The sequence below is a fragment of the Aphis gossypii genome, chromosome 2, assembly GCF_020184175.1.
Source record: "Aphis gossypii isolate Hap1 chromosome 2, ASM2018417v2, whole genome shotgun sequence".
NCBI lineage: Eukaryota > Metazoa > Arthropoda > Insecta > Hemiptera > Aphididae > Aphis > Aphis gossypii.
In genome coordinates this window covers 32,769,608-32,836,013 of record NC_065531.1, presented here as the reverse complement: position 1 = coordinate 32,836,013, position 66,406 = coordinate 32,769,608, and the positions used below count along the sequence as shown (strand labels likewise).

Below are 66,406 nucleotides of genomic sequence, written 5' to 3'. Positions count from 1 at the left end.
TTTAATTTTCCCAGAAGTTACCTCAAAGCAATGTTAGTCTAAATGTATTGTAATAGAATAATAGAATATATTTTATAAAAATTTAATGTACCTCCAAATATTTGTTATACGTTTTAAAAAAATGTTGAGTTAAATACCTAATAAAAAAAGAACATTAAAATACGTTTTTTTTTTATTTTAGTCAATAATCAATTGCGTGCTCAGTGCGCAATCAAGTAGAAAAATAACCTAGCATCGACTAATTAGGACATCCTATAGTGAGGTGCAGTAATGAAAAATGGTGATGACGTGTGGTGTCGGTGGCGGGTTATAAATAAAAGTCTCACTTTTATTTTTCAAGTACGTAGGTACCTAATATTGTGATATTAACACTCTACGATTATTCTTCATTATTTGAAACTGACACAGTATAATATCTATAGTAGTTACTGCACGACATTATTATGCGTGCTATACTTAATAAACAGTTTTATTGGAAAGTATGTTAATATAAATCATTGTATATTATTAGGTGTTTTACAGTTATAATAATATGGTACCTACGCAAGAGCCATTTTTAGTGTGGCATGTGTTGGGACAGCGTTAATTTATTATCGATAAATCGTTGGCGGAAAATGAAGCAATTAACATTCAAACACGTTATTATACATATATTATACCAGCTGCTGCAGCGGTGCATAATATAAAGGACATTTCAATTATTATCGAAGCTCGTCCGGTAGAGCCGCGGTTTGTAGTGTTTCTATCATATAATTATTTACTATTGTTCGATCTGTCTTTTTCACACGCGCTCACGATAACTGCACAGTGGCTTAAACCGCGTGTGATTTTGTTTTTAATTAAAACTCGCGGCCAAAACAAAACAAAAAAAAAAAATAAAATAAAACCCTCCCCAAAACGTACAACACGGTACATAAATATTATTATTATTGCAGTACGGATAGCTTATATATATATATATATGTTATAGGTACACGCGGACCGCATGCCCTCCGCAACGGTGCTGAACTAATAGGATTTACATCACCAAAACCCGAACTGCATAATACAACAATTAATCTTAAGGAACCTGTCGGCGGCGGTGGTGGCGGTGCAACTACGTCGCAGTAAAACGTGAGAGCTTATAATATACATTAGGTGCACTCACTCGCCGGTCGTTTTCGAATGGAAATGCGGGTTCGGTGCGTGATCGTGAGAAGGGCGAGCGAGTCACAGACACGACCGCCGATTGATGGAATTCACCGTGCGTGATGTACGGGCACCGAAGTGAGTTTCAGCCTTCGGGTCATCACAGTAATGGCGTTTTTTCATCCTTATACTCTTATATTATGTGCCGATAGTGTACAACACAATATAGATTGTATGTGTGTATATATATATGATCAGTGAGCAAGCAGCAGGATACGCAATCCATATATCTACCCGCGAAGGGCGCACTTATATATTATTATAGCCATTATAGGTATTCAATAATATCCCTATGTATCCCGCTGTAGCGTGCGGGGTTGTAGGTGTTTAGGAATTTGCTGTTCAGGGACCTAAAAAATAATCACATAATTATAAAAAAAAAATAATAAAATTATTTATTAAAAAGAACAATTTTTAATACAAAATAAACAAGTTTAAAAAAAGAAAAAATTGACTATCGAAAAATTTAAAGTTTCTACCCGGATTGTAACTCAGAAAAGTATTTAATTACAATATCATAAAAGATGTGAAAGTTAGATAATTTTCGATGGCCAATATTATATGGCTAAAGCATTTTTGTTAATGATAATATTGTAAACCATGGTAGGTACAAATTTAAAAATACAAAAATATAATATCGAATTTTAAAAATAAGCGAATAGAACTCCATAATTAATATTTGAGGAGCAAAACAATGATAATTGAAAAAAATATTCTACCTGGAGCAATATATAGCCCGTCGTAGTCCCCTAAACATGGCATGAGTGGCGTGAGTTGTACTATATTTTAAAGGCTGTAAGCATTTTCTAATAGTTCACTGATGAAAAGTATGACGGGGAGATAGGTGGCTTAAGTATAATAGGAAATTTTAGTTTTAAATTTATTTATCTTATCATAAAGATTCAATATGCGTTTGTGCATATGAAGATACATTAACATAATAACATTATTGCGTAGGTCAGCGGTTCTCAAACTATTTTTTTTTTGCGTACCACTTATGTGTATTATTAATCAGTCACGTACCATTAATGACTAAAAATATAGCGATCCAAAAATTACAATTAAAATGCTTTTGTTTTGTCACGAAGTTCGATTAAAATGAATACGGCTGTAACTCGACTGTAATAATAGGCTGTATTAATACGTATTTTTTCAAATGATAAAATAATAATATAAAAATATAAAACAATCATAAAAAATATGACAATAATAATTACGAAATAATATGCCTGATAACAGTTGTTATCAATAACAAATAATAATATAATAAAAAAGGGTGAGGTACGTCTGACACCTGGTCTTCGTTGTCGGCTACTGCAATTACCCCAGGTTCGATGTACTTGTCCGCCATGATTACGTCCGCAAACACAAAAATGACCGTGGCGATCACACAATTAAGGGTACGAAGTATAAATATGAGTTACAAACGTCACCATAAATAATTGTATCGACACGTTTTCATTGCCGAGCGTGTACAAGCTAGCAAAGCAAAGGACAAACTTGACAGCAGTGAAACGGCGTACAATAAAAATACGACAAAAAACCAACGAACCAGGTTTTTATTTCAGAGGGTGCCGATAATATATTTTAATTTCTTTGAAGGAATTCTATATCATTTCATGTCAAAAATAACAATTTTTAATAAATGGATTTTTTTATTTCGGGAAGGACCCGGGCCCCCTCGCCCCCCCCCCCATAAATACGCTCCTGCAACGAACGATCCGCGTTCGTGGTTCCGAACGGACGATACACACACGACCGTGTTATAACGCACGTTAGTTACAATATATTAATATGCGGAATTAGCCTGCACGAACGATCACAATAAAACAACTTGTGTCGTCTGCAATGGCGATTAAGTCTAACATAAAATAGGAAAAACAACGGCGAACAAAACAATACGCGGCTACGCTTGCGACGGCGGCACACAAATGTGCCTTTTTAATATTAATAAAAAAAATATGTCGGCTCGGGCCGATACACGGAGGTTCACCAATGACATCAATTTAATCTCGACCAAAACTGGACTGGCGACGAAGATTAGATAATAAAAAATAATAGCTGACACAGAGTACACTGTCTGGCCCGAACAACTTTACTTTTTAATTAAATACATTTATATTTTCAAATAATTAGTCAGTAAAATACTGTAATATAATTGTTTTTATTCATTAGTTTTTTAAAATAAGATATGAATTAAATAACAGATTTTCAATAACATCAAAATGGAATATTTATTTTTAATTTTCCGTTCTACCACTATTCGGCCTTACGCGTACCACCATGTGGTCTTTCGAGTACCTACCACTAGTGGTACGCGTACCGCAGTTTGAGAACCGCTGGTGTAAGTACTAGGTACTTTGTTATTGCTGCAAATAAATTTAAGTCATATTCATTTTTTTTCAAATAAGCATTTTGCTTATTACATTTTATCAATCTATAGGTACTCAGTAATATTAATGAAGAAATGTCCATTGTTACAAAATAATACTTTACTGTTTCATGACACTTTTAGGGATCTCATGCGATGTGGCTTTTTATTTATGATATTAATAATAATATAAATACATGGCCGTAGTTATGGCTATCTCAAAAATATATTTTATACATTTTTATTTTTCAAAGAAAGTTTCATTTGTTTCAACAACATAAGTGATTTCCTATAGTAAAAATTAAATTAAATTTAAAAACAAAATGAACTGAAAAAAGTGTCATTCATATCTTAATATATTTTCAAATGATTTAATATTTTATTAGCAATCAGTAAAAAACGTTTTGGTTTTCATGTTTCGGCAAATTCAAGATAATAAATTGTTAAGGTTAAACATTTAGTCCAAATAACAAAAATGAGATATTTTTTGAAAGTGTTATATTTTTTTGTTATGAAATTCTTCAAGTGTGTGTTATATATTTTATTTCATGAAAACAAAATACTTTCATTGCAGAAGAAATTGTTAAAAAAGTTTTTATTAGGCTTATTCAAGAAAAGCTTGTATAATAAATATAAAATATTATTCAATTGTTTTGATGAAAAATATTAAATTACTGACATTAATCAACTTTTATATTTAAAATCAAAAAAAACAAATGAACGAAATCGCAAACTTTATAATTCATATAATACAAATATATTTTACAAAAACTCGAGAAATTTAAGTTATAGTAAACTTAAAAGTTTTTATTATATTTATTTAATCAAGAAAACAATATGAAATACATCAAGTCGTTAATCAAAAAAAAAATATATCTTGCTATATATATATATATATATATTTAAATGTAATTGCCAATAATAATAGCTTTTCTGAATTTTTCAGTCATTAATTGTATGAAAATAATTAAGAATAAAAAAAGTAAAAAGCGGGCAAGTGAGTACCGCTCTGCTGTACATTAGGTGCCGTATGGATCATTATTATATATTATAGGAGTGTTAAATTTGAATCCAATGATAGTTATCATTGTATACGAAAAACGATTCTGAACGAAGATGATTTGTCAGCCTAGGATATAATTTCTAGTGGTTGGTAAAAAAGGTGGTTTAAAAAAACCAGCTTATATTAAAAAATATTTTGAAAATTAAATCACGTAAAGAAAACGCGAATCTTAATAACTGGTAAAATTTTCAAGTATCTACGACTTATACTTTTTGAATAATAACAAATATTTAAAATCGATTGAGGATAAATCGTTATCGTTACGCTATTTCGTTAAAATTTAAAATTCAAACGCACTTAAAATTTTTCCTATAATGATGCTTCGAGTTTTCTCTATAGATACTTGAAGGTAAACTTATGGAAAACTTAGTGTTGTATTTTTAATCCTTAGTTATAAACACAAAAAATTTTATGATTTTTCAACTTCAAATATTTCGCAAATATTCATAATTTTGACGAATTTTCGTCAAAATTTGAACTTCAAATGCTAATAAAAAAAATTGTGCCTATGTATTCTTATAATTTTTTAATCACTATAAGAATAACATATGAGGAACTTTGTATTAAATTTTCAAGTATTTTGATAGGGCCAAAAAAATTTTATCGACACTTCAAAAATATTTTTTCAGAAAAATTGAAAATTTCAGTTGCCTATAAATAGCTCAAAAAAAGTCAAAATATTTTGAAATTTAAATCACGTAAAGAAAACGCGAATCTTAATAACTGGTAAAATTTTCAAGTATCTACGACTTATACTTTTTGAATAATAACAAATATCAAAAATCGTTTGAGGCTAAACTGTTATTTAACGCGGTTTTTGTAAAAATTTAAATTTCAAACACTCATAAAATTTTTTTGTCTGAATCCGGTAGAGTTTTTTTTACAGATATTTGAAGAAAAATGTATGGAGAACCTTGTACCAAATTTTCAAAACTTAGTTATAAAAGAAAAAAATTTTATGATTTTTCACCTTCAAAATTACTTGCAAATTTTCGCGTTTTCGACAGATTTCGTAAAAATTTGAACTAAAAACGCTTATAAAAAAAAATTGTGACTAACGATTTTTAATTTTTTTTAGGTGCATTAAAAACAACTCATAAGGAACCTTGTATTAAATTTTCAAAACTTTTTGGTCATCCAAAAATTTTTTATCGACACTTTAAAAAAAATTTCTCAAAAAAATCGAAAATTTCAGTGGTCTATAAATAACTCAAAAAAAGTCAAAATTTTTTGAAAATTTAACTATATACAGATACTACTGACATTAACATTTGGTGAAAATTTCAAGTATTTTCAGTAATTAGTTTTTGAATTACAACCATAAAAAAAAATCGATTTGGTCGAAAACTGGTTTTGCGTAAAAATTGCCGTTTTTCCGTCATTTTTTTTTTGTTTTTCTCGATTTTTTTGAAAACTGTTGGAAAATGTTAACTTTTTACCTCTATAATGCACCAAGGATATTCACTTTTACATCGGAAACCACCCCCATAGTTTGAAATTGGAGCATTATTTCGACTAGTTATGCTGTACACAGACACAAAAAAAAAAAAAAAAAAAAAAAAAACACACATCATTGTAAAATCAATACATTCATCACTTCGTTCAGAATCTAAAAAAAAAAATACGTATTATTTTTGTACGGATATTTATTATAATATAACGCATATATAGGAACATTATAATTTTTCGATTTTTCGATTTTCACAAAGAGGCAAGAATTTCGCTTTTTTATTTGTATTATAAGTGTTTTTATATTAAAATAGGTCGCACACTATTTACATTAATCATTTTTTTGGTATTGAAAAAGTACTGTTGACACTTCATAAAGATATTTTAATAGAGGTACCAATCAAATATTGAAAAATTATTATGAATGATTTTTCGACTATTTATCTCTTTGGTCTTATATGCATATACATTCATGAGTCAATTTATTATAGATAATGTTAGTCTCTTGGTTATATCACATCCGTTACTATAAAAATTTAACAATGTGTCCATGCGCCATTGACTATATAGTTTTTTTTTCATAATATCAAGTATGACTGGAGCTGTTATTGCTGTAATATGGTAACTTTATTGTGGAATGTATGTGTGAACATTGCACGAGAACGTCGCTGGCTCCAGTGGGTAATATGCAATTTCGAATCATTTTCGAAAACCGTAAATAAATATAAACGTTTTGTTTCGGAGTCGTTGCATTATATTAGTTTTTGTTTATTTTTTCTGTGGCTTTATAGTGGCGATGGCGCCGCCACCGCCACTGTTTTGTTGTGTGATATAAATTAAAATTTACTACGCCCGGTGGAGTATTAGAAAAATAAATACCGGTTCTCGTAATTAGTTTAATGGTGGTGTTTTGTGTTATTTTTCCCTAAAGGGTATTGCCCCTTTGGATTCTACCTTAATTATAAATTAATGCGCCGTTTTATTAAACCTGAGGGTTCCGGTATGGGATTTGTGTACGTTGGCTGCCAATTCAAAAAATAATATATACATATTATATTAAACTTTATTATTAATATTACATTTTTTTTTAAAATATGGTTCACGTCATAGGAAAGTAAAATATTATTTATATATAACCAAATCGAAAAATTCATTTCGTTCTGAATTCTGAAATAATTCACAATACAAAAACGGTTAGCTGTGTATCAAGAGTATATTTGAGGGGGAGCAAGAGAGTGACCCTCCCCATGGGATTTTTTATTAGGTTTTTTTAACGAATACAATTCTTTTGTCGAATTGTGCACAAACAAAACTACATATATACATTTCAAGTGGTTTTTCAAAAGAACCCCTTTCATGGTGTGTTTATTGCTATTGCATCGATATGGAACTAATATGATATATATGATGAACTTGAATTGAATGAAATATGATTATTTAGTTTTATGTTGGAGATTTACAATTCAAACTATCGGTGTAGTCATAAAAAAATATAATTATAATAATATAAAATGGATATTTGATACAGTTTATAAATGTAAAAACATTTGTGTTAAATTGTAATAATTTTGTAGTGTTAATGAAACATATTTTCAAGCTTATAAACATCCACTTCAAAATAATTATTATAAATTAATTTTTAAATGAACACGTCATTAAACAATTTGGAGTGCCCGATTCATAACATTTTTACATTTTGTACTATATGGACAGACATTTAAAAATGACAATCACGAAATACAACCTTTGTAATTTATTATTTTTTATGTACCTATCTATAGATTCATATACTTATTAATTATAAAATATTTATTACATTCACTACGTAATTAACATTTTAGTATATTTTTTTAGGTATTTAAGTTAGAATTACAACTTGTAATATATATCGTAATAAAATTATTCTCATAGTGTGCTATGTTATACAAATATATTAATTATAATCTGTTATTTTATCATTTCTATTTAATATTCAGTGTAAATATTTGTTTTAATAACGATGGCGTTATTACTAAAAACCTTACGAATGGTCGACAATGTTATTTGTATTAGATCCCAACAATTATTTATTGTTATACTGCTTTGTGGTTTATCCAGAATATATTTTTGTTTTGCCACCACCTCAGCGTTATCGCTGAGGTTTTGGTTCAGCGTGTAGTGTGCTGTTATATATAGTTTAACGATCGCCAGGACTCATTAGGCCCCGGCACATTAATCGGATCAGCCCCTCCCTACACTTTAGTCACCCCCTCAAATCGAGTGCAGAATAGCCGACAGATTGCACGTTAAGCTGCAAGTATAGAATTATATATATACATATTATATGCGAGTGTGTGCGTATACGGTATACGTATACCTATTATAAGTCCAAATAATCGCCAACAATATGTATCCCAGTTCTCTCGTTATACATTCCCGTTGACACCTTATCATCACAGTCCCACGCTGATATTCGTGATATTACCAAAGCTAAATCGACAAAACGGTTCTAAATAATTTTTAGAAAAACGTTTGTGGTCTTGATTGTTTCCAATACATTCCATACGCGTAGGTTTCTCTATTTATTGGGGAAACGTTTGTGGAATATGGTTGGTGGTTGGTGGGGGTACTATTGTAATGTGCAAACTGTAACAAATATTAACGCGTTTACCATTCGTCAGACTAATTCGAACAATACAGGAACGTACATGTCACAAAAGCAATATTGATTTTAGAATGTTTGACTTGTACACAAAACGCACGTCCATTTATCTTTCTGTAACAATATATGATATCAAATTTGAAACGTCAGCCAATAAAAATAAAAAACAAAAAAATACCAGTTCTTTCAAACGATCCCAAATCAAACAAACGTTTTTTTCTTTACTTTTTATACTTTACACATATATACTCGTATATATATATATATATATTGACAGGCTTCTATAATTTGACACTGAAACAAAATTGACATTAACTTTAAATTTAACAAAAAAAAAAGTTCAATAAAGAATTCTATTTTTTGAAGTATTAAGCATTAGTGAATTTGTAAATATTTTATACTCACGTTAAAACTTATAGATATTATAAAATAATATATTGTAAATTTATACACTATATTAGTTTAAATTAAACAAAAACGTAAACTTTAAATAAACTCAAATAATACAAAAAAAGTATTGAGCATTTTACCATTTAAAAATGTGTGGATCATAATAATTAAACTTAGCTTTTTTTTTTTGCTGTAAGTTAAAAAATAAACACGAAAAATAATATTAAAATTCTGCTTCTAAAATAAAATAAACTATTTACTTCAATTAATTCGATTTAGATTCTTAAATCTTACTTATGAAAATACAATGTTATGTTAAAATAATTGTTAACTTTATGAGCAACGATAAGGTTACCAGAAGAAAAAGAAAATGCAGTCAACCCTACAACAACAATGATGTAAAAGCGTCTATACTCTATAGGATATATGCGTAAGCGTAACCGATAGCACGCTATATACACATCAATTTTCAATAGCATTACAGTTGGAAGTTTATACGCAATAGTCTATTCAAAAAACTAGACGGTTAAAGGAAATGAGGCGATATCGGTTTGTGCAAAGAATCACTCTGTTGGAAAAACTAAAAAATTTACATTTCAAATATTGACAATGTAGATGTAATTTGTAGTATAAATAAATTGAGTCGTTTGTAATAGATTAAAAAAATATATGTGATATATTATAAACTGGATATCACTTAAATTAACGACCGTAATAAATGTATAAAATTAATTTAATATTTTTCAAACTTTTTTTGATAATCATAATTGTATTAGTATGTGTAACAATAAATTGCTATTACATTTAAGATTCATTTTTACTTCAATTTGTACGGAAAAAGCAGATATTTTCATTAATTTAACAAAAATGTGTATTTAATTTTTTTGTTCTAATTATAAAAGTAGGTACATTTTATAAAATCTTCTAAGTTACGAATTTACGATCTGATTACCGTAGCTCTCATATTTTTTGAGCCTATTATCATGGATCTAGTATCCTTAGAATATTAAGTAAAATAATTTAAAAACTACTCGTTTAAATTTTGACTTTGATACGTTAAAATTTTCAGAAAAATTATCTGCTAAATAATTATTCATTACTTCCTTGGATTGTCATTTTAAAAATAGAAGCTTATACCTCCACTGAACAGTCTGTATGTAGTACAAAAAAAAAAATATCTAGAATTTTAAAGTATGGTCTTTAGGTATAAAGATTCCAAAATTAGATTTCTAATAAATACATTATTGAAGAAAAAGGAGAGGGTATGTTCGTGGAATTACTCAATAAACTATAACATGTATTTAATACAATATAAAGAGTATGTTCACGCTAAGATGTACCAATAAGTATTTCAATTGGATTACCAAATATCATTGAAATGGAATTTCCGGAGTATGAGAGAAAGTAGAAAATACACATTTTCACACAAAATTTCAATTTTTCAATCCTTTTGGTTAAAGCATGAGGGATAATACAATCTAAGTTTTTTTAATGGCAACACAATATTTTTCATGCATATCCTTGAAAAATATTTTTTAAAACAATTTTTGTACAAAAAGTTATATCCTAGTTATTAACAAAATTACTAAATAAAATTTCATATTTAAAAATAATCTGTTTTTGATGAAATTTTAACTATTTCCAATTTATACTCTAAAATCGAAATAATATCTCCGTTATGTTTCATCAAAAACAGATTATATACAAGTATAAAATTGTTGCGTTATTAATTAAATTCACCAATTTTGTAATAATTAGAATATAATTTTTTACAAAAATTCTTTATAAAAAAATTATTCTAGCCAAATCTGTAAAAAAATTGTTTTTGCCATTTAAAAAAAGCAAGCTAACAAAAACGTGATAACAATTTGAAACTTTATATGAAAACGTGTATTTCAGTACCCCCTTCTTCTCCGAAAATACCATTTCTATACAAGATCATCCAATTGAAATATTTAATAGTTTTTCTTAGTGTGAACATACTGTATGTATAGGTATTTTTTTTTAAATATTTATAATAAACGTCATCTTACTTTATTATTCAGTTTCATTTACTTATAAGTATGTAGTTATAAAATATTACGGGGTATACATTTAATGATAAAAGCATATAATATAACTTGGATACAGACTTAAAATTTTCTTTGACTCCAGACATATTTTGTTCAAATGTACAACATTACTTTTTTTTAAAAAAAAAATAATATATAAATACGTTTTATAACTAAAAATTAAATGATTTAAAAATATTTAAATATATTTTTCACATACCAACTATTATATTACCAATATTTATTTTTTATATGGGGATTTGTCGACATACATATAATATTATAACTAAAAAATGTTTTTAGTTTTCAAGTAGATATTGCACTAACTAACTTAGTACTGAAGGTTAAGATAATGAATCCCAGGCAACTCCCTAATCACGATCCTATTTAATTAAGTCCAGTCACCTTTTCTGTGGCTATATGAATATGATTTATTAAATTAAGTAATTGAATCAAATCCCAGCCAAATTATCAGTGTTGTCGAATCAGGGTGCACACATCCACATAACCCACATAAAATTTGACTAGTAACTTATAGTTGTACTGTGGTTTTCGTCTGTGTATATAATATTATGTACCGCGAACGTATTTAAATTTTACCGGAAGCTTAAAACCATTCATTCTTGACATTGCCGTATTTTGGCGTCCATCATTTATTCACTGACGGTGTGCTTTAAATGGCCACAGTAATGGCGACTCGAGGCTTAAGTGAATATTTTACGTATTTATAACTGCAAAATCGTCCCACGGTGGCAATAACGATATTATTCAAACCCCTTTCCAACAGCCTTAGTTGTAGACATTGTAGTGGCATAAGAACCGTTTCGGAATACCAAAAGCATATGAAAGCTGATCGGAGACAATGCTGTGAAATGTGTTTTAGTCCCCTAACTCCCTACCACTCTAGCGGTAAAGTCGTTTAAATGAATTCTTCAAGACACGTAGAGACGTTTATTTTTTTATTTTTTTTTTAGCTTTTAAAGTTTATACTGAAAAAACCATTTTTAACCCGTAACCCTGCCCCATGGGATTTTTCCACGGAAAAATGTCTGCATGCGAACAAATGAAAATAGCACCGTTACTACTTGTTAAAAACAATGTATACGTACGTATAGGTACGATGAGAGTGAAGGCTAAACGAGTGGTGTACTGGTGTGTAACAGACATCACGTCGTCAGGGAATCCAAAACAGAAGGATGGTATGGAGTTCTGAACGGTTTGCACTACGTTTATTAAATGTTTTTTACATCAGCAATCGCTTGTTTGGAATTTTAGATTATAGACAGTACTACTATTGTATTACAATATAATATATGGCTCTAAGTAATGATTTCGAATAATAGTATAACTTTATTTTTTTATAAACCAATAAATAAAAATAACCATTCGTTAGTAAATCTGTTTTAGGAATCGTTAAGCTTTAAGTAATATAATGATTATGTGCATGTAATATTCAAGCCGTTAAGTTATTTACTGTCGTAGATGACTCGAATAATCGATGCTTAAGTGTATTAAGTACTTTCACATTGTTTTGTCACGTTGTTAGTTAATGAATGCTTAAGGTCTTTCTTGCACGTACCGTCATACCGCTCTTATCACCATCATCATGTCTTAGCTATTCATCGTGCAAAAAGTTTAATTATAAAAATTAATTCAAAATTTAGTCTTTAATATTCTAGTATAAATGTTTAATACGTGGAACTGTTTTTTAACGAGTAAAATTTATCGGAAAACAAAATATCTTTAATGTGATTTAAAAATAATTTTTTTTTATCATTATTGTCGACTGAAAATTATTATAATTAGTTGGTAATGTTTAATTTCGTATAAATGATACTTAAGTTAGTAAAATATATTATAATACTATATAGTATTTCCAAGGTTATTAGCAATAAAACTATTTACTTAAAAATTGGTGTGCAATAATAATAATCAAAGTACCTAATAGTATGAAATTATCAGAAAGTTCAAAATTTGTTCATTATACTTGTGAAGTTATATTAAAAATAAGTTGAATGCTTTTATTATTAGAAAATAATATTAATAAGTAAAAATACACACATATATATATATATACACAATCTACATATATAAAATGTGAATTTGATTATTTATTAAAATATTTAAAATATATATATATAATATATATTGTATGAATATTAATTAGGTATATCAACATTTATTATATTACACGATAAAAGTTATGAAAACATATCTCTAACACTCGTTCAAATAGTTGTTCAAGTATGTGAAATGTTCTTCGTTGCATAGTAAGAGTTTTATATTATAATGTTTAGTTTATTATTTTAATTTTTAAAAACATTAAAAACTCTGTAGAATAATTTGGCACAGATGTTACAATTTATTTTTTTTTTGTTTTATAAATCATAATTTATAATGTATTATACCATAATGGGAAATAAGATTAAATTAACTGTTTAGTGACAGAATAATATTCAGTGTCATGCAATGATATTTTAAATTGGGTAAGCGCTAAAATAAAATTTTAAGTTAAAACTTTAAAATTAGGTATTTTAAAGATAAAAATTACAGTTGACAGTTGACGATAAAACAATATTGTCATTTGTCAATGTACCCATGTTATATAATAAAAGTGTATTGATAATGAAAATAATCCGATATGCAACGGAAAAATATTGGAATTACGTTTTTAAAAATATCGATACCTAAGTCGTTAGCATGGTGCTTTCAACCGTCTTATAATAACGTGGATATTATCCCTTCCACCATAACCGATCATTTCTATAATAATAATTTGCCCAGCAAATCTAAAATAAGAGCGCTTCAGTAATGAAATTGCATATCCAAAAAAAATGTAATAAATTTCTATTTTCTTACAAAGGAACCTGATAAATCGAGTACTCAAATGAGAATTAATTGATAGTTTTAATTTTAACAAATAGGTCGCATTGTCAGTTAACACAATAAATGTTAAATTATTTTATTTCTTCTTTTTTTAGTAGTGCATGCGTTGCAGCACCTAGTTTGGCCTGAACGCATGCCACTGCAGAATATTATGTTCTCTACATAATATAGAAATATTGAGAAGAAAAATGATTATCAAGAAAAAATATTAATATCCAGTTCATCTTATTGATAAACAGTTATTAACTACCTATACAAACCATTAAATGATAGTATGTATTCTTATAATAATATTTTGTGCGGTGAGTATGAATGATTGATCAAAAGATTCAGTATCTACAAGATAGATAGTACGAGAGTTTTACATTTTTAATTTAAAATTCTAAAATACAAAAAATTAAATCAATTAGGTATGTTATTTTTATTACTAAACTTACAAATATACTATATTATATTATAATTAGTTATGCATTTAAATCATAATATAAAGGCAATATTATTTTACATAATTTGTATAATAATGTGTGTATAGTTATTATTTAATCAACAGACTTTTAAATGCTAAATGCTAAAATAATGCTTGAATAAATAAAAAAATATCAATAAATAATCAATAATCTTTTAATAAATGCATGTTTTATATTAAATAATAAATATTTTTGTGTTTTATTTATATTTTTTTTATTAATTTAGAATTATGACTAATTATGATTAATTAAATCTGTACTATCCACTACTCTTTAAGAGGACATCACGTATATGTCATTTAAAAGTTCTAATATAAGTAATTATAATGATTTTTTTTTAGAAAAATGAAATTATTTATTTTAATGAGACTTATTTAAGAACCTACTTAATAATATACAATAATTTGAAAATATTTCAATTAGTTATTGATTATACATTGTATTAATGATATTTAGATAGAATAGAAAATAAAAAATTAACAACTTACTTACGATTTACAAGTATGATAATTAACTTATTATGTCTAATACAGAAAATCAATTCTATAGTGAACACTAATAATTAACTTATCAGGTACATAAAGTATAATTTAAAAGTAGCCTAAAAGAGAATAACCATTGATTAGTGAAAAAGTTTATGGCGTTTATGCACATAATAAAAATCCTAATATGTACTATTTTATATTAAATCGCTATAGTTTATCTATTTATATTTATAATATATTAAATTATAACTTATAAGCATTTTAAAATTGATAATTTTCACTATGGTGATAATTGATACTTATGAAGGTAATAGGTAAATTTTATTTTATGAATCATATTTATTTTAACTGCTTTTGCAATTGGTGCTTTACATTTTTATAAATTCTTTCCCAAATCGGTACAATAATAGGACAAGATATTTAGACGGGTTATTTGGTAAAAGTATTTTTATTTAAATTTATAAATATTAGGAAATATCGAAAAGGTACAGTAAAACAAATACTTTTTTTTAGGAATCGAATCAATTTTTATTTTTATTAACGTAAATATATACCTAATAAGGATCAATATAGGAGTCTTATCTTTTTCTATTTGTTTTCTATACCTCTTTTATGTGTTATAAAAACATATATATAATATATATATATTATTTGTTGACATTGTTTGCCTACCAGAAAGCTGCGCCTAGTCCTCTACTCCACCAGTGCCATCACGGTGACAGTTGAATTGGCTAACGGCATCGCAAGGTAAATTCCCAATGGACCGTTAAATTGGCCCCCGAAAAACATATAATTTAATTGACTTCCAAAAACATAACATAATTTTCTTCAACTGTGAAGTGTTTTTGAATAAGGTAACGGAAAAACGGAGGGAAAATTCTGTACTAAGCCTTCAGTGCAGTGGAAAATGCTACTGAAATTTGTGTGTAGTATTATAGAAGGAAATATCCAAATACAATTTATGTTACTTGTATACACGTGAGTACATGGATAAAGCATAGTAAAAAATACAGAAGATTATGATTATTAACAGACTAAGTATAATATTTAAGTTTGCAAGAAGTATTCGATGAATAATGTTTAACTTGTGTATACATTTATCGGTATATATACAAATATTCATGTTGTGTGCTCAAGTTTGTAGATTGAAAAATATTTTGTTGGATGTTTGATGTTAGTGGCTATGTCAAAATGGAAAGTATTTCTGCTTTATTATACTTTGGTCGATATCCTACACCGACGCAATTAGACGTTTAACAACTTAGGCATAGTATATGGCATTAAAAGTATGTGCAAAATATGTAGACATTAGGCATGATACAGTCTACTTAGAAAGAACGGGCGGGATAAAAGGATCACAGGATCAGCCTTTAATTCGAAATAGATGTAGTATCTCGAGCATCTATACTCGTAAAAATATCGAATAAGACTTATATAACTACGCGAGAGGCGCACACGCTTTTGCAAACGACGATTGTAATAGATAGCAGCGCGAAACACGCGTAAGAAAACAGAAAACAGAATATCGTTGTCTGCCGCAACAACAACAGCAATTATATAATTGTAGTCGCAGTCGCCATTATTAAACTATTATCGTATTATTCGCGTATAAGTGCATACGTATAATATGTAAATTATTGTACGTGTGTACACAAGTCGCTCTCGTACCGTGATCCGCCGAACCGCGTTAACTCGACGAAGCCGTCGTCGTGGCGAGCTGAAACGGCTTAATTTGAGTTTCTTCTTCCGCCGACGCCACGCCACCCTTCGCCGCCGACCGTGCCCGCACCGCCGGCATAACGCGTTATGCCGACCCGCCACCCCACGACTTCACCCCGCACGTCGGACGGGCCGTGCATGTGGGTGCAGCATCAGCGGGTCGACGATGGGTCGGCGGCAGGGTGTGAGGGTGCCGTCAGCGGCGTGCGCGGGTCGCCCGTGGCAACGCGTCGGTGCGATGCGCCGCCGACCGTGTGCTCTCTGCTCCGCACCGAGCAGTACGCGCGACGGGCCGACCGCGGAAAAGCTCATCATCCCGTCGAAAGTCCGGCGACGCCGGAGTAGCGCGTTTCCCGAACAGTCGTAGTCGGCATACCGCGGTGGACAAAGATCGAGCACCCGTCAGCTCCTTCGTCGTCCGATATGTCGCGTATTTGCGTGAGCGCTGCCCAATAACGCCACGACACATGACATTGGATAATATTTTAATATAATATTAAATATAACAATAATATAGTGTTCCCGTTGCACTGAGCTTCACCCGTATTATATAGTCACTGGCCGTCGCGTGATAGACGACGGCAACCACACCATTGTTTTCCGTTTTGGATTCATTTTTCGAATATCATTGTTTTTCGAAAACTCGATTTTGAAGTACATATTATTCTCATTCGGGCGAGACAGCGGCGCGGCCGCTTATACTACGTCCGGACATGAAGGACGCCGACGAATGTTGCGGGACCACCATTTTCGGGTGTTTTCCAGGCGCGAGGCGCAAAAATAAACCGTCAAAGGAGAAAGTGCAGCCACCGGAACAGCATTTGAAGGACAGCCCTGGCGGCTCGGTACAGGCTTTCTACCGGCAAAATCGCGGCAAGTCTTGCCGGAAAATCATGCGGTTCAACGGATATCCGAACAAAGTAAGCCAAATGTTTTCCGTCGTTTAAAGAATAACCGAATAAATTATAATATTGTTTGCGTTATGTCCCGCATCCGTGTACACGTGTTATCATTGTATACTTGTAATATTTGTGGGTACACTGACCGTGAAAATTTACTATTTACGTACGTATGTAATGATAATATTATCATTAGATTGAATTTAGATATGATTTTATGATATATTATATGTTTTAAGAATTGATCACTTGTGATATTATTGTAATGATAAGCACATTATTACGCCACGACACTTTATAATTAAATATCACAACAACAAAACATTTAATATGTCGCACTAGTAAACTTAATAAATGATTTGTACGCTGTTATTAATATTATATTAATAGAATTATTATAATAAACTATTTTGTAAACAATATACAACAATAATAACATACTTTTTACCTATGGGGCTAAGTACTAAAGCAAAATAACAGTTATCGAAAAAAAATGTATGATAGATTTATGATATACGTAAGTAAGACCAATATAAATAACGATTCGAATAGTCAATCTTCTTTGATTTTCTATTTTAGAATAGTTGCTGTAAACATTTTACCAAAAATTGTGTATAACATGTTTATTCGTCATCACCCGTCGGATGAAAACTGGTTTTTTACTGTTCATAATTTTGAATCACTTTTAAGTTTTATCACCACCATAAAACAAATAAGTTTATTAGAATATAAATTACATTGCTATGGACCCATTAGTTTACTTTTTTTGTTTTACTCAAAATCTTAAGGAATGCGTAATGATTTGGTTGTACTGAATTTTAGATTAGGTACTGTAGAATTATAATACCTAATAGGTACCTATTTGAAATTTTTCAACTGTTAATAATACATGTTGCATGTAAATTATAATTACTAGTGAATAACAGGGTACTGAAAAAATTAATTTTCCATAGTTTCAAAGGTTTTTTTGTTATAGAAAATTAAATTATAAATTATGTAAGTGTTAAATTTTTTTATGAAAGAAAACTTTTTAACCTTTTTTTCCCCACTAAAAATATTAACTTTAAATTCTGTTCACTTTATTTGAAACATAAAATATATTGATATATAATATATATACAAATTAATTTGGTCAAGATATACATTATTTAATTAATCTTTATCAAAATTAATTTATCATTTTAATAATTAATAATTGAAAAAATATATATAAAATAGTATTATCTAGTATAGTTTAAATTCTTTATAAACTTTTGCCTTTGAATAAAATGGCTAAAATATTTTTACTGATATGTAATGATTATTCTTTTATTCATAATGGTAGTATAAAAATAGATGAAACATTTTTTTAAAGTTTGAAATGTATTTAATACACGAAGGTATACATTATTGCTAGGACCAAGGTTGTGGAATTTTATAAAAATATGTTTTTATTTTTAACATAATCCTACTTGATCACGCAAATGTTTTAACGTTATATATCTAAAAAATAAATGAATATTTCAGGGTTTTCGACCCTTGTCATTTTGATAGTTATGACTTATAAATATAAACATAAATATTTTATGTGACTTGAGGTAAATTTAGTGTGTGAATCCGACGATTTTTTAGTTAAGCTGTCAAAAATACATTATTTTAAAGACAGTTTTCAAACCTAAAAAAAATATTGTTTATTTTTCCTCGACTATTGATTGAAGTTTTATTTTTATATATAAATCAGAATAATATTAATTATTTTAATATTGTTTTAAAATAAGTTGTATCTATGAATTATTTGTTCAATACAGCTATTAATTTACGTTGAAAATTTCACGATACATTTTTTTAAAAAAATCGATAAATTAAAATTTAATTTTTACAGATAAAAAATTGATTTTCAAAAATCATATAATTTTATCCGGGTTTTAAATATTCACTTAAACATGTTCGACTATCGTTAAGGATCCTCTTGAAGAATATTATGTTATATTAGGGTAACATGAAAGAAAAAAAATAGACAACTTTACTCTAACAACTATGACTTAAAATATACATTCAACTGTTAAAATCATTTACATGTCATTTAAATACTAAAAAAACGCATATACATAACATTAAACTATTATTTCTTAGTAGATGTACTTAATTTTACAAGTTTGCTTAATAAATGAGTAGTTTAATGATTATACGTAAAATTATTATGATTTAATTCAGTTCAAAATTAATATTAATAAAAATAAATTATGAAAATTAAAATATATTTATAGTATGTTAATAGTACCTATTATAGACATTTTTAGATAGTTTACGTCTTTCTTTTGGTAGTATAAGATTAATATTAATACTAAGTGTATAATATAATGTATATAATTAATATAATGATGATATTATTTTCATGTTATATTATATAATATTGTTTACCTAGATAGTATCTCAGTTATGAACTTTTTTCTCTCTTTATTATTGTTTGCAGTAAGGAACATGATATATATATATTTATTTATATATAGGTTCAAGATTGTTTTCTTCTTATTTTTATTATATCGAACACCGAAAGAAAAATTGTTCGTTATAGTGAAAAAAAAAAATAAACAAACAAATCTAATACAACTTTTGAATCATTCGCAGAAATTATTTTATTTGATAAAACTAATTAATTGTTTGTTCAAAGAAGACGGGTTTTCGTGTGAGACGCTTGGTTGGTTATTGAAAATTGCAGCGAAAAGTAAAATAAAAATACTATAAACACATTTTTGAGAGTAAATATTTAAGTCCTACTTAACCTAAATATTCTATTATCTAGCTGATTTTTAATTCAAAACTATTCGTTCATCTACTTTTGTGCTTTTCCGTGAGCACATTTTCCACCATTACTAAATAAACAGTTATTTTATTATCATTCCGCTGCTCATTCTGCAGCCATAACCTAAAAGAAGACCCTTCAATTGTCTAATGTACGTATTTACATAATAATATTATATCCTGCTGGTTACTGTTGTCTTAACCACCTCGATCGAGTTGGTCACCACTGCCAAAGAAATATCAATTTTTTAAAAACGTTGTAAAATTTTCTGAAATATATTATAAAGGTAGCGAATACAACGGATGCAGCACATGATCAGCACAAACGAAAAACCATTTCTTAGCCACTGTTACCCTACTGTTACTGTTACGTGACAACCCTTTTTTGTTTTTACTTTGCACATACAGAAATTGGATATGTGATATCCAACATGCATTGTCTCAGTGTATTGTCCCATATGCAGTAATAGGTCCAATACCCTCCAAAATTGCTACACACATACTCGAGGGTATGACGAACGAGACGTAAAAAACAAAACGTGTTAGGAAAAAAAAATATATAACACCCTCGATAGGCCTTAGGGGTCGATAGCTCGTTCCCCTATCCACCGGTGTCGCGATACCGTTATCCATGGCATATATTTATACACCGTGGGTAGGATTTTGTTTAAAAGATCCACCGAGAGAATGTTACATATATTTAAGCGACCCTATATAATAGTGTATACGATTATACTATATGGATGACGCACTACCACACGTATAGTATCGTTCATTACTTTGCGGCAACGTTAAATTAGATTTGCATAACATTTTCTACAATCCAAAATTGTTTGCGTATAGAATAGGGACAAAAGAAAATACCCCATCTCATCACTTCAAAATAATTTAATGATCGTTTGTGAAGTTACAGTAGTTGATATTTTAAATTTTCGGTGAAGTATGAAAAATGTATTGGTTATGTAATGTTGTGTTGTGTTGTTTTTTTTTTGTTTTGTTTTTTTTAGATTTTAGGAATCACAAATTTGAGTTTTTCCTTATTTTTCAGTTAGTTAGGTTTGTCTGTAATCGTTTTTTTCGTGCTTTAAAAGTTTCAAGTAGCACTCTAGCTATTTAACAATTGGAAATTTTGTCTCGTGAGTAAATCCGTTGAAAAGGAAATAATTTCTAATTCTTTATACGTTTCAATTGTAATAGTTTTCAACTAATAAACAAATGGTAAAATTTACAATTTATCAATTTCACTAAAATATATTCATAAATAATATTATTTAAATCTTATTAAAATCTGAAAGATAGTTACAATTATAAATATTTAAATATTTATTAGGTATGGTAGAATAAATAACTAATAAAATGAAATAACAAGAAATATGTATTGATCATCGAAAACAAAATAGTAAAAAAAAAAAAATTTGAAAAAGATTATCATGGTTAAAAAAATTATAATAAATAAAAATATAATACCCATTTATTATTTTAAAAGAATTATAAAAAGAATACTTAAAAACTACAATCTTAACCGAAGATCTTAATACCTCAATTAAATTAATTAATGCCCTTTAATTATTCTACCTAGTATTATAAACATGACCAACCACAAAAGGTTATTGCTTTGCGGTATATAAGACATGCATCTTTGAGATTCCCTTGGGTAGGTGAACACTGAACAAACGTATGCGACAAATGATAACGGTTTTTCGTGGGTGACATATTCAATTATATACTGGAGACCACTGAAAAGTCTCTAGGGTTTTTATTCACCTGACCAGACACCTTTTTTTTTTTTTATATATATAAAAAATTATTGGTAACTTTTGAAAAATTCAAGATTTAAAAAATTGTTTTTAGAATTTTCTAACTGTCGTTATCCCAAGTGGTTTCAGGTCGTAAATAGAAAAACTAATTCAAATTGAAAGAGACCATTGAAATCAAAGATTGCTTTTATTCAAGTACTTTCTAGTGATAGCAAGTAGTTTTCGATTAGTTTTTCGAGTATTATATAGGTACGTTTGAAATGACAGTGTTTTAGTGGCGTTTTACGAATGTAGTCCATATTAAAGTTTGGCTTACGATTTTTTCAATATGAAAATATAAATAAAAACAGTCCAAATAACTTAAATAAAAATTTATCGACTAGGATTTTAACTTTTCAAACTTATATTTTCCCGTATATTTGTTGTTAATTATATAATACGATTAATTTATAGGTAAAAAATACATGAAGAAATAAGTTATTAGGTAATAACAAGCTCTTATAAATATGTACTTTTTTCTTTAATTAGTTAAAGATTAAACAGATAGGAAAAAAAAATCGAAATTAGGACATTGAAAAAATATTTATATCTTATATGAAATGTACAATTTCAGTATTATAAATTAAATATTTCAATATCATTTCACGTAAAAAAAAATAAGATAAAAATACCTACTAATTCATCTCAAAGAAAAATCTTTAAAAACGTATCAATAGGATTTCATTCCCTATTCAACATATTCAAATTATTCATGTAATGAAAAACTTGCATTTGTTAGATATATAAAATATAGTTTTGGGTTATATTTTGTGATACTTTATGTGAATAACAATACAAATATGTTTCTTTATACAATTTTGATGAATATTTTTTTATGGAAGTTTTCAAAATAAATCGTAAACGAGAAAAAAATATAGTTAAAAATCAACCAATAATCCATTTTATGTGTATTCACTGTTCATATTTAAATTATACAATAATGTTTAATTTTTTTTTTTTTTTTTTTTAATTAATTTAAAGAAAGAATTAAATTCTAATGTATCTAGGTATTATTTTGATTACAGTAATTAAATTTTAACTATTAATATCTATTTTACCATTTTGTGTGATAAAAAAAAATAAAAAAATAATTTTTATTTGTGCAAAATGCATGTGTTCATTAGCTAAATATAATTATAGTTAATTAGAAATTTATTGATTTATTAAATTATTTAAATTTGGAGACTATATTTTATTTAATTTTATTAATATTATTATCAAAATTCATTAAAATATTTAATTACAAGATAAAATGTTGTTAGCGATAAATGCAATAAAATTAAATATTTTAGATTATATAATTTTTAAAAAAACTGAGTTTCTAGTATTAATCATAGAAACTATATTTTAAGAAAGTTTTAATTCGGTAGAATAATATATTTGATTTTATTACTTAAATTATTATAGAATACATATTACATAAAAAAAAAAATTATATGTTAAATATATTATGTATTATACATGTATAATATACCTAAATTGAAATTTATTTCATACGCTTTAGAAAGGATATTTAACATTTTTAAAAACAAAAGTAGATAGTAAATTCATAATATAACCATCAATCAGTTTCATAAGTCTGACATTGAAAAAGTAGACTTCAGTATACGCTACGAATGAAAATATTAAGGATGATAATAATATTATTTTATGCATTGTGCATGCAATAGCTTAAATAATATCGTTTGGGATTCAACCAACCCCCTTTGAAAGCATTCCAATCTTTTCGAGTCAACTTTGGCGAATAACTGGTGACTATTGTGTTAATTGCCTTTTTCTTTATCACAAACCGTGTAACGAAAAGCACAAACGTTTTTTGTTATAATAATGCGTTCTATCTGTGTATCTCTTGGGCCAATTTTATTTTAGCTTTGGGAATTGGGATTACTATTCAGTCTTGGGTTAAGATTTAATTTCGGTAACACACGCGAATCAGAGCTGTCTCGTTACTAATGATAATGTCATCGCAATAGTCATAATGATAATTATAATGATGATAATAATAACAATCAAGATGATGATAATGATGATGATGATGATGATAATAATGATAATAACAACACGCTAGTACGATACCGGTATTTTATATATTACGTCATAAATAATTCCATTTCAAAGGCGACACTTCAAGTAAGTAAAAGTAATTTATACCGAAGAGTTCATATTCTACAAGAGCACCAGCATGCTGGCCATATAATCCGTGACAATGACAAATCGCACGTGCAAAAGTTGTTGTACTCATCTGAAATTCCCTGTCAAAAATATGTTTTTAAATGGCTTATGTCTTATATGTGTTTGGACTCTATGACAAATACCTTTCAGAGCTTTCTCAATTGTCGTGTAATAATTGTTATTACGACCCAAATTCTATACTTAAGATTTTATTTTATTATTTTATTGACCATAAGTAAAACTGCGGTTTCTGTGTTTGGGGCTGATTAACACTAGATATTATTGTAATATATTAATTAAACATATATATATATATATATATATGTATGTGTATATTATTAGTTTTCAATTTTTTACACTATAACTTGTAGAAAAAAAACTTACAAATCAGTGATATATTAATCTAGGAAATTGTATACCTAGGCATAAGATATTATTGTGATCATCAAAATTGATATATAAGTAATATTAATATAGTAATATTGTTATCTACATAGTATGTGTTCACTGTTGAATTTTAGATATATTAAAAACAACCTTTTAATAGTTATGTGCTGTATGTAGTTTATGGCTATAAACTATTAACCAGTTAATAGATAATTTAAAATATATACATATTTAATGTATATTAACATAAAACTGCTACTGTTTTATTGCGGTGTGAAAATTTTTAAAAGCTCTTATAAAAACCGTCGTGCACGACAAATTATTGTTCTGCGAAATAGGGAATTAAATATTAGTGCAATTTAAAAACCACTTCCGCTAGAATTCAAAATTCAATATAGTGCTGCATATTTACATAATTGCTCTAGGTAAAAATGTATATATTTATGTAAATCCAATTGGTTATTTTCATTTTTAAATTAATATCACATTAGTTATAAAAAATCTTAATTATATGCAGTAATAATATACAATAATCGAAGGAAGAAACTATCTCAAAAATAGCAAAAAAAAAAAAATATTAATTTTGGTTGCCTATGTATACGATCTAATATCTTCTTATGCTTAACTTAATTATTAAATTCTGTCTTTCATTTTTTTTTTTTAATTATTCAAGAAATAAAGTACGCGGTTATTAAGCATCGATTATATTGTTTAAGTTTTATTGAAAACTGTGTATTATATACTTTCAGTGACTATAAAATTGAAAACTGTATATTTTTTTACATCTATTCTATTTTCTATTTTAAATAAAATTTCGCTTAAACTATATTTTATTAAAATTCACTATCATTATTGATATTTATTTGAATGTATTTGAATATATCTATTTAAATCTTTATTTATATACGTACTTAATATTTATCCAATGAAATAGAGCGTAAAGTTACTATAGTTAGTAGAAGTTTTTGGGTTAGGGTATCTCAATATGAATGAAAATTAAAATAATAAAATATTGTTTTATTTTGCTAGACTTATAAATGTTATTTTTCTGAACACTTTTTATTTGCTTTTAGTTGTTTTGAGGGAAAATAAAGTTTTTCTAGAATTCATAAATCAGGATTAAATCAGCATTTACTCGAATTAACGCTCACCCTAACATTAAATTAAGAAACCAATATATCTACCATTCTTGTGTAATACTTATACACTTTGAAAACTAAAGGTTTTTTTAATATGTATGATGAATTGTTTTATATTTTAATAAATTACTTATGTTATTTATCAATGTATGTGTGTACTGTGTATATACAAAAAAAAAAAACAAAAAAAAACGGCTTTAATAAATTGTAATGAAATAATATAAAGTGAAAAATGTTATATTTTGTCAATTTAAGTTAAATTAAATTTCATAAGTATTTTAAAACATAATAAAAGGTGCAATACGATACACGTATTTCCGTGTTTATTTTTATTATTAGTTTTTAATATTCCATTAAAATGTTATTTAAAATGTTTATTACAGAAGGTTATAAATTATTTTGTCTTGATAAATTATATAGTTCAAATGTCAAAGAGCTGCACGCTAATACAAATCGAAATTACAAGCATGAAAATCTAGGCTATAAAATCAATTTGAATTTCTCAGGCTATAATATGAATTATAGTTGAGCTTATAGAACATTGTACATTATTATAAGTATACTCAGTACATTTTACCAATGTTTTTTTTACCGTAATCTTATTGCATACTCGAGTGAATTAAAAGTAAGCTAATTTTATTTTTTTTTATTTATTAATTCATGGTTAGAATATGTTTTACTACCTTACCTATGATAAACTATATATTTCATAATAATATGTATATATGTTGTTCACATTTGAACTATAATATATTATTTTTTCCTGTAAAACGATAGTGCGAGATGGGTCGAGATAAAATAAATGTTCAAGAGATTTTTTCTACCTTTATTATTATTATTTTCACCCTTATTCGTTGAAGCCACAAACCTTGGTATAAATCGGATATTTGATAATTTCAAGTTGGAACAAATCGGGTGGAAAAGATTTCCATCTCCGTCGCGGCCGACAACGAATGCTACATCTAGTCATATCGCCTCAGGACTGCACCGTGCATAACATTATTTCCTTTCACATTCCTAATTGCAAATCAGCCAGTTCCGGCGGAAACTCCAATTTTGTATTATATTTTCCCCATAGTATTATTTATTTCGTTATTACTTATTTTTTATACTCAGACTATCTTATGTTTATTACTCTTACGTTTATATTGTTCATCTCAAATATCGACAATATCACGTCTACGTTTTTCTTATGCATAGTACGGTTTAGTAGTCATTGCGGAGATAAAACGATTCTTCTTCGTATAAATCTCCATTGGAAACAACTGTTCGATCCAACCGGAAAATAACAAACTTTTTAAACGAACTGCGAAAGTTTTTTTAGGCCTAATGTAAATGTCGTTTGATCCCCATTTGCTCTAATATGTATTCCTATATATCTATATATTTGTACTGCCAACAATGTCTTGAAGCAATTTTCTACGAATTCTACACAAGAAATCTGGGTCTACCACTTTATAGTTTCCTAAATCAAGATAAATTGCGATGGAAAAATACGACTTTTCAAAGTAATGTCTTCGACTTTTAACAATTTTAGGTGTAAAAGATAGGAGACTCACAATATTACGTAACACATATTGATGCTGTTTTTAATGATTTGTTGTTGTCATTTTTACACTCACACGATACATTATTTACCATTATAGTTTTATTTTATATTTATATTCTTAAATATAATTTTATATCTATAAATTGAATACGAAAGATAATTATTTTACTAACTGTGAGTATTGTTTAAAACTAAACTGAATAAACGAAAAAACTTAAACCATATAGTTACGTACAAAATGTTAAACATTGAATACTTCATATTATGTTTAGTTCTGTTTTATGACTAAGTATGAATCATTAAGGTTGTTAGAATATTGATTTGGTGTATTAAAAATGTATATATTTTTCATAATCTGTTTTGATTTTGAGTGCAGTCATATGATTATATGAATAACTTTAAACAAAAATAAAAAATACAGTAAGAGTTAAGTATATAGACACTGTTTTATAGTGAGTATGGAGTATTTTTCATCATTGAGTAAATCACTGTATATAATATGTATTAAATCTCGATTCAATAATAATTCATCATATTTGGTACACGAAAACCAAGTTTTGTTAGTTTACATTACTAAGTATATTTCCCGATATGCTATTTTTTTAATAATGTTTTTACTTTTTAGAGTACTTTATAAATGTTAGTATTACAGTAGGTTGATTTAGTTTTTTCCGAAAAATTGTATTTATTATATAATATTGTAATATTAGTATTTATTAAATACACATCAACATTTTATTTTCAAAAGCTCATTATAAACCATTACGGATTTACGTTAAATTATTTTTTTTTTATTCAAGTATTAACTACTTAGAAGGGACCTAGTATAATATTTTTTAAGCTTTTTGACCAAACAAAAAGTTTTATCGACGTTAATAGCAAAAAAGCTAAAAACTAAGGAAAAATCAAACGACAGTCTAACTTATTGATACACAAAATAACTAAAAAATTATTTTAATAATTAAATTCAAATTTTTTCAAATTTTCCGCTGATAATTATATCCAATTTTATACAAGAAACCTTTATCAAAGTCGACGACCAGTGCATTTTTTGTACTTGTTACAATAATTGTTTTCAGAAGCACAAAAAAAAAAAAAAAAAATACAAATAAAAAAACGCATTATTGTAAAATCAATACATTCATTCCTCTGTTCAGAATATAAGTTTTTATCCTAACGTTTGATTATCTTTGCTTACAATAATTTTTAAAATTTTTATATAATGATTTATCATTAAATTTAAATTTAACATGTCATCTATTACAGTGCTTGCTTAATGGCAAGGTACACTCGACTTCTATTGTAAAGCAAAGCGGTTATTTACGTTCCCCATTTTTAGTTTATCTCTTAAACACGATTAATATTTAATAGGAAACTTTTACTTAGAAAACTGCTGTAGATCACAACATTTTAGTCATTAAACTTTAAATTCTGCTGTAAGATATATTTTAATTTATAATCCTTCTATATTATACTTTAGTCATACATCAATTTTGAAGCTGCTGATAATTATTTTGAATTTCAATCCTTGTACTTATATAACAAAATATATTTTTCTTTGTCTAAAATGAAAACGTTTGTTGGTAGATTAAACTTATAAAATTTAAATGTTTTCGAATAAGACGTGTTTAAAGAATTAATATTTTCTAATATGTGTAGCACAGTAGCGTAATTTTAATTATTAGTAAATACACGATCGCATAGTAAAAAAGGTTACAAATAGGTAATGTAATATCTTAATGAATAAATGAGACTATTGGTCCGTATTTTCTAAGTTTAAATTAGAAGTTTTGTTTCGGAGATTTTACATTTTACATAACTTTTATGGCTTGATGTATATGAATGTGTGTTATTGGATATTTTATGTTTTTTGAAGAATATCTTAACATAGATAACGACTATTAAAATTATTAATTCTTATAAAAAAAAAATAAATATATTACTAATTAATGTTTTAAATTGTATAGGTTCTTCTTTACCCAGAAGAAGGATGGGCACGGAGTGCAGTTTCGAGTTACTGGACCCTCACGCCAACTTGGTGGAATCGAAGCAAATGCAAAGTAGTAGAAGTAACAGGAACTAGAAAGTAAGAATATTATTTAATTGTATACCTACTAGCTTTCACCCGCGTGCACCGCCACGTGGATAGTTGTTTGAAAATTGTGGGGCTGTTTCTTTGTCTTATAGTAAGTTATTTCGATCATAAAATGCTATATAGTATTCATACCTTACATCTAGGCAAAATAATAATAATTTAAGTTGTTTATAAATTCTCATGAATATACTTATAGATAATAATAACAATTTTTTTCTCATATTAATATTATCATTATTCTTACACCCTGAAAATATATTATATGATAATATTATAACGTCGTTAAATGAGTAATAATAATTGTTTAGACGACGACGTCGTCACACACTGTAATCACGGTTTGATAGGGCTTCCGAGTTCCGATAGTCGCCGTAACACATACTCTCTCTCACAATTTTTCTGTACCGCGTATTTTGTGTGCCGCGAACAACGGACGCGACCAAGTCCGCGATCGAATACCGAATGTACCGAATACCGACCTAATAGTAGATCCATTTTTTGACCGTGGCACCGAGTACCAGATCTTTGTGTAGTGCGTTACCGACACCGTCACCCCGTGGAACACTTCACCGTCTTGTTCAACAACCCTGTTCAGCGTCCAAAACCAGCAGTCGCCATCACGGTTTATATACAATTTTTATACATATTTATATTTTCCTATGTTTGTTTTATCTTATTATTGTTAGTATTAATTTTGTGTTAGTTATTTATTATAATTTCCACTTGCTGGCCAGCACTATTTTTGTGCCCCCATACCATTTACTTAACTGATTTTGTTAATAGTAGTCCGTCGATTCATATCACGGCAAACTTAAGTACCGGTTGTTATTTTATTTTCGTTAAAAACCTATAGAGAACATTTTATACAGTCCACTTATACCAAACACCCAAACAATAATAATGGTTATTAACAATAACATTGGGTAAATTATTCTGTGGGTTTCCTTATCATACAGCCAATCAGCTCACTACTGACTTACTATACTACTTTTTTATTGGTTATTATTATTATTGGATGCGATATTATCTTAACTACTCGAGTCTCAATATTAAGTACATCAGTCATAGTTCGAACGCAGAGATCTATACTTCAAAGCCCACAGGACTGTACAAAGCACCAAGCCGTTGTCACATATCATATACGTCGAAAATAATAATTGATTCATCGTAAATTCTATACACAGATTCTAAGGTGGGCCGTGGGTGATTGCTTAACTAGGTACGCTTTAAGAAATTATTTTAATATATTTTAATATAATATAATATGATATATATATATATATATATACGTAGAATTTAAATTTTACAGAGAGACAAAACACTTATTTTGTATAACTTATTTTATTCTCTTTTTGAAATAAATGAAATAAAGATACACATGATACTGATACTATAGAAACACGTAGGTATGTTTCATTTTCACACCAAATAGCGTGTTTAAATACATAAAAATTGCATATTTTTGTAAAAATTTGAAAATGTCAAAATATTGGACATGTCTCTAACAAAAGTGGTACTAAAACCTCTAGCAAACTGTCAGGTATAAAAGCAAAAATGTTGGTGATGATACGTTGAACGGTATGGATTTGTAGGTGTGACAAAAAATTGGGACTTGCTTTTATAGTATAGAATATAGATATGATTTTGTGAAAGAATGTAGCATATTATAATATCAATCACTATATACATAAAAAGTAGGTAACATTTTGTGCTTAAAATTTAATTTTTTTAATTTTTACTTACTTATTTACATACTTATTTAATAAGTATGTAAATAAGTAAGTAAAGAATCATCCTAATATTTTATTTACTATTTATAAATATATAATATTTATATTTGAATCATTTATTTAAAATTAAAACACTAAATTTTATGATTATATTTAAATGTAATCAATTATCAATTATCATATTACGATAAATATGATTACAGTGAGGAAGCAGACTATTAACAGCACCTCCGAATTTTAATAGCTTAGGTACTACATTTAAGTATATGAACATAAAGCGCTTTATTTTTGACATCCTTGAAAATTTATCATGAAGATTAAATTATGATAATAGGAGACAATGCAAGGAATCTAATATTCGTTCTGAAATATTTTATAGTTTTAGTAAGCAGTTTTATTTATTGTTGGAATTATTTATATAACATAGTATGAATACAGATAGTATATATACTAAAATAAAGAAATAAACTTAATACCTCATAAATTATATCACAAAAACCATTAGGAATTTTGTTTTTACGAAATAATAATTTTTTTTAACCTATCATCTACAACGTACATACTTTTACGTATTAGTATTTGCACATTCTGCGTAATTTTAATTAGTAAAAAACGGTTCACTGCTTTTTTTTACCAGTTACTAATATATTTGTACTTTATTAGTTTATAGTAAATATTATATAGTGTACAAAGTACATAATATAGTAAACAGTTAATACTATAGCCCGTATCGCAGTATACTTAGTCGACTGTGCGTTCAATGAACCGTCAAAATTATGCATGGACCTTAATTTTCATTAGGTAGTATCATGTTTTATTTTCAATTCGAAACGTATAACTTTTGATCAACAAACAAAAAAATATAATAAACCGAAAAATTTAATCCGATTTGTAGTATAGAGTTTCTTTAACAAGATGACTCCGGTGTATTATTTGTCTAACGTAATGCAATTTAAGGTGTTATCCTCCGCAAAGCTCGTTTAGTATTCCAAACGGCGTTTTGTGAAGTCGAAAAGGCGCGCCGAAGAATAGATGGGTTCTCCTTTTACCCTCGTCGCCATTATACACCTAAACTCAAATTTCATACTAATACCTAATTTTACACATCGCAGATTTTTATTTTAAAACCATATTCGCATACTTACCACGTCATAACTTGTAACATTATATCGATATAATATTATTCTTATATAGCAGATAATATTATAACATTCTGTACAGCCTACGTATTTAGAGAGCTTAAAATAAATGTCCAGTAGAATAATGACATGTATGTATTTACCATAACATTTATATTCTTGACGTGCTTTATACTGCGAGAAAATTTAAATTTCCATCATTTGGGATGAGAAAACATTTTAAGATATGATCACAAATTATTTCGTTAGATTTATTTCTATTATTCAAGTGAAATAGTAAACTAAATTTTAGATTTAATTAAATAATCTCGATTTGAACATTCGATATTAGATTTTCAATCGTGTTAATATATATTTATTTATTTTTATTAATATTTTAGTTCCAATTTTATCTACATAAATCTCTTTAAATATTTGTAATTGAAAATTTTAAAATAACTAACTTGTACTTTGATATCAATTACGTATAAAATAATGATAGTTCACAACATTAAATTTTTAGTCTCACTATGTTAAATTTTTTTAATGTTTCGCCTTACCATTAAAATAATAGTTTTTGAAGGAGTGAAAGTACTTAAAAATTCCATTTAGAAATTCAATACATTTTTCATAAACAATTATATTGTGTGTACATTAAAATAAATATTTTCAAAAAGTTATGCTAAAATTACAAAAAGTTGATAAAAAAATCAGTGTGATTAAAAGTTTGTGACTAAGAAATTAACAACCACTAAGAATCATGTTGTTTAAATATGCAACATAATATGGAATTTTGAAAATTAAATTTATATAATAAAATCTATTTTTTTTATATTTAAAAGGTCAATTGATACGTGTCTGTAATAAGAGTATTGTGTACACCCAACAAGTGTAAATACATGTCGTGTAATACACTGAATTATACAAGATACATATTACATATAAAATATTGAATTTTTGTATGTACAGTATCTATCAACTTCAAATAAAATAATAATTTTATTTATTTTTGTTAATTGATTGATCAAGTATAGTTTAGTTAATTAGTTATTATGTCTTAACTAAGAAAATATTATTCGTAGGTGCTTAATACTTTTCACATTGTGTATATTATTATTTTGTATATACATAATAATTAAATTTAAAAGTTATTTAGATTAATTTTGAGCTATACGTATATCAAAAAATCTATTCATTCGGTGAAATCTAGGAAACGTGGCATTTGTTGATAAGATAATAAAAATATTTTTATACATTATTGTTTAATAATTTGATATACTATACTATGCTTTTTGAATAAAATGATTTTTATATATCGTGATATTAATAAAATTTCTAACAGTACTAATAAAATAATATGTTTAAAATATCTTTAGAAATAGAAACTGATAAAATATCTTGCTAAGTATTGTTTTTTATATGTTTAGATTTATTAATGAATTAAAATTAAGTTTATCAATTACAGTGACCTATTCAATATGAGATTACCTTAAAATCTGTTATATAGCAAAGTGACTTCTCTGATTTTTTATTTCTTATTAAATTATAATCTAACTTAATAAAACTAAATTATACATAAAATATTAAATTACTTTTATCGAAATCAATTTAAGTTCGGATATTTTTTTTGTAAATGATTTTTAAGAATTGAATAATAATTTATAGTATTTATTATGTTTTAGAGTTTTTATGTTTTATAATGGATTTTATGATAACTATAGTCTGAAGTTTTGAAATAATAATAAGTTTCAAAATATGCTGTTGTAACTTTTGAGTATAAATAATTTCATATAAATTTAAAAAAAAAACCACCGGGAAATTAAAATTGAATATAATGCTTGATTTTTAATAATTTATTATCCTTAATAACTTTGACTTTAATGTTTTATTATTTATTCAAAAAAGCTTTGTATTTAATGAAATATGAATGTAAATACATATATATATAAATATATAATTAGTGTGTAACATATACATTGTAAAATATTTTGTATACCTACTTATCAAATTAACTTATAAGGAAAGCCAGATTTAATTTGAAGCAGAAGGTATTTTAATCTCGGAATAGATTAATTAGGCAGTTATATTAGGGTCATAATTTAATACCAAGTCCATGGATGCCCTCATTTTTAGGACAAAACATTGGCAATAACAGAATACAATATCATATAATACCTTTACTATTTGAGTTGTGCAATTATTTTGTATTTACATTTATGATATGTCCAATTTAATTTTCGATTTACAATATCTTTAAATTCTACAGAATATAGACTATAGGCGTTGTATACTTACGTATATCTGTATATCTGTATCTGTGTAGTGTGCGCTCATAACTATTTACATTTTTTCAACAATTAATAACTATATATTAAATATTTAGTTTTAATTTTTTTTTATATTAAAAAGTATTTTCAAAAAAATAACATTACATAATTTTAAAATTTATTGTATTATGTTTTTATTCAACAGTTAATATTAATAACAATAAAAAAAACATTCATACTTAAATTTTGATAATTTTATTATCGAGTTAAAACAAAAAACAGTTCCCAATATTATTTACATCATCAATATTTTGCACGAAGTTGACAATTTATATGTACTATATTTATTTGTTTACTGTCTATTGAATATAACCTACCAAACCGTAGTATTCTAACTTACAGAAATATAATTTTACGATCCAACGATTACTCACTTTTAAATTAAAGCTATTATTTTTAGTGCAACAAATTCATCAAGTGAAAAATGTGAATCATCAATTTATATATACTTCCAACATAAATCGTTTTTATAACTTTGAAATATGTTTGTATCAATAACTAACTAAGAACAATCAATACTGAATAACGTCCTTCGCACTCTACATCAAAAATTCAATTTCACAAGATATAAAAATGTTTTTTACGATTTTATGATATATCATAGCTGTCGATATGTCGGTTTCTGTTGGTTTAATAAAACATATTTTTTGTTCTTACTTTGAAGAGAAAGTTTGGAAGAGTGGTATAAAAAAACTTCAACATAATATATTATTATACTTCATTAACTGTATTTTACGTATATTTTATCTTAAAAATAAGGAATAACCGTTATTTTTAATTGACATACGCATATACGTAAAAGTTAAAATAATATTATTATCACTAATTAATACGTAATTTATATTTCAATAGTTTAGTTTAAAGATTAATTTAAATTCAATCAGAAATAATATATTTTTTCAACCAGTGATTTGTAAAATAATTAATTTTGTTTTAATAAATATTCATACCTTTTATTAAACGAACATTATTTTTTAAAAGTATTTATGTTTCATATTATTTCTATCGACGTAAATTCTATTTAATACTTTATAATAATCATATTAATTATTTATATTACAAAGAACTATAAATATTAAAAAAATCAATTGTTTGCGTTTGAGCTAATTTTGCAAAAGTTTTCAGTTAGTAAGACCTAGAAAAATAAATTATAAGACTTATCGTGTGACTTACAGATCAGTCAGATCAGTTGTAAATATTTATATTTAACTATTTAAATTCTCATTTAGTTTTAAATAAATACTTTGAATAAAGTTATTAAAATTAAAAATTAAATGTAGAATTAGACATCTATTATAATTTTATTATATTAATTGATTTTAATAATTATAGTTGAAATTAAAAAATATTATGTGTTATTCTTTTTATTTAATTCAGGCAGTAGTAAAATTTAATGACATTATAACTATTATAACAAAAATAATGTGGGAGTGTCTATTCATATTTTATCTTATTGTATCGGCATGTATAATGTACTCATATATCACTGAATACTGAAAAATGTACGTAAAATACCAATAACATATTTTTAAACGTTGACATTTTTTCATTTGTTATTTAGATATGTGTTATAGATTCTATAATTTGATCAAACAAACATATAATACATGATATAAAATCGCCATGGTAACATTTGAAAAGCATAAAATAATAATATGATTTCCTATACTATAGGTAATGGAAACACGTAAGGGTAACAAAGTATCCGAATAGCCATTAGCTATGTTTTTTAAGCTTTGTCTGTACATACACCCGGCGGACTTTTGAAGCGAATATTGCATTATCATGTTTTTACTGTCCGTTTTATTCCCATGTTATAGTTTGTATGTAAACCCACTGGTGTATTAAAAGTGTACACAGTATAGTACAAAATGAAATATATTTTAAAATAAAAATACGTTCACTACACCCGAGACAAAAATGATCGCTAAGAGGGACGAATTAAAATCGAACCGCAAACATTTGGCAATACAGTTTTCCCACGAGGCTGGTATAAAGCTTACGAATATGAGCCCATAAAACCCAATCCGATATGAACAAGAACGTAAATACGACCTGACGTCGGGTGTTTGTTAACAAACTTGTAAACAACACAGTTCTCCTGGGACTCTCTTGTAACTTGTAAGGTTATATTTGTCATAACCAATTATGCGTTTTTATTTAATTGCGAAATATAACCGATTATTCCCAAAGGAATGTATGTCACTCCCATCACACAAACTACATACTTTTAAAAGTTATAATTGAAATGTATAAAATTTTCAAAACATGAAACTTGAATTTTTAAATTTACATTAAAGTACAACTTCGTTGTGTAAAATAAGTACTTATTTGAAAAAAAAAACGGGCGAAATTGATTGAAAACTAAAAAAGTAATATAAAAGTTAGTATTGAAAAATAATTTGTTTAATATCCTCTGGGTATCTATAAATGTTTTCATAAAATCCCTTTTGCTTTTTTTTTTATAAATTTTTAGAGCATTTTAGACTTTTTTTTAGCCATAAGATTAGTTCAATCCATTATTAAAATAAACATAATATGAACATAAAAACCATGGATATTTTATGGAATATATTATATATGTATATATCACTAGGAAGTACTGTATAAAAAGATAAAACTCTATAAAAAATATACACATTTGTAGGTGTCATGGCGTTTTCCGAGTATAAGTACTTTTGATAAAATATACTTCCCAGTGGTTTTGTTGACCATCCACTTCTTGTCTAAACATTAAACTAAAAATAACTTTAGAATACACTAAACGGTAAATAATAGTTTAATTTTTAAAATATTTATGTAAATTTACTATCTAAGAATTTTAAGAAAATAATGATAACAATTTTAATTGATGTATTTTGATTTACAATAAACCAAAAGTATTGTATGAAAATATAATAAGTGTGTATTATTTATGACGTACTTATAGTTATAATTTTCCAAATTCTCAAAAAATAAATCAACAGACAAATTTTAATATTTTAAAGTCTCTAAATTGTATGTAAATATCAAAATAATCTATATTAATTTTTGGTTATTGGTAAAAAAAATAAAAAATAAAATATAGTTTATACTTCGTCGTACTATATCAAAATGTATTTTTTTCATCATTATGGTGTCTTCTGTCTGTACGTGTTTAAAATATACATATAATATAACATCATCGTTAATAATCACTTACACTGCAAATGAGAATTTAATCGACGTATAGAAAAATATAATATATCGTTTTAATGATTCATGATGGCCCAGAACATTTTGCCTTATTTTTGTTAATAATGATATCAATTATGATTTATATACCTATTTTGTAAAAAATACTTATTGACATTAAATTCACAAAAAAAATCCAAAATTCGTAAAACTGAAAATGGTTATCATCCACATTAATATTGTTATAATTTATAATAAACAGATAAGAAAATATTTTACTCATTCGTACTTTATATTAAGGTTAAGTCATTGAGGGTTATAATAGATAAGTTGCATTAATTTATGAGTAAAAATTGCTTTAGTTTAATAATAGTTAATGTTTCAAATTATTTTTTTAAATTTAGTCATTACATATAAAATAATATTATATAATATAAATGTCTTATAGCTTACATAACACAATGAAACTCATTTGATGATATCAATCGTTTTAAAATCGTTGTATTTAAGGGAGGGGAAGTTAAGTAACAGTAAGGGATATTTAATTATACTATTAATAAATCTTGCTAGAAGCATCGTATTTGAGTAATATCTCCTCCGATGCAAACGACGCAGGTTTGTATTGTATAAGATGAATAATTAATCTACAACTTGAGTGGGTACCTGATCGCTTGGTATTAATCTAACAAGATAAGACCTGGCAGTAAGTTTCAATTTGCATACCAGTTGCTCGATAATAAATCCTAAGCTCTTAAACGGCAATTCATTGCTCGTTTAGAATCGAGCGAGCTACCAACGAATGATGGAGAGGAAATCATTTTGAATTCGGAATACGGAGCCATATTAATGTAGAATTTATTTATTTGTTTTTTATTTTTATTAATATGTATATGCTATAATTACAAGGTCAATTTTTTACTTTTTGAAATTTTTAATTTTAACTTCATCATATTATATTATTTGCAGCTTTGAGTCTTTTTTTCGGAAAGGACAATTGGGTAGTTGATTCTTGACTTTCGGTACGGTCGATTAATCCTTTTGTGGATAAAGGAAGCTTGTTAGAACTCAGATGCCGTACCGGTGCGTGCGGTTAGATTAAAACGGACAAAGGGCTACGGAGTGAGGACATAGAGGACGAAAAGAGAGATGAAGAGAAATTCGGAAATTGGCTTGTTAAAAGTTGCCATGTCGTCGTAGTCAATTTATATATCCACGACACAATATATATAAATATACGTATATAACAGAATCGGTAAACCAGGTTTGAGTTTTTCCCCGGAGGGCCAGCTGCTACTATGAAACCGATGAACCATGAGAAAGAAAATATTTGATGAACCGTTTGAACGCTTATACAGGATAAATGGATGCAGTAACTCGGAATGAAATAACCTCGTATATACGTCAAAAAGGCAATCACAATATGAAATTTGAAATAAAACCGTACATTGAAAACATAATGTCATAGGGAAATGTATATAATAATATTGCATTTTTCAAATCGATTTTATGACTACGTTAACAGCATAAACTGTATGATTTATGTTGTCTACTATTTTAAAATAGTAATAGATATACACGTTGTAAAGCAGCTATCCAATAAGCGTTTCTCGTATGCTTTGTCTATGAGGATAATATTAATAATTTTAGATTTTAGATTTAATATAATCACCATTCGTTCATTAGTCCAATCATTAATTTTAAGCTTATCATTTTTAATTTTTTTAACACATTATCTTTTATCCAAAATGTATATACTATTTAATTCGTCCATTAATAAACTATAAAAATAAAACAGATAGTACATATTACTAACCCAATTGTTACGTAAATACACTTGTAAAATGTGGATTTAGTTCTGATATACACAATTTCACGATAATTACATAATATATAATTCTAAGCCTTGTATAGACCATATGTTTTTATTTGTTAATAATTACCTTGAGCTTTATGACTACTTTAACTTAGATTAGTGTAAATTCGCTACATTTATTTTTAAATCTAATATTACTAATCACCAAAGTACGTTTATTACTTGGACTTTATCACGAACTCAGATATAGAGGGCTAAACACTACAAGGTAGATGCGTGTGAGGGGTGTGTCCTTTAAAATATGTACTGTGGTGGAGTTACAGATGGTTTTTCTACATTTTAGCTTCGCTAGCGTTCGCGCATCGATCAGTAGCCAATAACATAACAATATTACTTTTGGTGTTCTACTGTTGAGGTGATAAATAATACAATAATAACATAGTTCTTAGGTCAGTTTAACACTAACTTTGAAAGTTTTTTTTTTTTAACTTTTTTGTATTTTTTTTTTTTTGTTTTATTTTGTGCTAACATAAATTGTTTTATTTTCATTGTAATATAATATTGGAATATTGTCATTGTTTCTATCTTATGTATATTACAAGGAAATGCCTTGAGTAAATTTTATAAATTTTTATTAGATTGCTGTGGTTAGTTTGAAAAAATGTTTCTAAGGATATAAAAGATATCCATTTGATTTTAAATTGGTAAGTATTGCTTCAGGTAGTTGAGCGTTCCAATCTATATCTAGATGTTGACAAGTTGAAAATACATTAATACATTATTGTTAAAACATTATAATTACATGCATATTATACAAAAATAAAATATCTTTACAAAAAGATAGAGATAGACAAACATTATACATTTCGTATGTTTTTGAATTTATTTCCTGACATACTCATTTATATAATACAAAACACATTCTTAAGCTACTATTTTAATTTTAGTAAAATAGTAGAACAGCAAAAGTAACAACAGTAGAATAGAATCTTTTCATCTTTTGGTATATAAAAAAAAGATAGTAGCTTTTTCTATTTTCAGTTTTGTGACTTACGGCAATTTAACATTTTAAAATGCAATATAATTTAACCATTTTGATGAAATTATGTACGTATGTATATGAATTTCAACAAATTATCATATCGGCATTATCTATACAGAAATTGTTTAAATCCTAAGTGTGTAAATAATATAATATAATATAATATAATATACAATATTATTTGTGAATAATAAGATTAATATGATATGTTTTAGCTCATGTCAAATAATAAAAAGATCCACGAAAAAAATAGATACATTTCACCTAAATATCGTTAGTGCAGCTAAAAGGTAGAAAAGCTACCTGTAATTCTGCCACTGTTAATACTTTTAGGAACGTTATCTATCGTCGTGAACAGTCCTCTGTATTTTGGTTCGTGTTTTTGATGTTCTAGATTCTAATTCAAAAAGTAATATTGATTAGCAATTAGTTAATCGCAAACAAATTCATTTTGATCTCTAAAATATATTAATATCTAAATCTAATAAAGACTTATCGTACAAATGAATATATATTATAATTCAACTTTGGATACATTAAATTCTTTATTAAACTGCTTAATCAATTTATTCACTAAATTATTCTTAAACCATAAAATTAAAAACTAAAATTAAAAATTAAAATAATGGTTTTTTAAAGGACTTATGATTTCAATTAGGAACCAGAGAGAAACTTTATTCTTAACTACGTAAATTGCAACCTTTTAATGCTATATACTTAAGCATACAATTTATTAAATATAGAAATATTTTAATCAAATAGTTATTAAGCCAGCAAGTAACTTTTATTTTGAAAATCGTATTAATCTAACAGTAACAAATAAGAAAGTTTAGAATCTTATTAGAGATGCATTAATATTAATTAAAATATAGAATCTCATTCAGTTGATAATAATAACATCAAAATTACTGATAATAAAATATAACACAAGAGCTTACTATTTTTTTTCCAAAGTTGGTACAAAAGTATCATATTATATATATATAAAAGAAAGTAACTTATTTATTATTCAATAATCTCATCAATAAATGCGAATTTTCAAAATCATTCAAAGAATCTCTATACCTCTATAAAAATGGTCAAAATAAATGTTCAAACTATAGACCTATTAACTCAATTTTTACTGTTTCTTAATTAACTATCCAAAAAGTGTATCAAAATACGATTGTAAGACTTCGAATAAGTATATTTTTTTTTTATAAATCAATTTGAGAAATAATTTTTCAATAAATAATTCGCTGTATGAAACGACACAGTATGAAACGACATAATTCAATTATGAAAATATTTATGATAACCGAAATTTCTTGGTATTTATTATATATCTAATAAATATTTTACTCTGTTAATCATCATATTTTTTTTTACTAATTTTGTATCATTGTGGTATCAAAATAACTGCTTATAAATTATTTGGCTCACACTTAAAATTTAGAACGTAGAGAGTAAATATTGATAGTATATTCAGTAACAAAATCAATATTAATTCCTCAGTGCCATAAGAGACTGTTTTAGAACCGATTTTATTTATTACATAAATATATTATGAACTTCTTAAACAATATACTTACAAAAAGAATTTATTTTGATAATTATACTGTAGTTTTATTGAAATTTAAATTAATCATATAAAATACCTGAAAATAGTTTTTTGATTTTTAAAACTTGTTGGACAATAATTAATTAGAAATAAATATAGTTAAAAGTAAATATGTACATTCATTTTAGAATAAGGAAAAAGAACCATACAATTATTATTTATTCGTATAACTTATGTTAATGATAAATAATCTAGTACTACCTATATTCGGCTGTAAAATTTTAGATAGAATCAATTCATAAAATAACTAGGTACTTATTTATAATGATGAAAACTTTAAATGGGACTTTATATTAATTATTTAAATAATACTTTTAAAAATTTTTTTATATTTAAAAATCACTTTAATTTATTAAAATGTTATATCAAATTTAAAATGTTACATTAAAAAAAATGATATATCTGGCTTTGATACTGTCAATTATTTCTTATTACCTATATTATATATAGTACCTATAATATATTTTAAAATTTAAAATTGATGATCATTAATAACTGTATAAGTAGTTACTTTAAAGTTTAAATGCATATTATTATGTGTAAAATTAAAATGTATGAAAACTGAAAATATAATATTTTAAACATAAATACAATTTATACATAATATTATTATTGGTTATAGTTTTATAAATTTTTTAGCATACCTTCTCTGTTCATTGTCAGTTTATCGCTTACATTTTACAAAATTGTATTTTAATTTAAGTTTATAAATAAATAAAATTATCCAATGACTACAATATTGTATTATAATTGTGAAAATTTGTTTTCATAATGAAATTATATGCAAATCAATAGAATACAATATATATATACAAATTATTATTCGTATTATTAAGTATGATATGATATGTTGATAATATAATAATTTATTTGTATATATTATTAATTAACGTAAAAAAAAAGTTCTAGGGATAAAGATTCGTGACTTTTTATGTTATATTCACGCACATATTATCACGAATCGATTGGAAGTACAAATTTTGTTCGATTAAAATCCTATCAAATTATCTCTCATAGTTGGATAAGAAGAAAATACGTAGGTATTATAAGAGAAGAATCATTGCGTTTTATTGCCAACCTCTGGGACGGAATAACGCAGGCATTCGCGGACATTATCATTATTATTATTATGATTATTGCGGTTATTGCGGTGTGTATGATTTCAAAACATTGCGATGAAGACTGAGGAAAATTGGGGTGTGGTAGAATTGCTAGGAGAAAATAATTTTTGATCAGTAACCAGTAGGGGGAAGAGACGGTTGAATTATTCACGATATTGTTTTAGGATTTAGGGATGGGATAGAGATTCCAAGTCGTAAACTTAAGATTGATGTATATCTTTTAACATAAAATAACAGTATATTTAACAAGTATGACATTTTAATAAAGCATTTTTCTTATTGGGTACTAACCACAGTATAGTTAGTTAATAAATATAGTTTTTATAAAACAAAATATAAAGCTTATTATAATATTTATTTACATTTTTTTTATCACCACAATTTTAACGTGCCAACTGCTCAAAAATGATTTAGCTATACGTTAATTTATACATTTTAATTTTGAATTATATTTTGAAAAAATAAGTAAATATAAATGTGTATATTTGTTAAATGTTAAATCATAATTTTTAACGTTCAATGACAATTAATCAACACGATAATAAAATATTTCTAATAGTTTGTAAAATGTATCTAGATTTTCAAGCTTATACAAGAAGGTAATATGGATTCTTAAAAAAATTTTTTTATAACCGTATATGCTTCATTTCAAGTTACGGTTAAAAGACAATTATGAAATTTAACCAAACTTTAATACGTACAATAGTAATATAAACTTTTAAGTAAAAATTGTATATAGGTATTTAAGAAAACATTTTACATTTAAGTTTGACAACATAAAAGTTAATTGCTATAATAATCATAAGCTCAATATGCATATATTTGTAAGAGATGTGTTTCATAGAACGTTATTGTCTTCTTGTTGAGAATATAATTATATTATATAGTCTTTATAAAGTAACATGGAATATTATTAACATATTATAACCTTTCGTATCTTCATTATGCTTATTCATATTATCATATAGAATGCCTCAGTTTTTCTAAAATAATTAAAAATTAAAATGTTCCAAGATGGAAATCCTTAATACATATATTGGTTAATTAGGTTAGTCATAAGTTCTCATACTATAGAATACTTATTAAGTGTTTTAATACAAGTGCAAAATTCTTTTAAAATTGTTTATTAATTTTGAATTATGTTAAACAAATTATTTTATTTTATGTGAATAAACAAAAACAATCGATTTATCACAAGTATAGAACTAAGTATTAACTATGGCTGTTTAATTTTGATTTTAGGTACACAACATTGGCTAAAATGGTAGACACCGATACCGGCAATCTTTTCATTGTTGGTTCGTTTAATAAACGTACTGATCCAGATTTCAAAGTAAGTATATTTATCAAGTTTTAAACATATAATTTTAATTAAAATAATAATTGAACATCATTAATATGGACGTTAAGAGTGTTAATCTAAATTTTTTGTATCTGTTTTGTTTCTTGAAATTATAAAATAATGCAGTATGTAACTTTCGGGATTGTGTAGCATCAAAAAATATTAGCACTTTTCTTTTATGCATTTGTTTTTCTTAAAAGCAAGCATGTAGTTTGTTCTCTTTTTATCTAGACAAAAGGATAGGTTTAACAAATTCAGACTCTGTTGGGAATCATGAAAATATAAGAATGGCCCGTAGGCCGCCGAGGTATTGAAAAAAAAAGTTACAAAAAAACAAAGAAGTTTTGTCAGATGAATAATGTTTGGGGAACAAAAATCTATAAAATAGCTTAAGAACTCAGAAACGTTAAAAAAAAAGTGTTAAACTTTTGTTTATACATTTTTTTATTTTTTCCCCGTGTCTGCCAAGCACTCAAAACTTTTCAAAACCTATTTTTGTATGTAGTTATAAAATTAAGATTTCTACATGCATCAGATATCAGGTATCTATAAATAATATTTTTGAATAACTATATTATATTTGTTTTTAATTTCAAAAATTATAAGTATAACAATACATTTCAATTGTTTTAATACAACTCAAAATAAATTAGACGTTGATATATAAATAATTGTATGGCATTTTAATATTATTTATGTCTTTTTTTAATAAGTAAGTATTCGTAAAAATTAAATTTTATAAAGACTTATAGTTAATTTTTCTTTAAGTAAACAGTTGTGAGTTTAGAAATTATTTTAATTATATTATAATCATATTTATACTACTAAGACCTTTTAGCATGAATGTAGTATTAATAAATAAGGACTATTGGTTTTTGTATTTCTTAAGGCGGTTAGACTAGGAAATTAAATAACTTCACTTGATGGTTTTATTATTTTTATCTGAGAAGATATATAAAATACTTAATCACAAATTCATATAGATCAATAACTTTTTTTTTATATTGCTCAGAAATTAATAATTGTATTTATGTTACCAATCCGCAGAAATAATCAAATTACATTTTGTAATGCAATTTGTTGTAGTTATAATCCTCAAAACTAAGTATAGAGGGGGGGACTTGTATTATAGTAGATACGTATACTTGCGAGTTTAACAATGTTTTAAATCCGGCTTTACCAAAAGCTGTAGTGGCTGGCCGAAATAATGACGGATTTACCGAGCCGAACCGAAGGGGAAATATGAAAGGAACACGTGTAAAACGGTATAAAATGCCTATTTATTTTCTCATATATTTCTGTTTATGTGCATTTTTTTCAATCACGTTTCCTCACGGTCCATCGAATTCCCGGCGTTTTTCTCTTTCGCAAATGTGCGTCAGAGTCTGATACCTGGTTATGCCTATACCCGTTTCACATTTTTTCAGCCTTAACCAAAAATATTTTTCTGCATACCTTTTTAGTTTTTTTATATTATCATCGTTTTTTTTCTTTTTCTAAACACTCAAAAGAAAACCATAAACGATTCGTTTGACCGGGAAAAATGGTGAAAAAGTTATGAGGAATGTATACGTAGGTACACTATTTTTTTTTTTGCATCCCCAGTGATCCGTCATCGTGACGAGAGCGTGTATCGTTCCACTTGACTGACCCCCCTGTGTGGTATAAAACAGATGGCTGTGTGATTTTTCAAGTATAACTTAGATTGCAACATAGTTTCTGACTTAGTTTATTTTACTGAGGACCAACATCAACATCTTGATTTCGCGAGGTCAAACAATGTCAGCATGGCATAAATTATGGCAATATAGTATTTGTTGTTTATACACAAACAACTCATAATGAGACTAGCCACTAGCATATTTTATAAAATAGTCAATTTTGATATAAAAATGCGTATTAAAATATTATATTGTTACTTAATTTGAATAAATAAATTGTATATTATATAGATCAATTATTGATCAAATTATAATTTAAATGTATTAAACACTGGTTTCAATAGACAGTAGTCACTATTTTCCCTAAACTCTTACAGCCCATATCTGATTTGCATATTATAATACATATAAAAATATAAAATAGTACTTAAATAATAATAAACTTATGGGTACGTGTGTGTTAATTTCCAATCAGAAATCAAATATCAATTAAAATGTTGTCCAATAATTAATAATGTTGTATCTATAAAAATACACACGTATTTTCAAAGTTATTATAAATCCAATTCGTTAAATTATAATATATAATTATGACAGATATGTGTAAATGTAAGATTTTTATGGCCAAAAATAAAAATCAAGTATACTTCAAAAACAAAAAAAATCACCGAAAAAATACTAAAAACATTTAAATAAGTAGGTAATAAAAATTATTAATATGAAATTAATAACATTATACAATAAATTGTAATATCATATGAAACTCGAATTAAAAAATGAAAACCATCACTACTATCATTATTATATTATTAGTATTACAATTATAGTATTATTATTGAATAAAACAAAAATAATAATAATAATAATAAAATCTTCGGAATTATAATCTAATAAAAATATTCATAGTTCAAAAATAAAAATGTAGCTTTTTGGATATAAATATTGTAACTACCTAATGACTAATGAGAAATAATAATAATAATAATGTAATTAATGTAAATTTTTTAATTTTAATTTTAATTTTTAGTTTAAATTCAGCTTAACATTTTAGTTTATCTACATTTTATTGTAATGTAATTTTGGCGAGAATCTTAATTCAACTCTTCATTAATTATTGCATTAAAGTGGTATAAAAAATTAAAGACGAACGTGCGTTATTAAGACACATTTAAATATTTAATGAAGATATCTTTCGAATGCAAATTAACATTTTGGTTATTAGATAATGCTTTTACGTTATGCAAGTAGAGTATAATATATATAAACATTCATACATTTTTTTTATTAATAACATTTATTATGAAAAAAACATTTACTAATAATTAACATAAATAAGTAAATAATTTTATTAGTTTATTAAAAATTATACAACATAACATACCTTTCACCTACATAGTTTTTATAGATAGATTCGAAAAATTGTTTCATATTTTCTTTACGTACCTATGTATTAGCTTATGTTTAAATAATCACACAATAATGTAACATTATTTTTCTTTAGATCTTGGATGTAGAAAGTATAAAATATACAATCAAGGACTTTAAATAAATGTTTGGCTAAATTTAGTTTAAATTAAAAGAAAAACTTAAACAATGGGTATACTAAATCATCCTTAGACTAGCTGGGTTTAATAACCTATGTTTCAATACAATGATCTGATTGCTAAGAAAGCAGAGACACAAACCTTTTGTTGTATCTCAGATTTATTTACACCTGTTATTTTCCGGCTTTGACACAAATTAGATAAATTGCAAACTCTTGTCCATTTTACACGTCGTGTGTTGTTGCTGTTTTTTTTTTTTTATTATTAGATAAACTAGGGAACCGTAGCGACCAGTAGCAAAGAAAAATAAATCTGTCAATTGACAGCGTCTACACAGGAGGTTCTTGTGTTTGTATATGTGTATAGCGTACCCGGGCAAAAGGTCCGCTTAGTAATTAAGTTTTAATCCCTTTGGTCCTCTGCAAACAGAAATGGATGAAGAAAAAAAGGACCGGTGGGGGCGCATATAGTTTCCAATTTTCTAAAGTATTACTCAAACGGAGCAATGCTATACAAAGTGGCCACGTGCTCTGAATATTTCGTGTACATATATTTAGAGAGGGGAATCGTGCCACGATTAAATCTAGTTTATGGATATATTATATGACGCTAGGTAATTGTTGTATCGACCTACAAATAAGGGAGATTGTGTTAATGGGAGATGGTTAAACTCCTTTAATGCTTGTTTAATGACCTCGTTGCTATTTTTTATTGTTATAATGATTATGATTATTATTATTATAGGTATTAATTTCATTGTTATTTGTATTTATTGTTATTATTTTTTTCAAATGGAAAATTTGAGGTGATGAGTTGTAACTTATGAACCAACGCTCTTAAGTATGTAATCAGCGAATAGTTTCGTTTCTCTTGCAGCACTTTCATGGAAAATGTACGTGATAAACCACAAAGAAATAACGCTTAAACGAACTTGCAACAAGTTGCAAACGATTTTTTCATTCCTCTTAAGTCTTAATTACAACGGTATCGTTATTTTTAAGTAGTTTCGCACATAATACGGAAAGCGAGTAAAACTTTCTTTTAATATCCTATTTATGAACTTTTGGTTATTTATTTATAATCATATTATTATAAGTTCGATATAGCTAAGATCCGTATAAAGCGTATTTTACAAATAAAAATCTACATTATTCTAACATATAGAGATGAACATATACTACTATAAAGGTAATTTTTATGATTTGATAACCATCAGCAGGTGGTCCCAAAACGATTAAATGCTCCAAAATGGGTTTATCGATTAATAAACGTTAAATGTGTTTTTGATTATATCTTCGTTCAAACAATTCACTTCCATACGAGTCCCCAGAGTTTGAATTGTTTATAAACCAATCCGTGACGTTAAAATTATATAGTTTATTTATAAAATATACAAAATACAAATCACTGTTTTTATTTAAATAATTGTCTATTAACTATTAATATTATAATGAATTTATTTTTATGATTTTAAGGAGATTATTGAATAGTTAATCGATTGAATTAAAATATTTTTAATGTAGATTTAAATTTACAGTTTAACATTCTTTTTATTATTTTTAGATTATTTTATTAATATACATTTTCCTTAGTTGTCTTTATTTATAGAATATACTTCAGTAAAATTAATTCAATTAATAAAATAATTTAATAATTTTCATGTTAGTACCATATTATTGATTATAATAATATATAGTTTTTAAAATGTCTAATAAAAAATTTAAAAAGTTATGCACAACAATAATGTTATTTTTAAATTATAAATATTAAACATTAGGTATTATATAGTTTTAGTTTTTTCATTACTTATTATAATTCGGAGTACAGATGGTCTGATAAATCAATGTATTTTTTGTTATGGGTTATAAGTTATAACCCTGTAATTACTTATACAACGTCGTAACGTTGGATGTTAACAATTTTTTTTTTTTTAGAATAATAAATATAACAAAAATTATTATTAATTTCATTGAATCAAATGTGCTTCAATAAATCTATAAATAAATTTTCTATGATGAAACTATAATTGAAAATAGTGAATTTTATCCCAACCGAAAACAAATATAATTTGAATAATTTACCAACTATTTCAATATTGGGCAAAAAAAAAAAATAAATATTATTTTGCACTTTACGTTACGTTGAAAAAACAATCGAACCCTTATTTTTCTTTAGTACGACATTGTCATTGTGCTGGCTTATTCAAATCTGTCGATTGCATTTATAGGAGATTTCAAGTATTTGTACAGTACTGAGTTACTGTCATTCAATGCAAATTCTTGATTAATTATGCAAGCTGGTAAAATGTTAATGAAATCGTTCTGACTATTGATTGTGTAGCAATATATTTTGTTTCGCTTAAACTTAAAACTAAAAAAAAACCTTTTTAAAAATAGAAAAGTTCTACTTTTTGCGTGTACAGTGTACAATGCATATATTTGACATTAATCTTTTTTCGATATTTGTAATTTCATATTTTTATGAAAATATCGTTTGTCATTAATAAAGTGAAAAACTTCAAACTTTTTTCAAAAATATGATGTAATTAGTAATTTTTCAAACCAAGTTTTTACATTTTTTTCTTTCGAAAAATAGAGAATTATTAATATAAAGTTTGTCTTCTGATAAAATAATCATCCTGTATGATACAGCGATTAGCGTAGTATACGTACGTATACATATAATTCGTACATGTATACGTATAATGCTGAATATCAAACTTGGTACTTTGGTAGACTTGGTCTATCTCATTTAACCTCGTTCATATGAGGAAAATAGAGTAATGAAATAACGATTGGTCTTACTTTTGTTTTCCCCTATTCAAAGTCCTATTAAAAGTGGACGGGTTAGAGAAAGTTTTGGGATGCGGGATGAGCGTGCTCGACAACTTTTAGGAATTAGTCTGATGAAAATAGAAGAAAACCAGGATTTTTGTTTCTCTTTTTCTTTACTCCATTTTGTTTGGACACATCTGAAACATTTATCATTGTTAGATAAGCTCCGCTAACTTGTTATTCAGGCCTAAAAAAAAAAAAAATCAAAATAATTATACAGCTAAAATCCAAATGGCTTCATACACGGAAAACAAAAAAAAATATTTATTTAGGTTTTATAGAATGTATTACTTATATGTACTTATTATTTAATTATTTTTTTGAAATCTAAATTTCAATTATATCTATTTAGAGCATACAAAGCTGAATTAAATAAGAAACAGAAACAATAGTCAAATAGAGAATAATATTTTATATAACATCATAATGACTTATTAAAAGTTATCGGCAATCATGTAGTTATGTGGTCGAGTATTTCAAACAAAAAGGCAATCTTGTAAAAAAAAAAAAGAACTCGTGCTTTGCTGAAGTTTTGAGTGTACCTAATAATTATGAGGTCAGTGTACTAGATAAATATATTATTTTATGCAGAATCACATTTCATAAAATTGGGTTACAGAAATGTTAAAACATTTGTTAAAAAAAAAAACTTAATTGTACATTGAAATAAATTAATAATTTTATCAATAACCAGTTGCATGTTCCTGTTTATTCGCTGTTCTATGTTAAATATTTACACAGAAGTTATTGATATAGTACAGGATAGAGAGCCTATATAATATTATATTATATTTATTATATAGGCTCTTTAGTACAGGATATTAAATATTTCTTATCCTCAAATTACTAACTAATTCCAATTTTCTAGTAAAATATATCTTCAATATTAAAATTTATCTGGTCCAATAACCGTCGTACAAAATCAAGCAAAATAAACACACTTAAATTCATAATTTTGTATAGTTAATAAAATAATAAAATGTATAGGTAAATCTAAAAATTTACATTAGGTATGATGTTTTTAGACTTAATTTTACATGACACGAGATGGGTAAAAAAATAATTAAGGTATAAATCATAAATTTATTGCATCATATTTTCATGGTTTTTTCTTTTTTTTTATTGACCTAGTAGCAGAGAACTTATGTGGGAAGAAGAAAAAGAACGTGGTTTTGACAAAAGACAAATATATTTAAAAAATCGGTATTTTTTTTTGACGTTTAAAATGGTTTTTTTTAAAGTTAACTATTTAATTATATATTATTAATAAATTGTCTTAAAATGTATTATGATATTCTCTATATTGTTTTTATTTAATAACTTAGATACTGACACTTTATTAAAACATCTATAATATAATACTAAATACTAAATACCTACACTATTTGTGTACAACTCCTAAACCACTCAGAGCTATACAATTTTCTTACAGATGTTTTTGCATCATTATTTTTACTTGACACTTGTTTTCTGTATAAATTAAAACTAAATATTACAAGAAAAAAAAAATCAAAAATGTAGTTTGGTGTTTGTCGTCTGGTGGTTATCATTTTTTTCTTTAAATCTACAGTTAAAAAACGAGTATATCACTCGATCTGTTGAATTTGTTAATTTAAGCAAATATACCACTCACTAAAATACGTAATAATGCATTAGCCTGCTAAACGATAGATGCACATTATAATAACGTTTATAATATTGTATACTAACTTAAAACCACTTAAGTACTTATATAATTATACGGTGCTGATTTAAACGTAATCGAACGTTGACAGCGACAATCTTCGCCTATTGTAGAATACTAATTTGAACACGTATAGCTTTATTTTATACATACGAGTATGTAGCTGCGGGATTACCGATATCAGCTTCCCTGAAATGTCATAGCGCACTTTGGCCACCTATCTACTGATTCGAGCTGTAATAAGTTGATACCGATTCAACCAGAAAATCTTGGGAGTGGCGTACTTCAAACTTTCTTCTAAGAGAGATTTAAAACCATATAAACTTGTCAGATTTTGTATAGTGTTATTAGGGGGGGGGGGGTTGCCATCGCTCTTACACGAACAATTATTAACATTATCTAGACTTTTATGTGATTTCTTCTTCTACTCATGTCTTTGGTAAGAAAGCTATAATTTGAAAAATGTGGTTTCAACATTTTGTTTGATATTTCTTTTTCAATGTACAATAACAGTTTTTGTTTTTATTATACACAATATCATAGATATTATAATATAATGTCTACTGTATTAGTTAATAACATTATATAATATTTTATTATTCTATATTCTAATGTATTTCTAACCATTTAGCATAAACTCTTTTTTTTTTTTACTCAGAAAGTTTTAATAAGATTTTCCCGAACTTTACACCGCATTGAACGTTTCATTGCTGGGTAATGCGTCCAGTTATAAGTGGCTTTATCGCATCATATGGTCTTACAGCAAGTTGCTGCGGTCTATTGAGGGATAACTTACTGTAAACAGAAATACTACATGATTGATTTTATGTTATTATAATACATCACGCAACTATACCCGCCAGGAAACACGTTCTCGACCCTCATATTTTCCAATAGTTTGCACTTCGGTGCATAAATACATAATAGTATTATTGTGTTCACCGAGAATTCGTACACAAAATCGTCAAAATCCTTACGTCGCATTTATGAAGCTCTTATAAGATTGTTGATAGCTCGTGTTGTCTGTAAAAAGAAAACTCTGTCAATAATGTTTTATTATCAATTTATTGCGTAAAACATTTATTTTTGATTGTTATTCACCTTAAGATTTCAAAATTCAATTTCTTAGTCAAACGTTAAATTCAAAATCAATATTTTTCAATATATAAATAAATCTGAATTTACTGTAAAATTAATTATCATGTAGATATTTTTCATCCTATTATATTAAAATCAAATTACAGTCACTTATGCGAGTAGTTATGATTATTAAATTGTCGTCAAATGAGTGATAACTGATAACTAATTAGTGACACATATGCCAAGTCAACCAGCATGTATCATTGTAAAAGTTTATATCGATATGCCTAATTGAAATGTGTACACTCGATACAATATAAAAAAAAAATCACTTCATTGTACTTTAAGAATTTTGAATTTTATTTATAAAGTTATAGGCAATTTAAGTTAATATTCACAGGTCCTAATAGACTATAGCTTATGAAACCCAATTGATTAAAAATAAAATATTATCATAATATTATAGAAATGTATATAATATTATAATATCGAATCTGTATAAGATATTCTGAGTTATGAATATTATGATTTATTATCTAAAACTACATATGCATGTCATACGTTAAATCATCTTCACATTAATCAAATTCACGAATATATTAAACTTTTTTTTAAATCACTAAGTCAATCTATCTCTATTTTAAAATTATTTTAATGAAATTCCCTTAGACTCTTCAATCTTCATATTGTGAAATTTGTTGATATACTTGATAGAAAACAGCATTTCTGGTTCAATACATTTAAATGAAAAATATCTTGAATTCAAGAAGGATAATAAAATGAAAAGTAATTCAATCTTTTTAACGTTGGTATTCAATATTAAAAAAAAGGCTATATATCGGCTTGATTTATATTATTACAAATAAGTAAAAGCTAATCCTTTTTTTTTACCACCATTATTTATAATAGCTTTATCTTTACAATCTGACTGAATTGTTACATTAATTATACTGAGTCAATATTCAAAACATAAATGTTAATAATTGAAAATAAGATTTTGAAACGTATGTAAAAAAAAAAATCATGTCAATATTTCAATTCTGTAAGGTTTCCTTATTACTATCCACACAATCATACAATCACCATACAATCATATAAGTGCAAAATGTATCAAATAATTGTTATTTGTCTATAACTTTATGTGAAACGCTAATTGACAAAACACATTTATATGTAGGTAATCCATTCGATACTATATATTATAACGTTATAAACATATTATATTGTACTTTGAAGTGTGTTTATACAAATAGGTTTCGGTTCTAAATTAATTTTACTAACGCACGTCGTTTGCAATAAAAACAGAAAATGTCACCGAAAGCATGGACCACGTGCGTATCTATATAATAACAAACTGTATGTATGTATAGGTAGTTGAAAATGACTGTAACGTGATATTTATACGGTTTGCGGGCTTCTAAAGTTTCGAAAGGGATAATAAGAAGAACGTACGCATTCAAAGGATAACGCCGTATCGTTTGTCATAATAATATAATACCGCCGTTATTTTAATTTGTCAAATGGATTTTGCGTGATTGTAGTTTTATACATAATGCACTGTAAGTACTTATACGATCTATCATTATTATAGACTCGAGACGGTGATTATTGTGAAATAAAACTGTTGAATCGGTGAAAAAAAACAACAACAATAATAGTAATAATCACACGTTAAACGAAAGACGCATACGTCTCGGGATTAGGATCACCGTACGGAGAGCAAATACAACCGTCCCAGAGGAAACGAAATTTAAAAACATCGACTATAATATATTGTATACGCTACATAAGTAATGGTGTATTCTCGGGGCGGCGGACGGGGTTGCGGAACAACCGAGTGCATATTTGTTTCGTTTTTACGTGCTCGTGTGACTCACAGTTGTACATAATATGTGTATAGGATACATACAGGGAAGAGTGAGTGGGGCAAAGTTTTAGCGGAAAACTTTATTTTCCGGCATTTCTACGAAATATTATTATTATTATTAAAGTTTCTACCGCACACACATGTATGCGACTCGCACTCACGAGCGCGTCTGTGTGTGTGTGTGTGTGTAGAGAGTGCGGTGGTGGCGATGGGGAAATGTGTACCAAAAGCCTGCTTAATAGAAGATTTTCCGCGTGACGAGATGTATAACATAACAACCAACAATATGTTTCTCTGTGGCTGCGACTACGACGACGACGACGACGATTATGAATATGTTATGCCAGCCGCAATAAATCAATCTTAATTATTATGTTTCAAGACTTTTTGAGTCGGCAATTTCGAGTGTACATTATATTATTATAAAGGCACACGGTATATAGAGAACGGCTCTATGCTTGTTTTCTAATTAACCGGAGCCTTTGCCTCTCATCCGCACACGGCGCTTACTCCGCGGACACGTATAATTGGTCAATGTGCAACGCGCGCGGATAGAATGCCGTCCGTTATATTATTATAACATAACCTGCGCGCGTATTACGTGTCGCCTTTGTTCAGGAACAAAGGATTACTTGTAAAAATAAGTGCGTTTAATACATACACATATATATATATAATATATTATGAGGTCCCCTGTCTGCCGCCCCAATGGCGAGCCTTTTGATATATTGCACATATAACGCGAGTAAACCGGCAAACGAGAAATTACTTAAGTATTCTTTATTCGCTTAATTTTTTTTCTTCGCCGTCGTTATTTCTCGACGTCTTTTTTGCTGAGGTAGGCATTTTCTGTAGTTACGCCGAACAAATGACGTATTTCACGAATGAGTTCATATTATTATTATTATTATTATACACAACGAAAAATCATTATGGAAAATGCCAGGGAATTTAATTATTATTTAAATAACAGAAAACGTATTGCACGTGCCACGTAAGTGTGTGTTGCTTAATTACATCTTAGTTAAATACTTATAACTGTTATATTGAAATATCCAACAATAGTTCCCGTGTCTCTGTCGCAACAAAACTACATTTTTTAAATGGATTTAATTAAAAATTAAAAAAATCTATATTCTACATCGTTAAAATTATATTTTATTGTAATAAGAGCAGCATTGTATTGGTATGATGTAATTTTAATCTTATAAAAATTCAATTTACGGTCCTTGAAATTTTTCTTTAAAAAATACCTTTTCAATTCATTAATAAAATATAAGCAATATTGCAACAAGTGCACACGTATGGTGATAGAGTGTTAATGCATAAGAAATACATTATCATTGATCTCTTGTATTCACCAAAATATGATTTAGATGTCCAATTTTAAATTTAGTTTCTATTTGACGATAAGTAACAAATAGGTTTTAATACTTTTTCAGACATAAAATCATTTAATATTTTATTTGATGGATAATAATTAATTTTTTAAATATTTTTCTCTCGAATCCGATGTTCCGAAAAAGAGGATAACGAATTGAAATTAAATTTAGGGAATTATGCTACTCCAATCTTTATAAATTCAGTCACTATAACATAGAGGGTTGATATTTTTATAATTTAATATAAAAAAAAAAATTTAATTGGTATCTTACTCCTGTCAACTATAAAAAAACTTCTATATACACACATGAACAAATATTAAATCATATTGTTGCAGTGAAACCAACAATATTTATCTGTCTAGTCATACTCGTGACTATAAATTATAATATCATTAACATTATTATTATTACCGTGTATCAAGCCCAAACTAATCATTTTAATTAGACAATATTATGTATTGTTTGTATGCATGTGATTTTGATTTCAATATAAATGCATAATATTGCTAAGTAAAAAAAAAAAAAAATCATAGTATAATGGCTATTGATTATTTAACCAATAACTATATTATATATTGAAATAATACAATTATAAATATGTTGAAAATCTATATTTTAAAATGTTAACAGTAACATTATTTTTGTTTCTCAGTTATGCCTTACGTCCGATGTAAGCACAGCGGACTTCAACATGGGCTACAGTATTACCGGTTCGTTGGAGTGTGGATCAACAAAAAATAACAGTTTCCAGACAACGCATTTCGCCGTAATTCGAAGAAGAGATTTTGATATAAATCGACCTTAACAATAAAAAGTAACTCAAAAAAGGAAATACAATGATTATTCCGACCAATAGATGCAAATCTGAGACTATTCGCTGATTCATGTGTATTCAATCCTAAATAATTACAAAGATAATAATACATTAATGGTATACAATAGGCATAAAAAACATAACTAAGAGGTATTTGTGTTCATATTTTCGAAACACGCCTACGTTAAAGTTTTTGTAGCAAAATACATGATTTTCGTCATTATAATACATAATATATAGATATTGGTATGACAATATTTTTTGTAGTTAAAGTCAGAATTCAAATTCACTGCCAATTTTTAATTTTTTTTTTTTTTACTGTAACATCTTGTAAATATGATATTTATTAAAATCAGTACGATCAAGTAAATACGTAGGTTGTTTTTAACATAATCACTAAGAATAGACTTGCACAATTGTGTTTCCCGGTGCACATTAATTACAAGAATATAAATTTGATTAGGTACTCAGCCGAGATGATTTGAAACTATTTAATACTTAAAATACTTCATATTTGGTTGTTGAATGTAATGGATAAATTAAACAATTTTGTAGGTATTATGCATTACAGTTAGATGTGAATGTACGTCGATTTAAGTTTTACCATGGAAACGAGCATAAGTAGTTAAAAATATTAAATCGTAATAAATGCTATCTCGGCTTATTTCAGAATTAGTGTTTTTCTAATTTTATTAATACAAATAAAATAGTTATTAAATAATATTATTTTGAATAGTTTAAATCAAAACAATAATTAAATAATATTTGATAAATATATGTTTTTTTTTAAAATACGTACCAAATCAAACAATTTTGTAATAAGTTGTATGATAATTGATAACATTTATTTGTTTTTAAATATTGTTCTTCAAAAATTAAAACCATAATATGGTTTAAAAAGCCTGTGAAATGTAAAGTTATTCTATGTTAATTTATACGTATTGATAGCTGTAATATAAGTGCATAAAAATTACGTATTTTAAGAGTAGTATATGTGTAAGTACCTACTTCTATAATTTTAAGTATAATATAATTATTATTATTTCTAAGTAGAAAATTTAATTTTAAATTTTTTTTGTTACTTTAAAAAAAAAAATCAAAATGTATTAATTTATTCTAAAAAGTAAAAATAATGGCTTTTATGTTGTACACATTTTAAACACAGATTCGTCACCCTATAGATCCATTTCCAATGGACATGGTAAATAACATTAAAGCAGGGTGAAGTTTCAGGGAAAAGTTTTAAAAAAATGCAGAACATAAAACTTTCTATTTCAGATTTTCAGTTAAAGTTTTAAGAATTCGCATGAGCTATAATGTAAATTTCTAGCATTTTATATACTTTTCATTGCAAGTCCAACAATAATCCGTACGTGAGTTGGTTTTATCACTCAAACGTGATTCAGATATATCTGATCAGATGTGTATGCGCTCAAATATCTTGAATTTCTTAAAATTTAACAAGTAATTATTTTAATGTTACATCCGTTTTGTACAACCAATATTATATTGTTAGCATCAACATTGTAATAATAAGTAATTAATAACTATAGTATAAGAGTTATAAGTCAGAAACAATGAGTTCATTATAAAAAAATGATTTTAAATTAAAAATACTATTTATTATTCATGATTAATTTGTTTTTTTTTTAAATATAGTTATAATAATATACATTAATCGGTGTTTTACGGCCATAAAATCAGATAACCCGTCCATAAACATTTTGATGTCACTATCCAATAAACATCTAACTATACGTTTAAGATATTATTTTAAATGTTCTGATATTTTTTAAATATTTTGCCTACTGCTTTAGTTAAATCTTTGTGTCCTAAAAATTAGACTTGTATACACACTATCATAAAGTATTTTGGTATAAAATTATGAAATTGAATAGAACTGTATATTATAATTAATTAATGTATAAGATTGTAAAATATGCTTTCATAGAACTGTTTATTTATGACTTAAGATTAGGCATAAAAATATATGTATTTATTGTGTATTTGCTTTAATTATAACACATTTGTGATATTGAAAACAACGTAAATAAATGTTTATCAATTTGCTATATTCATATTTTCCTTTTCTTTTCTATTATGATTAAAACCTCATACACCATTTACTTCCTTTGGACTACTTCCTTAAACTCCGAACATAATATATAAAACAAATATTCACCATTTATAAACTACCTTGCTATAATTGTAATTAGACACATGAAATTTAAATTAAATTTAATAATTAGGTACCTAAAAAGAAAAAAATACATTGAAATGTAATTTATTTTTTAATGCTCATTCATTATAATTACATTAGGTTTTATTTTATTATATAATATACGTATATATACATAACTATAAATAGTTTATAATAATATTCAAAGTGTTTGTTAATAAGTGAGTGAAGTTAAAAATGATATAACATTTTAACATTTTTTAAATAATACACGTCTTGTGTATGATATTATTCTATATTGCATCATCACAGTTTGAAATTTCAAATTGAATAACATTTTTAATATAGTCTTACATAAAATAAACATAAACTTGTAGTGGATTTTTTTTTTTTTTTTTTAGTATTTTGAGGTTTCAAAAACAAAAGTTATACAAATAAACAGGTTAAATATCTATTAAAAATGTCGAACATTTGTTGAATATTTTTAGAACTACCGAATCATTTTTCAAATTCAATAATTTATCATTGCTTTCAGAAATAAAGAAATAACCTGTCTCAGTAGCTAACTTAACTTTAAACATATATTATATAATGGTTGAAGTTGAACCAACTTTATAAGTAAAAAAAATGACTAAGTATCAATGTCCAATAGTTATTAGCATGATAACTGCAGATCAGATATTTATGTCTAGATATTTTGTTTTATAAGTAACTTTCTATGAACTTTTTATAAAAATATAAAGAAAAATTCACTCTTAATATTTACCTATATTTCGTCTAAAAATTAATAATATTAATTTAGCTATTGCACATAATAAACAATTTTAATGTATGAATTAACATTTAACATTAATATTGTTCATTATTCTTTTGGGAAAATGATATTTTCAAGATTACATAAACTTTACTCGCCAAATATATTATAAATCTATTAATGCACACTATTTTGGTGTTTAAAATAGATACTTGTTTATCAGACTTATTAACCTACTTAAATAGAGCAAACATTTAAATATATACGAGTACCTTATTATAAAAATAAGATAATTATTATAATAACGGGCGAATTGTATAAGATGCGAAATTCAATATGTGTATTATATGTAGCAAAACGTCTTTTGTTGTGCATCGACGAATTTTTGGCGGCGATCCATTTAACAACATAATAATTTAATCCAACATCTGGCCGTCCGTATTGACACTTGTAAAAGGAACACAGCACGTGTACCTTGGTATATACGAGTATTCTAAACATGCTACCTCGGTACGCACGCCTATATTTTATTACAAACGGACGGTTTACACCTATTTACACGGAAATTTAGTGAATAGAGGTGGCTACAAAAAAAAAAAAAAGTGCACATTTCCTAACCTGCCGTGTCAGTTGTGGCCGTTGTGGGTAGTGAAAAATATATTGTACGATCTACATTAGGTACTGTAGTGTAGTTGTGGTAGATACCAATCACGTACACACAAAGGTGTTTCGCATAAAACATCGTTAACTCGTTCCTTCAAAACGAATGCATATTATATATTTTTTATTTTGTTTAGCATGACTTATAAAATACGACTCAAACCGTTTCGCAGTCACGTACTTGCTACCTATATCTACGCACACATAACAATAATTCACATAATTATTAATACGTGTTTGTGCGGTACGCTGTTGCTACGCGGGGTTGGCGTTGAATTATGCAACACACATTGATACAGGAAATTAGTATTGAATACAAAATGTGCGGTTTCTGGTTTGCTGCCCGAAAATTGGCAACTGTCATACATGTATAATATTATAATATATACAATGTACATGACGTACAATTTGAAAAAATGATGATTTTGCGTGACAGCATAATTTAATATATTATATTATATGGATGGATGGATGGGTTTGGGCACATAAGTATATTATAAACAAGCCACACCATAATTATTACATTGTCGTATAATATTGAATTCAAATAACTATAATATAGACTATATTATTCATGAGGCATTCTCACCCCCGTTCTCTTCTGATCATCAACTTATTAAGTTATGACTTTTAGAATTTTTATGTAGTGTAAATAGGTATTTAAAGAATAAATTTTCAAACACGTATTTAAATTCTTCACACCGTATAAGGAGTATATTATATTATAGTTCAATAAAGAATCATATTATATATTACTGTGACTGGTTAAGTATTTCTTTTTTAAATTATTTATGTAAACGCAGTATAAAATAAATTCGAACATATTATATTGAACTTAATTCTCTAAGGATAATGTCCACTATAATAAGTTTAAATATAAAAGGAGTATGGTGATTTGTAACTGGTGGCGAGAAATTTCTGGGTAATTTATATTAGAGGTAAGTTGAGTTATAAGGGAATTGTATGTTATGAGTCTGTAATTTAAATGAAATTTTTAGTAATTATTGCCTTGTACCTTTTTGGGTGATAATTAGCCAATTTAATTGATTTACTCATTACATTTTAAATGATCAAGTGTGTTATTCAAAACATACCATAGCATAAAACGAAAAATTATGATTTAAAAGACTTATACATAATACATAGCCCCAAATTAGTCAAAACATGGATTTGTATAGTGATTTCTGTTTTTTGGAATATCATTTTCGATTTAATGATTAAATACGTCGAATTAAGTAAATGGTCTGTCGAGTAAAATACTAAGATGTTTAATTTTCGAAGATATTTGTACTGGTCTTAAAACATGAGTGGGGGAAATATTTTGAGTGAATTGATGTATTGGATATAATTTTAACTATGTTCATTTATCAATAAACATAAATTAAATGTTTATAAGGTAGAAAAATTTTTTTATGATCACTTCGGTCACATTTGATCTGCAAAATTGACACAAGAGTATTTGTTTTATGTTAAATTGGTCAGGAGAAATGTTTTAGAGTACCTAATTATTCAAAATTAATGAAATTTTATTATTAAACACAATGAAGGTATATTACTAGTATTTAGTTATAATTGTAAAAACAATATAAATCGAATAAACAGTAATACAAAATTCAATTATAATGGTTTTACATACAGATTGACCATTATTACATATTATACTTATTATTGATGCACAACAGGTACGATTCGGTTTAAAGTATAGTCAATTTCCGTTAACAATTAAATTCAATTATTCAATAAATAAGTGTTCATGATTACACGTATATAAATTATGCAATATATGTAATTTCAATATAAATAATAAATTGACTTTTTATCCATATAAATTGGTAAATTCCAATTCACGACATTGTTTTTCTATTAACCCGTGTTATTTCAATTACATTTATCGAATAAAACATTTTGTATTAGTGTATAATATAATATTAATAAATAGTTATATATATATATATATTTAATACATAAATAAATTAAATAAGGCTGATACTTGTTTCGGAAATAGAATATACCATGTGATGAGGAGTATGTAGTCATCAAAATTGTATCAAAAGAAACTACAACTAAACTTTATGTCTACAGTCTATCTACTCCTAAATGTTATGTCCATGCAATTTATGCAACAACGAAAGACGGTGAATTAAAACTCCTAATATTTAAAAGGAAGATATCTATTTCATACAGAATCCCGAGTAAAAAAGTAGTAAGAGAAAAAAAATAAGATATCGTATGAATTTTCAATAGACCAAACATATATTGTAATATGTCTGATAGTTTAAAATGTTTAAATACTGGAGTGAACTGGTCTACATCAGCGGTAAAGAATAAATTAATATATAACTTATAAACATAATATTATAAGTTACCTAAACAAATAACACTGTGAAAGGATGCCAAAATTTAGGATTCATTAACGATGGCTTGATAGAGTAAAAAAGAAAATCTTTGAAAATCTTGAAAATGACGAAAATTGAAAGTGTATACATCTAAGATGTATCATTTATAATTTATAGATGATTAGTAATGTCAGAGATATAAGATGGGAATAGTGAAAGTCCTCCTCTATGACTTTAAGGAATAAAAAAAAAATTAAATAAATATTATAACAGTTTATTATTGAAAAAACTAATTACAATTCATTCACTTTTTTGAGTTTTTCTATTTACAGCTATTACTAATAGTTTCATGAACGAACACTTCTGCTATTAAACATTGGTATAAAAACACACTAAATTATTATCGACTATCGAAGACGAAATATAACGTTAACGTCGTTAACGATAAATTACCGATAAAGAACTGAATAGTAATGGGTAGAGCACCTAACCTAATATGTAAGCGATCACACGCTACACTAGCACCAAATAATTTAATTAATATAATATTAAGCTATAGTGACTATTAAACGTAAATATATTATCTAGGATTATCTTTTATTACAGATTCGTGTTCTCTTATCCTGATAAACTTATAAATTTCTCAGGACGCGTTTTATCATGACGTTTTCTATTTTTTTTGTCAATTCCAATAATCTTATTTTATATTAATTTGTATTAATATATTTAAATTTACTATACTCGTGCATTGTACAAACACACATATTTAGTGTTTATTTTTGAATAAAATTAATTTGTTAAAAAAAATATTATGTTATCGTATAAATAATAATCATGAGAATCGATATCTGTGAAAATACGTAAGTTATATTATATAGCTTCCTATAAAACGGCTATCGCGATCCAACCTGAAAATTAATTAATACAAAATATAAATGTGATTTTGAAATCGTTTGATTTTATTTTATTAGTATTGTTAAAAAAATTATTTGTGTAATAAATAATAGTATAAGACTATAATATAATAATTAAGTATTAAAACATTAAATTAAAATGCCTAAATGAAAGAATGTATTTATTCCCAACATTATACTTCAACTTAAATTTTTTGGAGATGTTGACAAAATAAGAAATAATACATTTTAGTTTTGTATTTTATTTTAGTTTTTAAATTATAACCCTCCCTATACTAAACATATACAATTTAGAGCTATAAATTGAATTTTTTTTAAAGAAAAAATATATATTTGGGCATTCAAAATTATTGGCAGAATATAATAAAATATATTAAAATAGTCGTGCGTACCTTGTTAATGAGTAAGTATAAAATAGTATGATGATATAAATATGATTCATTTGAATTCAATGACAAATAATTTCATATGAAAAATGATTCTGAATGAAGACGGTCTGTTGACCTATATGAGTATTTTTAATGATTTATTTATATTGGTATTAAAGTAATTTACTTAAAAATGTGAACTTCAAGTGTCTATAATTAAATCTGTAACTTTGTATTTTTTAAATTTACCCCAATTTCAATAAAATTTACTTTTAGGAACCTTGTATTAAATTTCCAAGCTTTGGCTATAAAAATTGAACATTTTTATACGTAAAAATATTTGTTCGTACGGTTATTCATTTTTAGATTATATAAAAAAAACCTAAATCGAACGTTAGATAGATCATTGCATAACCAATTAATTCATCAATCCACTGGGAATCTAAAGTATATAATTGAAAAATATTAAAGTTGCCCTGATTTGGCAATTTTCCAAATTTGCTGATGTTCTATAACATTTTAATTTAAAATTATATTTGATATTTTAATTTGCTATTAGTTATAATATTTTTACTCCAATTTATTTCTCGAGCTCTGTAATACATATTTAATAGGTGAAAAAAGGGTTTATCAGATCTATCTATTAATAAAAACGATTTTATAAGAAAACCTCTCTTAAAATTATCTGATTTTGGTAAATGTTTTATTACTTTCAGCCCATACTAAACTCGATTTTCTTTTTTACTGTAAATATTTGATGGTATAAAATGATTTAAAAAAAAAAATCTAAAAATGTTCTTTTTTTAAAGATATATTTTAAGATACTTGATTAAAATATTGTAACATGAAGTTCAATTCAGGCTGTAGAATATTTTCTTTAGAAAAAATAAAATTTGATTGATTCTACTGCTCTGTTATTACTGTCTTATTAAAGTGTATTTTTTAGGATTGATGGACATTAAAGGCACGGGTTGCCTTAAATTAACATGATGTGAAATGTGAAAGCATTTAATCAAAAGCACAGATTATGACAATCTAAATTATTAATTACTTACATAGTAAACTATCGATTTTCAAATTAACATTGTTTGGCTTTTAAAAATATTCCATTTAAAATGCACCCACTCGTACCTAGCTATACACTGAATAATTGCAGATTTGTAGAATATTTACTGTAGTATCTGTACTTCCGTGACAATATCGTTTAAGAGTTATTATTTTTAATTTAAAAGCAATTATTATTACTCAATATTATCTAAAAACAAATATTATTTAGTATTCAAATATAGTAGTTTATATAATAGTTATTTTAAAATATGTATTTAAATTTTTATGCAACATAATAAAATATTATTTCAGTGGTTTTCGTTGTTAAAACGTATTATAAAGACATTATGATTTCTTGTCACGCGCCTTACTTAATTTTTGCTTTTCATTTTTCTTTTAACAATAATTGAGTTTCTTTATAATTTGACCTTTTTTATCATTATAAATCTTATCTTTTGTTTAAATCACCAAAACTCCAAATCCTTTACTTTTATACTTTTTACTT

General features: G+C 26.3%; 1 protein-coding gene across 1 annotated transcript; it reads left to right on the top strand.

Moving 5' to 3' along the window:
• The first annotated feature begins 16,981 nt into the window (after window positions 1-16,981).
• On the top strand, window positions 16,982-59,721 carry LOC114127044 (uncharacterized). Its single transcript, XM_027991140.2, has 4 exons — window positions 16,982-17,630; window positions 29,401-29,519; window positions 44,675-44,765; window positions 57,482-59,721. Exons 1-4 carry the CDS (start codon window positions 17,424-17,426, stop codon window positions 57,632-57,634), a joined length of 570 nt encoding a protein of 189 aa, XP_027846941.1. The 5' UTR covers window positions 16,982-17,423; the 3' UTR covers window positions 57,635-59,721.
• Window positions 59,722-66,406: the final 6,685 nt, after the last annotated feature.

Excerpts from the sequence above, each read along its gene's own strand:
- LOC114127044 (XM_027991140.2), top strand. The coding sequence starts at position 17,424 with ATGAAGGACGCCGACGAATGTTGCGGGACCACCATTTTCGGGTGTTTT. Across the intron at positions 17,631-29,400 it reads TCAACGGATATCCGAACAAA|GTTCTTCTTTACCCAGAAGA; the intron begins GTAAGCCAAATG and ends TAAATTGTATAG. Across the intron at positions 29,520-44,674 it reads GAAGTAACAGGAACTAGAAA|GTACACAACATTGGCTAAAA; the intron begins GTAAGAATATTA and ends TTTTGATTTTAG.